Raw genomic sequence first — 71,884 nt, forward strand, 5'->3', positions numbered from 1 at the left:
CTAAATTTCCTCTGGAATCGCTGAGATTAGGATCTGTATTTATCCATTTCATAATGATTGTTTTTTGATCAGATCAGATTATATATTGTAACAACATTCACATTACATAACAGTTGTTGAAGTCCTAAAAGGTCATAAACAAATCAATATTTCTAATATTTGTTTATATTGCCCCCCTAATGAAAATATGTGAGTTAAAAATAACACTGAAAATAAACAGATTTCAAATTAAATTATACAATTATTATAAAGTGTAATCAGACTTTTTCCCAATTTGTGCTCTTTAGCCGTTTTCGGGAATGAGAAGTGGGATAAAGGGGGGTGTAATGAGAATAAACATTTTGGTAATGAGAATTTTGGGTGAAAATGTAAAAAATTCAGCCGATTTTTTAAAATTTCTTTAAAGTAAGACACTTTCCCAAAAACTAGACATCTTAGTCCTCAGAAGGATACTTGATTTTTTCACAATCATCATGGTTTTGTAACTCAATTTGCTACAGACATTTTAAAACTGGTTTCATGAGAATCACCCTGGTAGATGAGCCAAGACTTAAAATGCAGGTAATGGACTGCTACAGTATGTATGAATACTGAAGTTCATTTGGATAAGGTCTGTTAAGTGGAGAATCAACGGCTGTCAGTGACGGGGGCCAGAGTGACAGCCAGTGAGAGCCAAGAAGAGGAGCTGAAGACAGAGAATGCAGGTAATGTCATTTGGATTTCACTATATGAATACATCAGTTGTTGACCAAGTCCAGAGGAAAAGAACATGATGTTGTTGTTGATGTCATTTGTACATGGTCATGTTGAATTAAATGGCTTTTAAAATGATTTGGCTATAGATCATTTAGTTAAGTTAATGTTGATGTCATTTGTACATGGTCATGTTGAATTAAATGGCTTTTAAAATGATTTGGCTATAGATCATTTAGTTAAGTTAATGTTGATGTTATGTGTACATGGTCATGTTGAATTAAATGGCTTTTAAAATGATTTGGCTATAGATCATTTAGTTAAGTTAATGTTGATGTTATTTGTACATGGTCATGTTAAATTAAAATGATCATGATGATGATTATTTAATCTGATGTTCCTTTTGTGTTATTTTAGGCCAGACTGACTGCCAGTGAGAGAGAGAGATGAACTGAAGAGAGAGAACACAGGTAATACACTTTACAAAAACACCACGTTTCACACTGAAAATCGATATTTTATTTTGGCTTTAGCATATTGTAGTTAATGCTTTTCAGTAATCAGTGAGTTTACTCTGTTGTGTTCACAGCCAGACCAAAGGTGGTCTTCTCTGCTGGTTTGACTGAGGACCCAGGATTTGTAGGACACTTCGATACTGAGATCACCCTGGTTTCATCAGAGTCATGACCAACATTGGTGGAGTGTACAACCAACTACAGGTACTAATGACCATACATACTAAGGCTGCGTTTAGACAGGCAGTACAATTCTGATCTTTTTTCCAGTAATTGGTATTTTAACCCATCACATCAGATATTTTGCAGAGCTGATCTGATTGGTCAAAAAAACAATTAGTGAAAAATTGTTGATTGATGCGTTTATATTTTTGTGCCGTGTAGAACCATGTTGATGAGAGAAAGACATCTCCCTGCGTCTGTTCCGTACTGGTGTCTTCACAGCACCAGTGAGAGGAGTCTACTCAGATTCAGCCCTTTTGATTACCACATAACCCTGGGTGTGTGTCTATACAAGAATAGCCAGAGTTATATGGATACAGGAACATAATAATGATGAGGATAATACATACATATCTAATGCAATGTCTCTAGAGCTGGAGGAGGGAGATGTGGTCTACATGAGTCTCCCCTCAGGCAGCGCGCTCTTTGATGTTACTGATAACCCTAACACTTTCCAGGTCTTCCTGCTCTTCCCTTTGTGAGGGGAGCACCATGCATTCTGTAATGAATTCAGATGTCTGATGTGAGCTGCTCTGGGTTCCAATGTTCCTCTAACCAATAAATAAACAAGCATTAAAGACAAACAACTACAATTATTATCTTTGTATTGTTGACAAGAGAAGAAGAACCGGAGAGATTTGAGAATCACAATCCTTGTAAAGCCAGTTGTAACCACTGGTGAATTGTGTGTCCTGCTTTTTTCAGCAGTTTGGCCTTAGTCCTTGGGAGTTATCAATGCTGTCAACAATAACATGCAATGTAGATTCTAGAATATTTTCACATCACACAAAGGAATAAGAAACCAACCTATCATAGCAGACATTTCTGCATAATAAATGTATAAATCCCTACATTACCTCATAGTGTTATTCAATTGGCATCTGTGTTTACATAAACAGTGCTGAATGGGAATTTAAACTGTATATTGATAATGCAAAGTGTACATCGAGGTTTCCTATTGGACGCTGCAGCGATTGGCTCTATCGATGGAGAGGATCGAGAAGAGAGGAGACGGGCGAAACCAACAACAGACACATTCATCCCTAAACTGGGATATCATTACATTATTTTAAGATGAAATCCAATCACTTGGATTATCATGGACGTCTCCGTTTCCCACAAGATTTAAGTGAATTGGCAAAACAGATCGGTTCAGTTACAAATCCCGCTAATTCCAGATTGGTTTAACCGAGGCTCATTCGTTTGACATGACTGGATCCCGCTCCTCTCGCGCCCATTCACACTACGGGAAATAGCCTACGACACACTAAACAACCGCGTTGAAAATATTCTGTAGTGATGCGATTGAGGTCCAGTGATTAGGCTCCGTAAAGAAATGCTCAAATACAACCAACAATGAGGATTCCGTCTCAGTTCTGTCTCCTTTAGACCGTTTTTATACTCCCTTTTTGGCCATGATTTTCCTGCGCAGCCTGCTACAGCTGACGGTGCTCCTGGTCCAGGGCAGTTGGCGGGGGGTAGCGCCGAGTCCCACGGATGAAGGCGCACTGCGGGCGAGCCACGGAGACCACGGAGAGCCGGGCCACAAGGAGCCCCATAAGGACTCATACAGTACGTTCGCCTCGGAGTTCCTGGAGTCTAGACATCTATCGGATGAGGGTGAGAAAGGGATACAGGATAGGCCATTTCTGAACGAGGCATTTAGCTTACTGTGGCCTTCATGGTCATCAAGGCTGTGTTTGTTTATGTGTCGGCCTTCTCTTGATGGAAATCAGAGGGCGCATCTACATATCTGTGGTTGATACGTAATTCGTGGTTAATTGGCTATTTATGTGATGATGCGCAGGTTGACAGACCGAGCGTACAGTGTCTTACTTCCACTCGAGTCCACTCATGCATAGATCAGGACCCTGGCCAGCTACCCGCAGCTCCTCGCTCTGGCTCTCACTGGCCCGTCTGGAGATGGGCGAGCATTGGACAGTTCTTCACCACATTAAATGTTGTATATTATTAGAATTTATTTAGTATTTATTTTACTTTTAAAATAACATATTTCAAACTATCCCAATTCTGTTATGAAACGTGAAGGAGCAGTTGTGCTTCTCTGAATGCACATTAGGCTGAAACCCACCAAATTACGAATATGGTAGAACTTCTAGAAGATGATTTTTGGGGAGGCAGGCCTAATGATTTTGTATGTGGTGTGTGTTCTCCAGGCTACCCCTTCCCCACCGCCCCTCCTGTGGATCCCTTCGCCAGGATCAAAGTCGTAGACTGTGGAGTCACCAAGGGTTGCATAAGGTCAGTGTGTGTGTATGTGTTTTGCTTGCTTGCAAGCATGTGTGTGTGTCAAGGGGTTTCTCTGTGTACTGTGGTCCCCCTCTGGCAGATGTGGGTGCACATCACTCTGAAGAGGTTACATTTCTTCATTGTGTGTGTAGGTATGGGAAGCCGGGGTGTGATGCAGAGACGTGTGACTATTTCATGAGTTACCGGCGGATCGGGACAGACGTGGAGTATGAGATGAGTGCTGACACTGACGGCTGGGTGGCTGTAGGCTTCTCCTCAGACAAGAAGATGGTAAGGGACCGTATCTGTGTGTGTGCGGGCATAGGTGTGTGTGTGTGTGTGTATGAGCATGCGTGAGATCTATTCTTACACTCTAAATTTGCTTCCAACAATTGAGTGGGTAAACCTAATAACCAACATTACTGCAATGATGTTATTAGGTTATTAGGTTATTATTTGATTAGGTTATTATGTTATTTGGTTTACCCATTCAATTGTTGGGAGCATATACAGTGCATTCAGAAAGTATTCAGACCCCTTGACTTTTTCCACATTTTATTACGTTACAGCCTTATTCTAAAATTGATTAAATCATTTTTTCCTTCCTCAATCTACACACAATACCCCATAATGACAAAGCACATTTTTTGTTGTTGTTGCATATTTATAAAATAAAATAAACTGAAATATCAGATTTACATAAGTATTCAGACCCTTTACTCAGTACTTTGTTGAAGCACCTTTGGCAGTGATTACAGCCTCGAGTCTTATTGGGTATGACACTACAAGCGTGGCACACCTGTATTTGGGGAGTTTCTCCCATTCTTCTCTGCAAATCCTCTCAAGTTCTGTCAGGTTGGATGGGGAGCGTCGCTGCACAGCTATTTTCAGGTCTATCCAGAGATGTTCGATCGGGTTGAAGTCTGGGCTCTGGCTGGGCCACTCAAGGACATTCAGAGACTTGTCCCGAAGCCACTCCTGTGTTGTCTAGGAACTCTGGAGCTCTGTCAGAGTGACCATGGGGTTCTTGGTCACCTCCCTGACCAAGTCTCTTCTCCCCTAATTGCTCAGTTTGGCCAGGCGGCCAGCTTTAAGAAGAGTCATGGTGGTTCCAAACTTCTTCCATTTAAGAATGATGGAGGCCACTGTGTTCTTGGGGACCTTCAATGCTGTAGAAATGTTTTGGTACCCTTCCCCAGATCTGTGCCTTGACACAATCCTGTCTCGGAGCTCTACGGACAATTCCGTTGACCTCGTGGCTTTGTGTTTGCTCTAACATGCCCTGTCCACTGTGGGACCTTATATAGACGGGTGACTGCCTTTCCAAATCATGTCCAATCAATTGAATTTACCACAGGTGGACTCCAATCAAGTTGTAGAAACATCTCAAGGATGATCAATGGAAACAGGATGCACCTGAGCTCAATTTCGAGTCTCATAGCAAAGGGTCTGAATACTTATGTAAATAAGGTATTTCTGTTTTAAATGTTTAATAATTTTGCAAAAGAAATCTAGCAACGCCTGTTTTCACTTTGTCATTATGGGGTATTGTGATGTCATTATGGGGTATTGTGATGTCATTATGGGGTATTGTGATGTCATTATGGGGTATTGTGTGTAGATTGATGAAGGAAATGTTTTATTTAATCCATTTTAGAATAAGGCTGTAACATAACAAAATGTGGAAAAGGTCAAGGGGTCTGAATACTTTACGAATGCACTGTATAGAGTGTGGGACTTTCTTTCTTTTGATACAATCTACTCTTGGTTAGTCAACAGCACCTCTACAGACATTTTGGGGTCAGAGTCAGCTCAGGCTTTTACTACATCTGGTACACATGAAGTCTGCCATGAAAGACACATCACAAAAACAAGGCTGATTGGTCAACCTATCCTTCATGCTGATTGGTTCTCCTCACCCCCACCCCTCTCAGGGAGGAGATGACGTGATGGGCTGTGTCCATGACGATAATGGGCGTGTTCGTATCCATCACTTCTACAACGTGGGCCAGTGGGCTAAGGAGATCAAGAGGAATCCTGCCAGGGACGAAGAGGGTGTGTTTGACAACAACCGTGTGACCTGCCGCTTCAAACGGCCGCTCTACGTCCCGAGAGAGGAGACACTGGTGGATCTGCATCTCTCCTGGTTCTACCTGTTGGCCTGGGGGCCTGCTATACAAGGTCAGTCAAGAACTGGGTGTGTGTGTGGTATTGTGTGTGTGCAGAGAGTGGATGTGTGTGTTCATTAGTATGTACAGTGCATTCAGAAAGTATTCAGACCCCTTGACGTTTTCCACATTTTGTTACGTTACAGCCTTATTCTAAAATGTATTAAATTATGTGTTTTCCTCCTCAATCTACACACAATACTCCATAATCACAAAGCGAAAACAGCTTTTTAGACATTTTTGAAAATGTATTCAAAATAAGAAACTGTAAATATCACATTTACATAAGTATTCAGACCCTTTACTCACTACTTTGTTGAAGCACCTTTGGCAGTGATTACAACCTCGAGGCTTCTTGGGTATGACGCTACAAGCTTAGCACACCTGTATTTGGGGAGTTTCTCCCATTGTTCTCTGCAGATCCTCTCAAGCTCTGCCAGGTTGGATGGGGAGCGTCGTTGCACAGCTATTTTCAGGTCTCTCCAGAGATGTTCGATTGAGTTCCCAAATCTGGGCTCTTTCCGAATGCACTTTACATGTAAATGATTTCCCTACCCTTTTTCTCTTACTCTCCTCCCCACTCTTCTCTTTCCTCCAGGTTCCATCACACGTCATGACAACGATGCTCCGCCAGTCTCTGATCACATGATCAGCATCTATAAATATGAGGACATCTTCATGCCGTCTACTGCCTACCAGACGTTCTCCTCACCCTTCTGTCTGCTGCTCATAGTAGCCCTCACCTTCTATCTGCTGATGGGCACCCCCTGAGAGAGAGGAGACGAGAGGAGATGAGATTAGAGGAGACGAGATGAGAGAAGATGAGAGAGGAGACAAAAGGAGAGAAGAGACAACCAATTAACCCAGAGAGAGGAGAGAAGAGAGGAGACGAGATGACAGAGGAGGAGAGAAGAGACGAGGAGAGACGAGATGAGAGGAGACAAGTGGAGAGATGAGAGGAGACGAGGAGAGAAGTGGAGAGATGAGAGGAGACGAGGAGAGAAGTGGAGAGATGAGAGGAGACGAGGAGAGAAGTAGAGAGAAGAGGAAAGAGACAGCAATAAGACTGAGAGTTCATTGTATTTCTGTCTGCCACACCCTCAATGCAGGGTGCTCGTTACACAGAATTACACTATAAATATATATGAATAAATATATACAGTAGGATACTATTTATAATTTACATTGAGGACTCATCAGGAAGCTTGCAAATCATTCTGAAAATTGTACTGTGCTACCATAACAACATACACTAACCCATTAGTCAGAATATCTGAAATACTGTGTGTTTCTAGAGAACAGTAGCATAACCTTTAGTTTTGGCAAGGTATTTCATTTAGTGTATTTATGTTTACGACAGTAAGGTATCACACTCCTGACAACAAGTATTACTCCAACGCATGTGGCGAATCACAACTGGACCCTGAATATGTGAAGAACCTACGGACACGATACAAGGAGACATTACACACTGGGACAGACTACTGAGCCTGGAGAGAGACTTCACTTAGAGAGAACCATCCAGATTGATGTGAGCCAAAAAAAGGCAGACGGCTCATAGTTTATTATCCTGCTGAAACATACTGCTTCTGTATGCAGCCATGCTTTACACAACACTCATTCTCCACAGGGAAATACAGTATTATTAGTAGTAGTATTATAGTATTTGTATACAGAAACTAAGACTAGGTGGTTGAACAGATGTTTTTTTGCTTGTTTCAGCCCCAGTCTCACTGAGTAACACTGAACTCTCTACTGTATTCCACAATGCCATTTTACATGCTGATGATTAAGACAGGGTTCTCTTTTCTCTATGTGTGAGAGGGTCCATTTTCTTAGGACTGATTTATTCCACCACGTGCTTGGTCATGTTTCCTTTGTCTGTGGCGAGGTGTGTGTGTGTGTGTGTGATCACTGTTTGCTGATGATAGGGCAACTGACTGTATGATTGATGGTGCATGATTCCTTTGTAGATATGCAATAACACACCCATCAGCACTGAGGCTGTAGTGGACATGATGACAGCCAGGGACAGGGGCTCTGTCTGACAGCTTGCCTTGGCCCTGCAGCATATGGAATAACGCTGAAGGAATCTATGGCACAGAGTCCAGTTGTATTTGTACCGTTCACTGAACCGTTGTGTTCCATGGAAATGCTTCCTCACTGAAACAGTGTTTGGTGTCTAACATGCAAGTGTTTTTGTTATCAATAAAGCTGTGTTCAGTAAAAATACACTCCAACATCTGGTTTTCATCCTTGTGGGTCATGTGATGGCTCTGTCAGCTGCATCATGTGCCCCTCTAGGCCACGTACATTTCATCTGCAATCTAATGAATTTACAATGAATTACACAACCATACAACAACTGTGTGGGTCGCCCTGGGCTGGGAACAAATAATGGGCATTGACATATTTTTGGACAAGCAGCACATTCAAAATAATTCCAGATAATAGAGGATAGGGATAGACTACGGATAACTAGGTAACCCTTCATTTTAAAAAGGCCCTTATTACAGTGTAATTACAGTGTAACAGGTATTGTAGTTAACTGTAACAGCTCATAGTTACAGTGTAACAGGTATTGTAGTTAACTGTAACAGCTCATAGTTACAGTGTAACAACATGTAACTGCTAGTAATTGAGGTCTGTAATTACAAAGGTGTAAGAATGAATCCTTGTTGCCACGCTTGTTACAAAAGGGCAGGTTTCCACTAAATTCACCAATTGAGTGTTTTGTTAATTCTCAGCTGCATACAGTTCCAACTGTTACAAAGGTTATGATCCCTCGTGGATGTGCTGGGTGTCGTAGAGATGATGCTCAATAGCCTCTAATCACTTACTCATGAATGTGCACTGTTGAAACTACATCTCCACTCAGTGTTGCTGCTAGCACTTGCCGCTAAAATAAAGTGTTCAATCTGGGTTAATTCGGTCATCCCAGATGAGGAAAAACAAACTATTTGAAAGCATAGTACATGTATTGTACTAAGTACAATGTAATTACTAGTTGTTACACGGGATTTAGCTAGTTAAAATGAAGCGTATCTTGAGGGGTATTTAGTTGTAATTAATGTGTACTTATACAGTACACTACACATCCTGACAACCTGGCCCTCATTTTAAAGCTTCTGGAAGTTTCACTTCATTTCTGTACCTTACTGTGAAATGAAGTGAAACTTCCAGAAGCTTGAGGGCCAGGTTGTCAGGATGTGTACTGTATAAGTAAATACCCCTCAAGATACACTTCATTTTAACTAGCTAAATCCCGTGTAACAACTAGTAATTACATTGTACTTAGTACATTACATGTAGTATGCTTTGAAGTAGTGTATTTTTCCACATCTGCGATACCACCCATATTAGATCCCAGCCAGTGAGGTTGACTTTCTGATCTGTTCTTACCAGCTCAACCAAGTCAACCCAGATTGAACACTTTATTTTAGCGGCAAGTGCTAGCAACAACACTGAGTGGAGATGTAGTTTCAACAGTGCACATTCATGAGTAAGTGATTAGAGGCTATTGAGCATCATCTCTACGACACCCAGCGCATCCACGAGGGACTATTGGTTGTTAAATACAATACTTGTTAAATAATAATACTTGTTACACATGTAATTACACTCTAATATGGGCACTTAAAATGAAGTTTTACCTATACCTGTTTTGTAATGATTGTAATGATAGGCTATGCAAATATGTGATTACTTTGCATATTTCCTTCGTGACAGCACGGACACCCTGAATTCGTGGTGATCCTCCTGACAAAGGTCTGTTTATTCACGTTTCTGTGTGTAGTTAAACTGGGCATTCCAAAGAGTAGGCTACTAGCAGCAAACTAAGCAGCGAGCACAGCTCTGTCTGGCACCAGCCAGCTACAATACCCATCATACCTTGCGACGGTCACGTCACCAGTACGTCTAGTGTTGTGTTGTTCCTCATGTGTGATAGCGGTATCAAAGATCCTGGAAACGAACGCTTCTTCTTCCGTCTGTGGTGGAATTGGGTGGGATCCGCAGGAGGAACGCAGACCGAGGCGGATTCATTGAAGATGGCAGACGAGGAGGACTCGGGGCCGGAGGCAGAGCCGGCTCCTTCCTCTCCCGCGGAAACCCCTAGTTCTGCCCGGCCTCACTACGTCTCGTTCTCCGAGAGCGTCCAGCCAGCGGTGGGCATGATGAGCCAGCTACTCAGCCAGCCTTCCTCCCTCAAATTCGACAAGAACATCAAACAGGCCTTCTACAACACAGGAGCGATGATTTTCGTGGCTATCTGTTGTGGAGCGGCTGTGCTAGTCTTCTTTATCCTGGAAGCCTTTCTGAGACCACTGCTCTGGGCCGTTCTCTGCGGGACCTTCCTACACCCATTTAAACACTCCCTAGCCCGGCTGGGACGCTCCTGGCTCAACGGCCTGCAGGACACCGGGACGCCGATACTCCTGGGGACGCTGCTGGTCCCGGTGTGGTGTTTCAACCACGGGGTGGATTTCCTGGGGGGTCTGGTGTTGGAGAGGCTCACGATGCTGCTGGTGATCGGGGCAGGCGCGCCACTCATTTACTTCTTTTACCTGTTCTGGAGCGTCATTGGCATGCAGGTGATCATCGGGCACGTGTGTGGCGTCATCGGGAGCGCGCTGGACTGCTTCCACTATGTGTGGGTGAGTGACAGGGACACTACTGACGCTGAGGGAGGAAGGTCCCCACAACAATAAGAAAGGTTTTTCCAATACTGTAGCCTACAACAGGATGGGCAGGGGATAAGACATGAATCAAGTACTCAGCTAACTACATTTTGATTTCTCTCTACTCCCTCATCATCGTCTCTGTCTCTCTCTCTCTGTCTGTCTCTCCCTCTCTATCTACTCCCTCATCATCTTCTCTCTCGCTCTCTTCCCTCCCTCATCTTCTCTCTGTCTCTCTCTCTCTACTCCCTCCATCATCTTCTCTCTATCTCTGTCCCCTCTCTCTCTCTACTCCCTCCCCTCTCTCTCTCTCTCTCTGTCTCTCTCTCTCTACTCCCTCCATCATCTTCTCTCTCTCTGTCCCCTCTCTCTCTACTCCCTCCATCATCTTCTCTCTCTCTGCCCCCCCTCTCTTGCTCTTACCCCCCCCCCCCCCCCCCCATCTTCTATCTTCCTGTCTTCCTCTCTCTAGGTGATGACAGTGGTGTTGGGGTATGTGCTGGCTGTAGCTTGCAAATGGAGCCCCGGTACAGAGAGATACCTGAGAACTATGTCTGTACCTGTCTGGACCATACTACTCTTCTACCTGGGTGAGGTACTTACAGGTGGGGGGGGGGGGGGGGGGGGTAGTAGTACATTCTGATGTAGTTTCAAAAGGAGTCTACTGTTCATTAATCATCACATTGCCATACTCCCCTCCCACCATATACCTCCCCCTCTCCCCCATGCTTCTCTCTCTAGTGTCTCTGACTGGCTCGTGGAGAGTTCCTGTGTTTGTAATCATGGTCACGCTCCTCATCGTGGGCTCTCAAGAGAAACCACCTATCCCTGGAAACTCGGGTGAGCTGTCAGGACAGGTATTGTCGTTCGCTGCTAACACCATCTACATGGCCATCTCCTGCAGTAACCTCCACTTGGGCCCCGAGAGAGATACCAGCACCAGTAGTGTCTCCGCAGGTCAGATAACACACACACACACACACACACACACACACATAGGCATTGTACTGCAGTAACTAACCATCAGCCACAAAAAGCTCTCTAAGTCATAATTCTATATTAATTCAGTAGATGTTGAAGGTTTGGACTGATTTAACGACCACTTTCCATCACGTTTTCAATCCAAATATACTTCATTGTCTTGACTGTCACAGTCACAACGACTTAACACCTCATCTCTCCTCTCCTCACTCCTTCCTTTCCTCATCTCCCCCTCCTCTCTCTCTGTAGATGGGGTGGACTCTGTGGGCCCTGGCCCTTCCGGTCCCCCCTCTGTCTTCCCGTTCCCCCGTCAGGCCCGTCCTGAGCTGGGGGGTCTCTTCCAGAAGGAGAAGGGGTCCCAAAGAGCCAGTGATATCTACTTTGTCCTGCTGGCCTGGGCTTTTGTACTGGTCCAAGTCTGGCTCAATCTCTGGATGCTACAACTACTGCCTATCCCAGTGGCTGGTAATATCTGAAACACACGCACGCACGCACGCACGCACGCACGCACGCACACACACACACACACACACACACACACACACACACACACACACACACACACACACACACACACACACACACAAAAATGCATAACAGTGTGTGTGTGTGTGTTTGTGTGTGTGTGTGTGTGTTGCAGTGTGGGTGTTGAAGAAGCTGGTGGTACATTTTGGTCTGAAGCGATTCGCTGAGAAGACTCTGTCGTCATGGTGGGTAGGACTGGAGAAGTTTGGCCGTGAGCGACAGGACGCCATCATGCCTGGACCAATCAAAGGACTCGTTCAGTTCCTGCTACGCGTTGACACCAAGGTAATGGCCCACCCCCCCGGCCAACCCCATAAGACAAACAGCCACCCTGCCAACCTCCTTGAGACACACAGCCACCCTGCCAACCTCCCTGAGACACACAGCCACCCTGCCAACCTCCCTGAGACACACAGCCACCCTGCCAACCCCCCTGAGACACACAGCCACCCTGCCAACCCCCCTGAGACACACAGCCACCCTGCCAACCCCCCTGAGACACACAGCCACCCTGCCAACCCCCCTGAGACACACAGCCACCCTGCCAACCCCCCTGAGACACACAGCCACCCTGCCAACCTCCTTGAGACACACAGCCACCCTGCCAACCTCCCTGAGACACACAGCCACCCTGCCAACCCCCCTGAGACACACAGCCACCCTGCCACCTCCCTGAGACACACAGCCACCCTGCCAACCCCCCTGAGACACACAGCCACCCTGCCAACCCCCCTGAGACACACAGCCACCCTGCCAACCCCCCTGAGACACACAGCCACCCTGCCAACCTCCTTGAGACACACAGCCACCCTGCCAACCTCCCTGAGACACACAGCCACCCTGCCACCTCCCTGAGACACACAGCCACCCTGCCACCTCCCTGAGACACACAGCCACCCTCTATTTTTATAAACCACTTCCTGATCTATCTCTGGTCACCGCTGGAGGGTGCTGATGCATACAACACTGTAGACAAGATACAACACAATTGTTATCCACAGTGATTCTGTGATTTTGATCGGCTAGCAGCAGGGTAGTGTCCTGTCTACCCTGGGGTAACGGTTCTGGACAGTTAAGGTAAGTGTTGAAGCTGGGTGAAGAGGCAGGAGCTGGTCTTCTCTGTGATATATGAATGAGTTAATATTACTACTGAATGATCACTCTACAGGTTGATATTACTACTGAATGATCTCCCTACAGGTTAATATTACTACTGAATGATCTCCCTACAAGTTAATATTACTACTGAATGATCTCCCTACAGGTTAATATTACTACTGAATGATCTCCCTACAGGTTAATAAACTACTGAATGATGTCACTACAGGTTAATATTACTACTGAATGATCTCCCTACAGGTTAATATTACTACTGAATGATCTCCCTACAGGTTAATAAACTACTGAATGATGTCACTACAGGTTAATATTACTACTGAAGGATCTCCCTACAGGTTAATAAACTACTGAATGATCTCCCTACAGGTTAATATTACTACTGAATGATCTCCCCACAGGTTAATATTACTACTGAATGATCTCCCTACAGGTTAATATTACTACTGAATGATCTTCCTACAGGTTAATATTACTACTGAATGATCACCCTACAGGTTAATATTACTACTGAATGATCTCCCTACAGGTTAATATTACTACTGAATGATCTCCCTACAGGTGAATATTACTACTGAATGATCTCCCTACAGGTTATATTACTACTGAATGATCTCCCTACAGGTTAATATTACTACTGAATGATCTCCCTACAGGTTAATAAACTACTGAATGATGTCACTACAGGTTAATATTACTACTGAAGGATCTCCCTACAGGTTAATAAACTACTGAATGATCTCCCTACAGGTTAATATTACTACTGAATGATCTCCCCACAGGTTAATATTACTACTGAATGATCTCCCTACAGGTTAATATTACTACTGAATGATCTTCCTACAGGTTAATATTACTACTGAATGATCACCCTACAGGTTAATATTACTACTGAATGATCTCCCTACAGGTTAATATTACTACTGAATGATCTCCCTACAGGTGAATATTACTACTGAATGATCTCCCTACAGGTTATATTACTACTGAATGATCTCCCTACAGGTTAATATTACTACTGAATGATCTCCCTACAGGTTAATATTACTACTGAATGATCTCCCTACAGGTTAATATTACTACTGAATGATCTCCCTACAGGTTAATATTACTACTGAATGATCTCCCTACAGGTTAATATTACTACTGAATGATCTTCCTACAGGTTAATATTACTACTGAATGATCACCCTACAGGTTAATATTACTACTGAATGATCTCCCTACAGGTTAATATTACTACTGAATGATCTCCCTACAGGTGAATATTACTACTGAATGATCTCCCTACAGGTTATATTACTACTGAATGATCTCCCTACAGGTTAATATTACTACTGAATGATCTCCCTACAGGTTAATATTACTACTGAATGATCTCCCTACAGGTTAATATTACTACTGAATGATCTCCCTACAGGTTAATATTACTACTGAATGATCTCCCTACAGGTTAATATTACTACTGAATGATCTCCCTACAGGTTAATAAACTACTGAATGATCTCCCTACAGGTTAATATTACTACTGAATGATCTCCCTACAGGTTAATATTACTACTGAATGATCTCCCTACAGGTTAATATTACTACTGAATGATCTCCTTATGGGTTAATATTACTACTGAATGATCTCCCTACAGGTTATATTACTACTGAATGATCTCCTTATGAGTTAATATTACTACTGAATGATCTCCCTACAGGTTAATAAACTACTGAATGATCTCCCTACATGTGAATATTACTACTGAATGATCTCCCTACAGGTTAATAAACTACTGAATGATCTCCCTACAGGTTATATTACTACTGAATGATCTCCCTACAGGTTAATAAACTACTGAATGATCTCCCTACAGGTTAATATTACTACTGAATGATCTCCCTACAGGTTAATAAACTACTGAATGATCTCCCTACAGGTTAATATTACTACTGAATGATCTCCCTACAGGTTAATATTACTACTGAATGATCGCTCTACAGGTTAATATTACTACTGAATGATCTCCCTACAGGTTAATATTACTACTGAATGATCTCCCTACAGGTTAATATTACTACTGAATGATCTCCCTACAGGTTAATATTACTGCTGAATGATCTCCCTACAGGTTAATATTACTACTGAATGATCTCCCTCCAGGTTAATATTACTACTGAATGATCTCCCTCCAGGTTAATATTACTACTGAATGATCTCCCTACAGGTTAATATTACTACTGAATGATCTCCCTACAGGTTAATATTACTACTGAATGATCTCCCTACAGGTTAATATTACTACTGAATGATCTCCCTACAGGTTAATATTACTGCTGAATGATCTCCCTACAGGTTAATATTACTGCTGAATGATCTCCCTACAGGTTAATATTACTACTGAATGATCTCCCTACAGGTTAATATTACTACCGAATGATCGCTCTACAGGTTAATATTACTACTGAATGATCTCCCTACAGGTTAATATTACTACTGAATGATCTCCCTACAGGTTAATATTACTACTGAATGATCTCCCTACAGGTTAATATTACTACTGAATGATCTCCCTACAGGTTAATATTACTGCTGAATGATCTCCCTACAGGTTAATATTACTGCTGAATGATCTCCCTACAGGTTAATATTACTACTGAATGATCTCCCTACAGGTTAATATTACTACCGAATGATCGCTCTACAGGTTGATATTACTACTGAATGATCTCCCTACAGGTTAATAAACTACTGAATGATCTCCCTACAGGTTAATATTACTACTGAATGATCTCCCTACAGGTTAATAAACTACTGAATGATCTCCCTACAGGTTAATATTACTACTGAATGATCTCCTTATGAGTTAATATTACTACTGAATGATCTCCCTACAGGTTAATATTACTACTGAATGATCTCCCTACAGGTGAATATTACTACTGAATGATCTCCCTACAGGTTAATATTACTACTGAATGATCTCCCTACAGGTTAATATTACTACTGAATGATCACCCTACAGGTTAATATTACTACTGAATGATCTCCCTACAGGTTAATATTACTACTGAATGATCTCCCTACAGGTTAATATTACTACTGAATGATCTCCCTACAGGTTAATATTACTACTGAATGATGTCACTTAATTGTTTTACCTCATCTCACCCCCCTCGTCTTACCCCCTTGTCTCACCCCCTCCTCTCACCCCCCTCCTCTCACCCCCTCGTCTAACCCCCCTCGTCTTCACCTCTACACCTCATTGAGGAAAGAAGAAAAAATATTCCACTCTCGCTCTCTTTTTGTCTGCACTGTTTTGTTGTTTTTTTGTATTCTGCTCAAGCACACGTTGACACATCTGGTATCCAATCAGAACGGCATTCACTCCCTGCATCCAATCAGAAATACCCTGCATCACTTCCTGTTTTCTAAAGCCCCCCTTTACTGCCTGTATCCAATCACAATCTGTGTTGTTTGTGCTTGGGAACCATGTGATGATTGCTTCACAGGTCTGTCAAATAATAATTTCCCCAATGTCTCTTTGTCTCCTCCTGAAGCTCTGGCATTGGCTTAACAAGCAGGTAATGTTCTGGAGGAGAGCTCTGCTGAGAGAGGGAGAGAGAGGGAGAGAGAGAGAGAGGGAGAGAGAGAGAGAGAGAGCATGAAAGTGTGTGTCTGAAATAATGTCAAAATGAGAATGAAAGAGAGAAGAAGAGGAAGCATGTGTATGAGTGTGAAATAGTCAGAGAACAAAAGAGAGAGAATGATAAAGGAAGGAAGAAAGAGAGTATGTGAAGCAGTGTGAGCGCCCTATAGTAGCTTGGAGTGACGCTGTAACCATCCCTCCATCCTGTCTCCGCCCCTCGCTGACCTCACTTCCTCCCTGCTTCCTGCTTCTGTTGTGGTGAAGCTACGGTGGGGCGAGCTCATTTATTGGCTCCTCAACCTTCCTTAGCTTCTCCTCTGTGATTTGATTGGCTGGTTGGCTTCTGAGCGTGTGTGAGGTGCATGGAGAGAAGAGACTGCTTTAGACCAAGCTGAGGGGAGTGCCGGGGGGGTTGGGTTGGGGGGGAAGGGCTGCCCCTACTATTACCAAGACAGGGTAGACGCCCCCTGCTATTCCCTAGTTCTGGAAATGAAGCACTGTACCATGGCATTAGAAGACTTCCTAAAGAAAGATCTGGGTGGTGTCCTGGGGGTTACATGGGTTTGGGAGGGGTGGGACTGAGCTGGTAATGGATTGGGTTGAATTGGAGTCTGATCCATATTGGACAGGTGGGGGACATCCATATACAGTGCCTTGCGAAAGTTTTCGGCCCCCTTGAACTTTGCAACCTTTTGCCACATTTCAGGCTTCAAACATAAAGATATAAAACTGTATTTTTTTGTGAAGAATCAACAACAAGTGGGACACAATCATGAAGTGGAACGACATTTATTGGATATTTCAAACTTTTTTAACAAATCAAAAACTGAAAAATTGGGCGTGCAAAATTATTCAGCCCCCTTAAGTTAATACTTTGTAGCGCCACCTTTTGCTGCGATTACAGCTGTAAGTCGCTTGGGGTATGTCTCTATCAGTTTTACACATCGAGAGACTGACATTTTTTCCCATTCCTCCTTGCAAAACAGCTCAAGCTCAGTGAGGTTGGATGGAGAGCATTTGTGAACAGCAGTTTTCAGTTCTTTCCACAGATTCTCGATTGGATTCAGGTCTGGACTTTGACTTGGCCATTCTAACACCTGGATATGTTTATTTTTGAACCATTCCATTGTAGATTTTGCTTTATGTTTTGGATCATTGTCTTGTTGGAAGACAAATCTCCGTCCCAGTCTCAGGTCTTTTGCAGACTCCATCAGCTTCCAGAATGGTCCTGTATTTGGCTCCATCCATCTTCCCATCAATTTGAACCATCTTCCCTGTCCTTGCTGAAGAAAAGCAGGCCCAAACCATGATGCTGCCACCACCATGTTTGACAGTGGGGATGGTGTGTTCAGCTGTGTTGCTTTTACGCCAAACATAACGTTTTGCATTGTTGCCAAAAAGTTCAATCTTGGTTTCATCTGACCAGAGCACCTTCTTCCACATGTTTGGTGTGTCTCCCAGGTGGCTTGTGGCAAACTTTAAACAACACTTTTTATGGATATCTTTAAGAAATGGCTTTCTTCTTGCCACTCTTCCATAAAGGCCAGATTTGTGCAATATACGACTGATTGTTGTCCTATGGACAGAGTCTCCCACCTCAGCTGCAGATCTCTGCAGTTCATCCAGAGTGATCATGGGCCTCTTGGCTGCATCTCTGATCAGTCTTCTCCTTGTATGAGATGAAAGTTTAGAGGGACGGCCAGGTCTTGGTAGATTTGCAGTGGTCTGATACTCCTTCCATTTCAATATTATCGCTTGCACAGTGCTCCTTGGGATGTTTAAAGCTTGGGAAATCTTTTTGTATCCAAATCCGGCTTTAAACTTCTTCACAACAGTATCTCGGACCTGCCTGGTGTGTTCCTTGTTCTTCATGATGCTCTCTGCGCTTTTAACGGACCTCTGAGACTATCACAGTGCAGGTGCATTTATACGGAGACTTGATTACACACAGGTGGATTGTATTTATCATCATTAGTCATTTAGGTCAACATTGGATCATTCAGAGATCCTCACTGAACTTCTGGAGAGAGTTTGCTGCACTGAAAGTAAAGGGGCTGAATAATTTTGCACGCCCAATTTTTCAGTTTTTGATTTGTTAAAAAAGTTTGAAATATCCAATAAATGTTGTTCCACTTCATGATTGTGTCCCACTTGTTGTTGATTCTTCACAAAAAAATACAGTTTTATATCTTTATGATTGAAGCCTGAAATGTGGCAAAAGGTCGCAAAGTTCAAGGGGGCCGAATACTTTCGCAAGGCACTGTAAATGACTATTCTGTAGTGAAGGCGTTAGATTAGCATCTTTAAAGGTCGACTCGGCCTCAAGCAGCACGACTGATATTGAGATGAGTGAGATACAAGACTTCGCTTTCACATAGTCACACAGTATCCGTGCATGTTCACAGGTTCGCTTCACACTGATAGAGCGTGCTAGCTACGGGACCAAAACAGAGGAGATGTTGAGCCTCTCTCTCCAACGCTCTTAGTTGTTGTGGAAATTGACCAACTCGCTGGTTACTTTGTGCATCTACATCATATCGCTGAGTCTACCTTTAAAACAGCAGTTACATCAAACCAATTCTGATTCTGACTGGTCTTGAGCTGAGCTTTGCTGTAGTCTATATTTCTGTAGAGTCTATATTGTAGATTTTCTAGTTCTCTTAGCTTCTCATTCTGTTATGTGTTGACTTAGGATGTGTTTCAATACTCTGAGGTTGCCACCATATTGCTTCATGTGCTGTCAGGTCAGTGGCCATGTTGTGTAATACCACTGGGACACTGTCTTACTAACATCTCACCATCACCTCCAGCCTCCTGATGGTAACGTTCAGCATTCTTCCTCAGTGACCTCACACACTCCCAGGTCACTTAGGAAGGCGTCATAATGCTGTCATAAGGTATCATAGGGTTGTTATAAGGCAGGGGACATAGAGAAACCTAAATACTGGGAAGTGACTGTCCTTCTCTGTGGCCCTTAGAGGAACTGCCTCTTAAAAGTTACAATAAAGACGTGTAAAGAGATTGCAGACAGCACACGTCTCACACACAGCCCTGGGGTTTAACATGCGTGCACTCATGCATGGTGTGTGATAGAGTGTGTCTGTGTACACAGGCTGTTCTCAGGATCCAAGATGGCGGCGGTAGGGTTTAGTTCAGACACAGAATGTCTGCCTTGGTCTCTGGTTTCCCAGGGGAGAAGGACACAGGTTTCTCCATGTGTCCAGTCACATCTGCGACAACTCCTAATGGCAGATACTGACTTATGTCTCTCTTTCTCTCTGTCACCTTTCCCTTTCTTTTATATCGCTCTCTCTTTTCTCTCACTCTTTGTCTGTTCTCTCTCTCTCTCTCTCGCTCTCTCTCTCTGTAGATGGTCATATGGTTAGAGCGCTCCCTGGATAAACTCATCAGTATCTTCATCATCTTCCTGCTGGTGACAGGAACTCTGCTCATGGGTCTCCTGCTCACTGCTATGGTGCGGTACTGTGTGTTCCTCAGAGCTTACCATAGTTTGATTCCCTCCTCTTCCACTGTACATAGCTAATTGAGATATAGGCTATTTTCAGCATAACCTCACTCACTCTCTCTCTCTCTCTCTCTCTGTAGGTTCATCATGAGAGTGTTCATATCATAGAGGTCACCAGTAACCTTATCAACGAGACTGTGTCCAGCCATCCAGAATGGGCCAAGTGAGACACACACACACACACACACACACACACACACACACACACACACACACACACACACACACACACACACACCTTGTACACTTGGCTGTCCATCAATATTGATGATGACGTTACTCCCAATTGTCACAGAGGTGTGATTACTGTGTGGGGTTGTGGTTGTGCCAGTGGCTGTGCAGGCCAAAGCCAGACCTGCATGGTTTGCCACAGGAGGAGTGTGTTGCCCCTGCTGCTGGGGTTCGTGTTGGATTCTCCTCTGTGATTATGTCCTGGGGGTGTGTGACATCCAGGTGGAACACCAGGTATGTCGGTTGCTAGCCAGGTTCTCCAAATTAGACATTGCCAAGGTACAGTATGTGACCATTGATGTTGACCTTTGATGTGGAAGGTGAGCTCTTCTTGCTGGGTGGGTGAGGTGTTGACCATTGATGTGGAAGGTGAGCTCTTCTTGCTGGGTGGGTGAGGTGTTGACCATTGATGTGGAAGGTGAGCTCTTCTTGCTGGGGGGTGAGTTGTTGATGTGGAAGGTGAGCTCTTCTTGCTGGGAGGTGAGTTTTGATGAGGAAGGTGAGCTCTTCTTGCTGGGGGGTGAGTTGTTGATGTGGAAGGTGAGCACTTCTTGCTCGGGGGGTTAGTTGTTAACCATCGATGTGAAAAGTGAGCTCTTCTTGCTGGGGGGTCAGTTGTTGATGTGGAAGGTGAGCTCTTCTTGCTGGGGGGTGAGTTGTTGATGTGGAAGGTGAGCTCTTCTTGCTGGGGAGTGAGTTTTGATGTGGAAGGTGAGCTCTTCTTGCTGGGGGGGGTGAGTTTTGATGTGGAAGGTGAGCTCTTCTTGCTGGGGGGTGAGTTGTTGATGTGGAAGGTGAGCTCTTCTTGCTGGGGGGTGAGTTTTGATGTGGAAGGTGAGCTCTTCTTGCTGGGGGGGTGAGTTTTGATGTGGAAGGTGAGCTCTTCTTGCTGGGGGGTGAGTTTTGATGTGGAAGGTGAGCTCTTCTTGCTGGGGGGGTGAGTTGTTGATGTGGAAGGTGAGCTCTTCTTGCTGGGGGGGGTGAGTTTTGATGTGGAAGGCAGTGTTTTCCATCAAGCATCGGCAGTCAGCTAATCAGCCGGTTACAGACTCATTTTCAGCCAGCTACATTTTCCACTTCATATTAACTAGGCTACTTTCCTTCTTCTAGCGATCTATTTATAGGACAGGCGCTGGTCAGTCACAAAGTGCGTGATGACAGGGAAATTCAGCAGAGAGGAAGAGGCAAAGTGAGAGGTTTCACGCTCGCCAAAATCTGTCCAATGCGTTTCTATGTTCTTATTTTGGACCTAAGCTTGTCACCTGCCTTCCCATCTTTGGGACAACGACTCCCATTGTTTGGGCAGAGACATGAGCATCTCGTCATTATATACAGATCTTTGGTTGCAGTCAAATGATTTTACACTGAGGGAGAGAGCATGATGCCTGTGAATTTGCACCGCCCATGTAATGTGATGTGACGATGAGGTGAAATTTACGACTTTGCTGAATGATTATTTTCTGACACATTCATGTATTTTCTTTGGTGTGTTTCACATAGCCAGCCACGCGGAGTGGTGGCGCATAGTAGGCTATTTACATAGGTAGCCACGCGGAGTGGTGGTGCATAGTAGGCTATTTACTTAGGTAGCCACGCGGAGCGGTGGTGCATAGTAGGCTATTTACTTAGGTAGCCACGCGGAGTGGTGGTGCATAGTAGGCTATTTACTTAGGTAGCCACGCGGAGTGGTGGTGCATAGTAGGCTATTTACTTAGGTAGCCACGTGGAGTGGTGGTGCATAGTAGGCTATTTACTTAGGTAGCCACGTGGAGTGGTGGTGCATAGTAGGCTATTTACTTAGGTAGCCACGCGGAGTGGTGGTGCATAGTAGGCTATTTACTTAGGTAGCCACGTGGAGTGGTGGTGCATAGTAGGCTATTTACTTAGGTAGCCACGCGGAGTGGTGGCGAATAGTAGGCTATTTACTTAGGTAGCCACGCGGAGTGGTGGTGCATAGTAGGCTATTTACTTAGGTAGCCACGCGGAGTGGTGGTGCATAGTAGGCTATTTACTTAGGTAGCCACGTGGAGTGGTGGTGCATAGTAGGCTATTTACTTAGGTAGCCACGTGGAGTGGTGGTGCATAGTAGGCTATTTACTTAGGTAGCCACGTGGAGTGGTGGCGAATAGTAGGCTATTTACTTAGGTAGCCACGCGGAGTGGTGGCGAATAGTAGGCTATTTACTTAGGTAGCCACGCGGAGTGGTGGTGCATAGTAGGCTATTTACTTAGGTAGCCACGCGGAGTGGTGGTGCATAGTAGGCTATTTACTTAGGTAGCCACGTGGAGTGGTGGTGCATAGTAGGCTATTTACTTAGGTAGCCACGTGGAGTGGTGGTGCATAGTAGGCTATTTACTTAGGTAGCCACGTGGAGTGGTGGTGCATAGTAGGCTATTTACTTAGGTAGCCACGTGGAGTGGTGGTGCATAGTAGGCTATTTACTTAGGTAGCCACGTGGAGTGGTGGTGCATAGTAGGCTATTTACTTAGGCAGCCACGTGGAGTGGTGGTGCATAGTAGGCTATTTACTTAGGTAGCCACGTGGAGTGGTGGCGCATAGTAGGCTATTTACTTAGGTAGCCACGCGGAGTGGTGGTGCATAGTAGGATATTTACTTAGGTAGCCACGTGGAGTGGTGGCGCATAGTAGGCTATTTACTTAGGTAGCCACGCGGAGTGGTGGTGCATAGTAGGCTATTTACTTAGGTAGCCACGCGGAGTGGTGGTGCATAGTAGGATATTTACTTAGGTAGCCACGCGGAGTGGTGGTGCATAGTAGGCTATTTACTTAGCCAGCTACGTGGAGTGGTGGCGCATAGTAGGCTATTTACTTAGGTAGCCACGCGGAGTGGTGGTGCATAGTAGGCTATTTACTTAGGTAGCCACGCGGAGTGGTGGTGCATAGTAGGATATTTACTTAGGTAGCCACGTGGAGTGGTGGCGCATAGTAGGCTATTTACTTAGGTAGCCACGTGGAGTGGTGGCGCATAGTAGGCTATTTACTTAGGTAGCCACGTGGAGTGGTGGTGCATAGTAGGCTATTTACTTAGGTAGCCACGCGGAGTGGTGGCGAATAGTAGGCTATTTACTTAGGTAGCCACGCGGAGTGGTGGTGCATAGTAGGCTATTTACTTAGGTAGCCACGCGGAGTGGTGGTGCATAGTAGGCTATTTACTTAGGTAGCCACGTGGAGTGGTGGTGCATAGTAGGCTATTTACTTAGGTAGCCACGTGGAGTGGTGGTGCATAGTAGGCTATTTACTTAGGTAGCCACGTGGAGTGGTGGCGAATAGTAGGCTATTTACTTAGGTAGCCACGCGGAGTGGTGGCGAATAGTAGGCTATTTACTTAGGTAGCCACGCGGAGTGGTGGTGCATAGTAGGCTATTTACTTAGGTAGCCACGCGGAGTGGTGGTGCATAGTAGGCTATTTACTTAGGTAGCCACGTGGAGTGGTGGTGCATAGTAGGCTATTTACTTAGGTAGCCACGTGGAGTGGTGGTGCATAGTAGGCTATTTACTTAGGTAGCCACGTGGAGTGGTGGTGCATAGTAGGCTATTTACTTAGGTAGCCACGTGGAGTGGTGGTGCATAGTAGGCTATTTACTTAGGTAGCCACGTGGAGTGGTGGTGCATAGTAGGCTATTTACTTAGGCAGCCACGTGGAGTGGTGGTGCATAGTAGGCTATTTACTTAGGTAGCCACGTGGAGTGGTGGCGCATAGTAGGCTATTTACTTAGGTAGCCACGCGGAGTGGTGGTGCATAGTAGGATATTTACTTAGGTAGCCACGTGGAGTGGTGGCGCATAGTAGGCTATTTACTTAGGTAGCCACGCGGAGTGGTGGTGCATAGTAGGCTATTTACTTAGGTAGCCACGCGGAGTGGTGGTGCATAGTAGGATATTTACTTAGGTAGCCACGCGGAGTGGTGGCGCATAGTAGGCTATTTACTTAGGTAGCCACGTGGAGTGGTGGTGCATAGTAGGCTATTTACTTAGGTAGCCACGCGGAGTGGTGGTGCATAGTAGGCTATTTACTTAGGTAGCCACGTGGAGTGGTGGCGCATAGTAGGCTATTTACTTAGGTAGCCACGTGGAGTGGTGGTGCATAGTAGGCTATTTACTTAGGTAGCCACGCGGAGTGGTGGTGCATAGTAGGATATTTACTTAGGTAGCCACGTGGAGTGGTGGTGCATAGTAGGCTATTTACTTAGGTAGCCACGTGGAGTGGTGGTGCATAGTAGGCTATTTACTTAGGTAGCCACGTGGAGTGGTGGTGCATAGTAGGATATTTACTTAGGTAGCCACGCGGAGTGGTGGTGCATAGTAGGCTATTTACTTAGGTAGCCACGTGGAGTGGTGGTGCATAGTAGGCTATTTACTTAGGTAGCCACGTGGAGTGGTGGTGCATAGTAGGCTATTTACTTAGGTAGCCACGTGGAGTGGTGGTGCATAGTAGGATATTTACTTAGGTAGCCACGTGGAGTGGTGGTGCATAGTAGGCTATTTACTTAGGTAGCCACGTGGAGTGGTGGTGCATAGTAGGATATTTACTTAGGTAGCCACGTGGAGTGGTGGTGCATAGTAGGCTATTTACTTAGGTAGCCACGCGGAGTGGTGGTGCATAGTAGGATATTTACTTAGGTAGCCACGTGGAGTGGTGGTGCATAGTAGGCTATTTACTTAGGTAGCCACGCGGAGTGGTGGCGCATAGTAGGCTATTTACTTAGGTAGCCACGCGGAGTGGTGGTGCATAGTAGGCTATTTACTTAGGTAGCCACGCGGAGTGGTGGTGCATAGTAGGATATTTACTTAGGTAGCCACGTGGAGTGGTGGTGCATAGTAGGATATTTACTTAGGTAGCCACGTGGAGTGGTGGTGCATAGTAGGCTATTTACTTAGGTAGCCACGCGGAGTGGTGGCGCATAGTAGGCTATTTACTTAGGTAGCCACGCGGAGTGGTGGTGCATAGTAGGCTATTTACTTAGGTAGCCACGCGGAGTGGTGGTGCATAGTAGGATATTTACTTAGGTAGCCACGTGGAGTGGTGGTGCATAGTAGGCTATTTACTTAGCCAGCCACGCGGAGTGGTGGCGCATAGTAGGCTATTTACTTAGCCAGCCACGCGGAGTGGTGGCGCATAGTAGGATATTTACTTAGGTAGCCACGTGGAGTGGTGGTGCATAGTAGGCTATTTACTTAGGTAGCCACGCGGAGTGGTGGTGCATAGTAGGCTATTTACTTAGGTAGCCACGCGGAGTGGTGGCGCATAGTAGGCTATTTACTTAGGTAGCCACGCGGAGTGGTGGTGCATAGTAGGATATTTACTTAGGTAGCCACGCGGAGTGGTGGCGCATAGTAGGCTATTTACTTAGGTAGCCACGCGGAGTGGTGGTGCATAGTAGGCTATTTACTTAGGTAGCCACGTGGAGTGGTGGTGCATAGTAGGATATTTACTTAGCCAGCCACGTGGAGTGGTGGCGCATAGTAGGCTATTTACTTAGCCAGCCACGCGGAGTGGTGGTGCATAGTAGGCTATTTACTTAGCCAGCCACGTGGAGTGGTGGTGCATAGTAGGATATTTACTTAGCCAGCCACGTGGAGTGGTGGCGCATAGTAGGCTATTTACTTAGCCAGCCACGCGGAGTGGTGGTGCATAGTAGGCTATTTACTTAGCCAGCCACGTGGAGTGGTGGCGCATAGTAGGCTATTTACTTAGCCAGCCACGCGGAGTGGTGGTGCATAGTAGGCTATTTACTTAGGTAGCCACGTGGAGTGGTGGCGCATAGTAGGCTATTTACTTAGCCAGCCACGTGGAGTGGTGGCGCATAGTAGGCTATTTACTTAGCCAGCCACGTGGAGTGGTGGCGCATAGTAGGCTATTTACTTAGGTAGCCACGCGGAGTGGTGGCGCATAGTAGGCTATTTACTTAGGTAGCCACGTGGAGTGGTGGTGCATAGTAGGCTATTTACTTAGGTAGCCACGTGGAGTGGTGGTGCATAGTAGGCTATTTACTTAGCCAGCCACGCGGAGTGGTGGCGCATAGTAGGATATTTACTTAGGTAGCCACGCGGAGTGGTGGCGCATAGTAGGCTATTTACTTAGGTAGCCACGCGGAGTGGTGGCGCATAGTAGGATATTTACTTAGGTAGCCACGCGGAGTGGTGGCGCATAGTAGGCTATTTACTTAGCCAGCCACGCGGAGTGGTGGCGCATAGTAGGATATTTACTTAGGTAGCCACGCGGAGTGGTGGTGCATAGTAGGCTATTTACTTAGCCAGCCACGCGGAGTGGTGGTGCATAGTAGGCTATTTACTTAGCCAGCCACGCAGAGTGGTGGCGCATAGTAGGCTATTTACTTAGGCAGCCACGCGGAGTGGTGGTGCATAGTAGGCTATTTACTTAGCCAGCCACGCGGAGTGGTGGCGCATAGTAGGATATTTACTTAGGTAGCCACGCGGAGTGGTGGCGCATAGTAGGCTATTTACTTAGGTAGCCACGCGGAGTGGTGGCGCATAGTAGGCTATTTACTTAGGTAGCCACGCGGAGTGGTGGTGCATAGTAGGATATTTACTTAGGTAGCCACGCGGAGTGGTGGCGCATAGTAGGCTATTTACTTAGGTAGCCACGCGGAGTGGTGGTGCATAGTAGGCTATTTACTTAGCCAGCCACGTGGAGTGGTGGTGCATAGTAGGCTATTTACTTAGGTAGCCACGCGGAGTGGTGGCGCATAGTAGGCTATTTACTTAGGTAGCCACGCGGAGTGGTGGTGCATAGTAGGCTATTTACTTAGGTAGCCACGTGGAGTGGTGGCGCATAGTAGGCTATTTACTTAGCCAGCCACGTGGAGTGGTGGCGCATAGTAGGCTATTTACTTAGCCAGCCACGTGGAGTGGTGGCGCATAGTAGGCTATTTACTTAGGTAGCCACGCGGAGTGGTGGCGCATAGTAGGCTATTTACTTAGGTAGCCACGTGGAGTGGTGGTGCATAGTAGGCTATTTACTTAGGTAGCCACGTGGAGTGGTGGTGCATAGTAGGCTATTTACTTAGCCAGCCACGCGGAGTGGTGGCGCATAGTAGGATATTTACTTAGGTAGCCACGCGGAGTGGTGGCGCATAGTAGGCTATTTACTTAGGTAGCCACGCGGAGTGGTGGCGCATAGTAGGATATTTACTTAGGTAGCCACGCGGAGTGGTGGCGCATAGTAGGCTATTTACTTAGCCAGCCACGCGGAGTGGTGGCGCATAGTAGGATATTTACTTAGGTAGCCACGCGGAGTGGTGGTGCATAGTAGGCTATTTACTTAGCCAGCCACGCGGAGTGGTGGTGCATAGTAGGCTATTTACTTAGCCAGCCACGCAGAGTGGTGGCGCATAGTAGGCTATTTACTTAGGCAGCCACGCGGAGTGGTGGTGCATAGTAGGCTATTTACTTAGCCAGCCACGCGGAGTGGTGGCGCATAGTAGGATATTTACTTAGGTAGCCACGCGGAGTGGTGGCGCATAGTAGGCTATTTACTTAGGTAGCCACGCGGAGTGGTGGCGCATAGTAGGCTATTTACTTAGGTAGCCACGCGGAGTGGTGGTGCATAGTAGGATATTTACTTAGGTAGCCACGCGGAGTGGTGGTGCATAGTAGGCTATTTACTTAGGTAGCCACGCGGAGTGGTGGCGCATAGTAGGCTATTTACTTAGGTAGCCACGCGGAGTGGTGGTGCATAGTAGGCTATTTACTTAGGTAGCCACGTGGAGTGGTGGCGCATAGTAGGCTATTTACTTAGCCAGCCACGTGGAGTGGTGGCGCATAGTAGGCTATTTACTTAGCCAGCCACGTGGAGTGGTGGCGCATAGTAGGCTATTTACTTAGGTAGCCACGCGGAGTGGTGGCGCATAGTAGGCTATTTACTTAGGTAGCCACGTGGAGTGGTGGTGCATAGTAGGCTATTTACTTAGGTAGCCACGTGGAGTGGTGGTGCATAGTAGGCTATTTACTTAGCCAGCCACGCGGAGTGGTGGCGCATAGTAGGATATTTACTTAGGTAGCCACGCGGAGTGGTGGCGCATAGTAGGCTATTTACTTAGGTAGCCACGCGGAGTGGTGGCGCATAGTAGGATATTTACTTAGGTAGCCACGCGGAGTGGTGGCGCATAGTAGGCTATTTACTTAGCCAGCCACGCGGAGTGGTGGCGCATAGTAGGATATTTACTTAGGTAGCCACGCGGAGTGGTGGTGCATAGTAGGCTATTTACTTAGCCAGCCACGCGGAGTGGTGGTGCATAGTAGGCTATTTACTTAGCCAGCCACGCAGAGTGGTGGCGCATAGTAGGCTATTTACTTAGGCAGCCACGCGGAGTGGTGGTGCATAGTAGGCTATTTACTTAGCCAGCCACGCGGAGTGGTGGCGCATAGTAGGATATTTACTTAGGTAGCCACGCGGAGTGGTGGCGCATAGTAGGCTATTTACTTAGGTAGCCACGCGGAGTGGTGGCGCATAGTAGGCTATTTACTTAGGTAGCCACGCGGAGTGGTGGTGCATAGTAGGATATTTACTTAGGTAGCCACGCGGAGTGGTGGTGCATAGTAGGCTATTTACTTAGGTAGCCACGCGGAGTGGTGGTGCATAGTAGGCTATTTACTTAGCCAGCCACGTGGAGTGGTGGTGCATAGTAGGCTATTTACTTAGGTAGCCACGCGGAGTGGTGGCGCATAGTAGGCTATTTACTTAGGTAGCCACGCGGAGTGGTGGTGCATAGTAGGCTATTTACTTAGGTAGCCACGCAGAGTGGTGGTGCATAGTAGGCTATTTACTTAGGTAGCCACGCGGAGTGGTGGCGCATAGTAGGCTATTTACTTAGGTAGCCATGCGGAGTGGTGGTGCATAGTAGGCTATTTACTTAGCCAGCCACGCGGAGTGGTGGTGCATAGTAGGCTATTTACTTAGGTAGCCACGCGGAGTGGTGGCGAATAGTAGGCTATTTACTTAGGTAGCCACGCGGAGTGGTGGTGCATAGTAGGCTATTTACTTAGGTAGCCACGCGGAGTGGTGGTGCATAGTAGGCTATTTACTTAGCCAGCCACGCGGAGTGGCGGTGCATAGTAGGCTATTTACTTAGGTAGCCACGCGGAGTGGTGGCGCATAGTAGGCTATTTACTTAGGTAGCCACGCGGAGTGGTGGTGCATAGTAGGCTATTTACTTAGGTAGCCACGCGGAGTGGTGGCGCATAGTAGGCTATTTACTTAGGTAGCCACGCGGAGTGGTGGTGCATAGTAGGCTATTTACTTAGCCAGCTACGTGGAGTGGTGGTGCATAGTAGGCTATTTACTTAGGTAGCCACGCGGAGTGGTGGTGCATAGTAGGCTATTTACTTAGGTAGCCACGCGGAGTGGTGGTGCATAGTAGGCTATTTACTTAGGTAGCCACGCAGAGTGGTGGTGCATAGTAGGCTATTTACTTAGCCAGCTACGTGGAGTGGTGGTGCATAGTAGGCTATTTACTTAGGTAGCCACGCGGAGTGGTGGCGCATAGTAGGCTATTTACTTAGGTAGCCACGCGGAGTGGTGGCGCATAGTAGGCTATTTACTTAGGCAGCCGATAGTGGGCGCTAGATCTGCACGACTGTCTGATTGATTTGCATTCCCAGTAATACATACACTGGTTTCCCCCGTGGACTGGCTCGCACATAAAACTTCCTTCATTCAGGCTGAAAAGTTGTAATTTCCCTCCTTCACCATCTTTAATAGTCTTAATAAACCCCATTTTTTCCATCACTATTGGCTGAACGCGCTGTGCAACATCGCTGGCTACTTTTTCTATCTGGCAGGGTACTATGTACTTGTGGAAAACACTGGGAAAGGTGGGCTGTTCTTGCTGGGGGGTGAGTTGTTGACCAATGATGTGGAAAGTGAGCTCTTCTTGCTGGGGGGTGAGTTGTTGACCAATGATGTGGAAGGTGGGCTCTTCTTGATAGATGATGAGTTGTTGACCAATGATGTGGAAGGTGGGCTCTTCTTGATATATGGTGAGTTGTTGACCAATGATGTGTGTCTTGCTGAGACTGACGGAGTTGTAGACGGAGGAGACAGGCTCAGTGGATGCTACATGAATTCTGTGGGAGAGGACATATTGCTGTGTAAAGATGTGTTGAGTTGAGGTCTTGCTGGTGGCTTGGAGGCTGAATAGATTGTCATCCAGCCAGAACTGCTTTATTTACCCAACATTCATCTCTTCATGGTACAGACGGCTCAAAGACACTCAGCTCTGACAGAGCGGTGGAATGGGCCTGGGGGTTAACTAGGTGAGCAGTGGACTGGGCCTGGGGGTTAACTAGGTGAGCATTGGACTGGGCCTGGGGGTTAACTAGGTGAGCAGTGGACTGGGCCTGGGTGTTAACTAGGTGAGCAGTGGACTGGGCCTGGGGGTTAACTAGGTGAGCAGTGGACTGGGCCTGGGGGTTAACTAGGTGAGCAGTGGACTGGGCCTGGGGGTTAACTAGGTGAGCAGTGGACTGGGCCTGGGGGTTAACTAGGTGAACAGTGGACTGGGCCTGGGGGTTAACACGGTGAGCAGTGGACTGGGCCTGGGGGTTAACTAGGTGAGCAGTGGACTGGGCCTGGGGGTTAACACGGTGAGCAGTGGACTGGGCCTCTCATAGACATCACACCACCCTGTGGTGATAACCCCCTGGCTCCTCATAGACATCACACCACCCTGTGCTGATAACCCCCTGGCTCCTCATAGACATCACACCACCCTGTGGTGATAACCCCCTGGCTCCTCATAGACATCACACCACCCTGTGGTGATAACCCCCTGGCTCCTCATAGACATCACACCACCCTGTGGTGATAACCCCCTGTTCCTCATAGACATCACACCACCCTGTGGTGATAACCCCCTGGGCCTCATAGACATCACACCACCCTGTGGTGATAACCCCCTGGGCCTCATAGACATCACACCACCCTGTGGTGATAACCCCCTGGCTCCTCATAGACATCACACCACCCTGTGGTGATAACCCCCTGGCTCCTCATAGACATCACACCACCCTGTGGTGATAACCCCCTGGCTCCTCGTAGACATCACACCACCCTGTGGTGATAACCCCCTGGCTCCTCGTAGACATCACACCACCCTGTGGTGATAACCCCCTGGCTCCTCATAGACATCACACCACCCTGTGGTGATAACCCCCTGGCTCCTCATAGACATCACACCACCCTGTGGTGATAACCCCCTGGCTCCTCATAGACATCACACCACCCTGTGGTGATAACCCCCTGGCTCCTCATAGACATCACACCACCCTGTGGTGATAACCCCCTGCCCCTCATAGACATCACACCACCCTGTGGTGATAACCCCCTGGGCCTCATAGACATCACACCACCCTGTGGTGATAACCCCCTGGCTCCTCATAGACATCACACCACCCTGTGGTGATAACCCCCTGGCTCCTCGTAGACATCACACCACCCTGTGGTGATAACCCCCTGGCTCCTCGTAGACATCACACCACCCTGTGGTGATAACCCCCTGGCTCCTCGTAGACATCACACCACCCTGTGGTGATAACCCCCTGGCTCCTCGTAGACATCACACCACCCTGTGGTGATAACCCCCTGGCTCCTCGTAGACATCACACCACCCTGTGGTGATAACCCCCTGGCTCCTCGTAGACATCACACCACCCTGTGGTGATAACCCCCTGGCTCCTCGTAGACATCACACCACCCTGTGGTGATAACCCCCTGGCTCCTCATAGACATCACACCACCCTGTGGTGATAACCCCCTGGCTCCTCATAGACATCACACCACCCTGTGGTGATAACCCCCTGGCTCCTCATAGACATCACACCACCCTGTGGTGATAACCCCCTGGCTCCTCATAGACATCACACCACCCTGTGGTGATAACCCCCTGGCTCCTCATAGACATCACACCACCCTGTGGTGATAACCCCCTGGCTCCTCATAGACATCACACCACCCTGTGGTGATAACCCCCTGCCCCTCATAGACATCACACCACCCTGTGGTGATAACCCCCTGGCTCCTCATAGACATCACACCACCCTGTGGTGATAACCCCCTGGCTCCTCATAGACATCACACCACCCTGTGGTGATAACCCCCTGGCTCCTCGTAGACATCACACCACCCTGTGGTGATAACCCCCTGGCTCCTCGTAGACATCACACCACCCTGTGGTGATAACCCCCTGGCTCCTCATAGACATCACACCACCCTGTGGTGATAACCCCCTGGCTCCTCATAGACATCACACCACCCTGTGGTGATAACCCCCTGGCTCCTCATAGACATCACACCACCCTGTGGTGATAACCCCCTGGCTCCTCATAGACATCACACCACCCTGTGGTGATAACCCCCTGCCCCTCATAGACATCACACCACCCTGTGGTGATAACCCCCTGGGCCTCATAGACATCACACCACCCTGTGGTGATAACCCCCTGGCTCCTCATAGACATCACACCACCCTGTGGTGATAACCCCCTGGCTCCTCGTAGACATCACACCACCCTGTGGTGATAACCCCCTGGCTCCTCGTAGACATCACACCACCCTGTGGTGATAACCCCCTGGCTCCTCGTAGACATCACACCACCCTGTGGTGATAACCCCCTGGCTCCTCGTAGACATCACACCACCCTGTGGTGATAACCCCCTGGCTCCTCGTAGACATCACACCACCCTGTGGTGATAACCCCCTGGCTCCTCGTAGACATCACACCACCCTGTGGTGATAACCCCCTGGCTCCTCGTAGACATCACACCACCCTGTGGTGATAACCCCCTGGCTCCTCATAGACATCACACCACCCTGTGGTGATAACCCCCTGGCTCCTCATAGACATCACACCACCCTGTGGTGATAACCCCCTGGCTCCTCATAGACATCACACCACCCTGTGGTGATAACCCCCTGGCTCCTCATAGACATCACACCACCCTGTGGTGATAACCCCCTGGCTCCTCATAGACATCACACCACCCTGTGGTGATAACCCCCTGGCTCCTCATAGACATCACACCACCCTGTGGTGATAACCCCCTGGCCCCTCATAGACATCACACCACCCTGTGGTGATAACCCCCTGGCTCCTCATAGACATCACACCACCCTGTGGTGATAACCCCCTGGCTCCTCATAGACATCACACCACCCTGTGGTGATAACCCCCTGGCTCCTCATAGACATCACACCACCCTGTGGTGATAACCCCCTGGCTCCTCATAGACATCACACCACCCTGTGGTGATAACCCCCTGGCTCCTCATAGACATCACACCACCCTGTGGTGATAACCCCCTGGCTCCTCATAGACATCACACCACCCTGTGGTGATAACCCCCTGGCTCCTCATAGACATCACACCACCCTGTGGTGATAACCCCCTGGCTCCTCATAGACATCACACCACCCTGTGGTGATAACCCCCTGGCTCCTCATAGACATCACACCACCCTGTGGTGATAACCCCCTGGCTCCTCATAGACATCACACCACCCATCACACACACCACCCTGTGGTGATAACCCCCTGGCTCCTCATAGACATCACACCACCCTGTGGTGATAACCCCCTGGCTCCTCATAGACATCACACCACCCTGTGGTGATAACCCCCTGGCTCCTCATAGACATCACACCACCCTGTGGTGATAACCCCCTGGCTCCTCATAGACATCACACCACCCTGTGGTGATAACCCCCTGGCTCCTCATAGACATCACACCACCCTGTGGTGATAACCCCCTGCCCCTCATAGACATCACACCACCCTGTGGTGATAACCCCCTGGCTCCTCATAGACATCACACCACCCTGTGGTGATAACCCCCTGGCTCCTCATAGACATCACACCACCCTGTGGTGATAACCCCCTGGCTCCTCATAGACATCACACCACCCTGTGGTGATAACCCCCTGCCCCTCATAGACATCACACCACCCTGTGGTGATAACCCCCTGGCTCCTCATAGACATCACACCACCCTATGGTGATAACCCCCTGGCTCCTCATAGACATCACTCAACAGCTGAACAGGGTGCTTTATTGGTAAATCAGTCCCTGACTCTTTCTCTCTCCTCCAGTTGGCTCCCTGAGGCACAGGTCATCCAGAAAGCTATGAACTCAGCTGCCACTAACGTCTACCAGCACGGTCGAGAATGGATAACATTCAAGGTAAGAGAGACAACAGGAGAGAGATGGAAAGAGAGGGAGGGGGGTGGAGACACACTGGTAAAATCACTGATTGTGTGTGTGTGTGGTGTGTGTGTAGCTCCATAAGATGCTTGGTGAAAAGGGGAACCACACAGCTGTCATAGAGAAGCAGGTTCTGGAACTGTGGGACAGACTGTACCACTCCTGGTTTGTCAAGGTAACGCAGGGGGGTGGCCTGGTCCATCAGACCATAGTATAGGGGGGTTCACATGGTCACATCTTCATGTTTGGGTTGAGAATATATAGACTGAAACACTGATTACCCCTTATAAACACAGACCAGAACTACACTATACATTCATGCATGTCTCACTCTTCCAACACCGTCTGCGTGTGTGTGTGTGTGTGTGTGTGTGTGTGTGTGTGTGCGTGTCTGTGTGCTTACGTGTATGTCTGTGTGTGTGTGTGTCTGTGTGCTTATGTGTATGTCTGTGTGTGTGTCTGTGTGTTTACGTGTATGTCTGTGTGTGTCTGTGTGTGTGTGTCTGTGTGCTTACGTGTATGTTTGTGTGTGTGTCTGTGTGCTTACGTGTATGTCTGTATGGTGTTTCTGTCTCAGAATGTAACCCATACAGGAGGGCGTAACCGTAGTGGTGGTCAGAAGCTTGTCCAGAGACAGAACAGCTGGCTGGGAGAGATCTTAGACTGGCAGGACATCGCCTCCTTCGCTCAGGAGAACATAGAAACACTGCTCTCTGTGAGTACACGTGTGTGTGTGTGTGTGTGTGTAACGTGTGTGTGTGCGTGTGTGTGTGTGTGTGTGTGTGTGTGTGTAACGTGTGTGTGTGCGTGTGTGTGTGTGTGTGTAACGTGTGTATCCTCTGTTATAGATAGTGGAGTCTCTGTGAGTACACGTGTTTGTGTAACGTGTGTGTAACGTGTGTGTGTGTGTGTGTGTGTGTGTGTGTGTAAAGTGTGTGTGTGTGTGTGTGTGTGTAACGTGTGTGTGTGTGTGTGTGTATAACGTGTGTATCCTCTGCTATAGATAGTGGAGTCTCTGTGGGTGGTGATGAGTCGGAACGTTGGGCTGCTGATCTCCACAACGACCACACTCCTCACTGTCCTCTTCCACAGCGGCACAGCTCTACTCAACTTCGCCCTAAGCCTGGTAACACACACACACACATAGCTCTCTCTGTGTGCCTCCTCCTTCATAGCTTAATATTTACACTGTTGAGTGTGTGTCCGTGTGTGTGTGTGTTCTTTTGTGTGTGTGTGTGTGTAGGTGATATTCCTGACCACGTTGTTCTACCTGCTGAGTTCCAGTGGAGAGTACTACGAGCCTGTCAAATGGGTGATCAGCCTCACTCCTCTGTCCCAGCCCGGACCATCCTCTAACATCATAGGACAGTCTGTAGAGGAGGCCATCAGGTACACACACACACACAGCACACACATAAACACACACACACACACTCTGTCTTGTACAGCTAACCTTGTGTGGACACACAATTCAGTCCCATTCTAAATCCTATTTTCCCTAACCCGTACACTTACCCTAACCCGTACACTTACCCTAACCCATACACTTACACTAACCGGAACTGTAACCCTCAAAGTAAACCAAAAACCTAACCTGAACGCTAAACCTAACCCTAGCTCCTAAACCTAACCCTAGCTCTTAAACCTAACCCTAGCTCCTAAACCTAACCCTAGCTCTTAAACCTAACCCTAGCTCCTAACCCTAGCTCCTAAACCTAACCCTAGCTCTTAAACCTAACCCTAGCTCCTAAACCTAACCCTAGCTCTTAAACCTAACCCTAGCTCCTAAACCTAACCCTAGCTCCAAAACCTAACCCTAGCTCTTAAACCTAACCCTATCTCTTAAACCTAAACCTAACCCTAACTCCTAAACCTAGCCCTAGCTCTTAAACCTAACCCTAGCTCTTAAACCTAACCTTATCTCTTAAACCTAAACCTAACCCTAGCTCCTAAACCTATCCCTAGCACCTAAACCTAACCCTAGCTCTTAAACCTAACCCTAGCTCCTAAACCTAACCCTAGCTCTTGCTCCTAACCCTAGCTCTTAAACCTAACCCTAGCTCCTAAACCTAACCCTAGCTCTTGCTCCTAACCCTAGCTCCTAAACCTAACCCTAGCTCTTAAACCTAAACCTAGCTCCTAACCCTAGCTCCTAAACCTAACCCTAGCTCTTAAACCTAACCCTAGCTCCTAACCCTAGCTCCTAAACCTAACCCTAGCTCCTAAACCTAACCCTAGCTCCTAACCCTAGCTCCTAAACCTAACCCTAGCTCCTTAACCTAACCCTAGCTCCTAACCCTAGCTCCTAAACCTAACCCTAGCTCCTAAACCTAACCCTAGCTATTTAAACACGTCCACACACACACTGCACACATTTTACATGTTAAAACATATGTTTGTTTAATTGTGTGTGTTTTAGAGGGGTGTTTGATGCCTCTCTGAAGATGGCAGGGTTCTATGGTCTCTACACCTGGCTGACACACACCATCTTCGGCATCCACATCGTCTTCATCCCCTCTGGTGAGTGTGTTCAAAACTGACTGATCAAATAGAACATCTTAACTTGCTGATGTTTGACTGACTAGACTGGAGACGAGGAAAACCCTCCTTGTGTCCAAACTATTAGATGAATAACTTGTATAACAGGACTGTTCTATTCTGTTCTATTATAACAGGACTGTTCTATTCCAGTCTTCTGTCTTACTATTGTCAAACATGTTCCATGTGTCCTCTTCCCTCGCCCCCTTCAGCCCTGGCAGCTATCCTGGGTGCAGTGCCATTCCTGGGGACGTACTGGGCCGCGCTGCCTGCTGTGTGTGACCTGTGGCTGGCCCAGGGAGAGGGGGTCAAAGCCTTGCTACTGCTACTCTTCCATCTGCTGCCCACCTACTTCGTAGACACAGCCATCTACTCCGATATATCAGGGTACGAGTGTGTGTGTGTGTGTGTATGTGTGTGTGTGTGTGTGTGTGTGTGTGTGTGACACAGCCATCTACTCTGATATATCAGGGTACGAGTGTGTGTGTGTGTGTGTGTGTGTGTGTGTGTGTGTGTGTGTGTGTGTGTGTGTGAGAGAGAGAGTGTGTACGTGTTTGTGCGTATTCACTGTTTATGAGATCAGTGTGTAAGAGAGAGAAATCTAATCTGTTATGATATTAAAGTAAGTGTGTGTTGATATCTGTCCCCCCCCCACAGTGGTGGCCACCCGTATCTGACTGGTCTAGCAGTGGCAGGAGGAGCATACTATCTGGGTCTGGAGGGGGCGATCATCGGTCCTATCCTGCTCTGTATCCTGGTGGTAGCCTCCAACATCTACAGTGCCATGCTGATGAGCCCCAACTCTGCCCAGCCCACCCCTGTACAGTCTAGCTGGCCACAACACCCTGCCAGGTCCTTCATGGACACCACTCCCTCGGTGCTGAAGAGGGTGAGCGAGTGAGAGGTGGAGTGTCTCCTGGTTTCTCATTGGCTGGGTGCCTGTCCCTTGGCTTCTTATAGACTGATTACCTGGGAGTAGCACCCTTTCCTCCCTTGTGCTCCTCCCGAGCTCTACGGGATCTCCCAGGCGGAGTGGCAGGGTGTGAGGGGAGGTTACCCACGAAGCCATCAGCCTGATGAAGCTACTTTTCAGACCATGGAGTCGAGACCCTCCCCTCCCCCAACACATATGAGACCATAGAACAGATTTACATTACAAATCAAATAAATGGTCCACAATATGTATACTGGGCACACCATATTTAATACTGAATGTTTAATCATCTCGCTGAATGCAGTGCCTCTTTCAGTGTTGCAATAAGGGATGGGACATGTGGATTGTAGAACATGGGTCTGTTCTATCCATTCTATGTACACATATAAGACCCCCCAGTACCATATCTACAGACCTGCCTAAGGTGGGATGTATCTTACCCCCCCCCCTCTCCCCCAATGCTTTCTGCCCCCTCTACCTGGCACTTTTGTGAAGGTTAAAGTTCAGAATGGGTCACACGCTGTACGCTGCAACGGAGCAATGGAGCACTGAGTCAATGAACTAACCCTGGAGAGCTACTGGATGGGCAGGGTTTAGTTCCAGCCCAGCATTAACACATCTGATTCCAGTAATGAAGGATTTAATAAGGGAACTAAAGCCTGTACACACTGGTGCCCTCCAGATGCCACCAATATTAACACTTAGCGCTTTTGGTTTTTATCATCTTTACTGTTATCATTAATATAATACTGTTTTATTATCTCTATGGTTACGTGTTGTATGATGCATTGTCATGCTTGGGAGTTCTGTTGACGTGGCAATGAGCACTGTATGCAGGCACTTCCTGTGCTGAGAGGTAGAACTTCCTGTGTTGATGTTTTTACATTTAAAAACAGATTAGTTTTCAGCTCAAGTTTATGTTTTGCTCTCTAACACGCGCGCGCACACACACACACACACACACACAGGTTGATGTCAGTGCTGCTGTAAGGTGAATGTAATCTAAAGGGCTGTAGTTGTTACATGTCACGGTAATAAGGTAGTGGGTCCTGGCCTGTACTAACTACATCCTATTATAAATCTATCACATATATACCCCAGATTACACACACACATTCACTCCACATTTATGGGAGAAGGATGAACTTTCACATTATAAATGGAACTGTTTACACCAAGTGAACGATGTACAGGTATGTATTCTGAGTACTCTGTATGTGAAGCACGACATCATCTTATGTGGCCAAAGCGTTAGCTGTCTGAGGTTGGGAGGACTGGTTATTTATCCTGAGACGGTTGGAGTCCTACTGTTGGCTCACTTCCCTCACCTCACACTGACGTCACCTGACCCTGGAACATACCGTTGCTGTGTTTTCTACTGGAAATGCACTGAGACAATAAACATGACTGTTTGAACTAAGATGGTGTCCTCCTGGTGTTGCTCAACAATAACAACTTCATTTTCAGACTGATCATCACATAAAAAAACAAATTCCCCCTCAATGATCAATCATTAACCAAACTGATTTGAGCATTACAGGCTAACACTTGATATTGAAGTCATTGTCTAAACAAGTTACAGAGCACGACAGAGAGGGGATGGGGACATGTTCCCACTCTGCAGAGTACACTGGAACTTATCCCTAGAGAGAGAAATCGATCAATAAAAACATGAATCAATGCACTATTTAGTTTTGTAATAAGGCTACTCACACCACACATTAACCTGTTGGATAACACATTTCAAAGGGCAGAAAGACAAACAGATGTACAAACCACATGAATAAAATAACAATGACAAATTACTAAACATTTATATTTTTCCTGCAGCATTTCTTAAGGCTATTTACACTAAAAACACAGAGAGAGAAAATGACTCCCACTGATTTAGAGTCCTGAAGTCAGGGTGTGTCCATGTTCCAACAAGTCCTTGTCCACTTTCAGATTGTGGCCACTTTGTCAGATATGCATCTACACATGGTATTAAAATGTGTCTCTCATCCGTCCACTGTGTCGGCATAGTGACCAGATTTCCTCGTCCCTTCTTGTATGCAAATGATTTTGAAATGGTCTCTTGTATTCTACTATTTGACAGTAAGTTGAGAACCCGACTGAGTTCATTAGGTTTAGTTTTTTTTAGGGTTGATCCGAGGGCCTTCAAAAGGGGGCCTGATTTAGAGGGTGGGATGATGATGATATAAATGGTTTTAGTGTCCAGATACATCTACACTTGTAAAGATATTCAGACACAGTGGGTGCCTGTCTGCCTCCGGAGGTGGGAAGGAAGATCTGATCACAATCAGGTAATGTGTTTTTTGATTGTCTACACCTGTCTAAAAATGTAGGCACAATCAGAATGTGGACAAGATCAGGACAAAGCTATGTTATAGCTCCAGGTATAAACAGGACTAGAACATGTGTGCTGGAGCAGGAGGTGACTTGCCTGAGGACTCAGAACTGTCTTACTCTGCACAGGGTAATAGCTGAGTCAAGGCCATAGCACCACATAACGTGGCTCAGTGAAGGTGGCGTGGAATGTGTGCAGGTGGGTCAGTGTGTCAGAGGAAACACTGTAGAAGGACAGGGTACCACCTTGCCAATCCAGGTACACTCCTACTCTGCGGGAGCTGGAGGATGGTTAAAGGATGGGGGTGATCTTTATGTTATGAAAGGCATCATAGGACTTGTCATTGCAGTACAAATTCCAGGACTTTTTATCGTAGCCAATCACACAGTCATTATTCCCTCCTTTCCTAACAAGTCTTCTATATGTCAGCCCTACATAAGCCCCATAACCCTTCCACTCTGCCTCCCAGTAGCAGCGCCCAGAAAGAGGCTCTCTACACAGCATCGGAGACCACTGGTTTAACCTCTCTGGGTGCTCAGGATAGTCAGTCCATTTGTCTGTTATGTACACCATCTTTCTGTTTCCTTCTGTCAGAAAGAGCGCTGGATGTCTGGTGTTGAAGTCTGGTGTGAGCTCACAGGCATCTGATGAAACAAAATATGTCAACATTCTTATTATTGTACTTATACTTTTTTCATGGGTTCATTTAGATTTCATTGTGATGCCTTGCTCCTATTACCAGAATGTGTTCAAATGGGAAACTTTTGTGCCTAGATTAAATCTGCATCAAGGAAGAGCAGCGAGATTGAAATTTAAAGGCAATTTTCTGCATTTGCGGAGACTACATTCACTGTAAACGTTCCATATGTCGGTTCAATTGTTTCAACAACATTTTTCCATGTCCAGTTTGCTAAAGCAAGGAACAACAAAAAATGATTTACTCAGGTTTACATAAGGTGTTGATCTTCCCAAGACTTCCATTTCTTCAGTGCTGATATTAACCAGCACTCAGAGTCATGTTGTACACTTGGAGAACAGTGATTATTACATTCAGTGAAGTTCTTCTTTAGAGAGACTTCCTGAGCTCACATAGCTTTGGAGCTCTACTAGTGAATGGTCATTCAACTCAGACAGTGGAAAAGATTGATGCTCCGCCCTGGAGAGGGATTCTCTCTGATCTTCTCCTTGATTTACTCAAAAGGCCTCGCAGCAGAAAGTGGTTGGAATCCAGTGAGAGGCCCAGAAAGAAGCGGAGGAGTCCAGGTGTCCATTCTAACTCTACAAGGCCTTGTCCACTGCACTGTTGTGAAGGATTGCAGGTATATCTTTGCTTCTGGTGCTAGTTCCCTTTTTATCCATCAGATTCACATTGTTGTTGATGAACATGTGAACACTCCTGTCCTCCCTGTTCACCCATGACTGCATGGCCATGCACGCCTCCAACTCAACGACACTACAGTGGTAGGCTTGATTACCAACAACAACCTGACGGCCTACAGGGAGGAGGTGAGGGCCCTCGGAGTGTGGTGTCAGGAAAATAACCTCACACTCAACGTCAACAAAACAAAGGAGATGATCATGGACTTCAGGAAACAGCAGAGGGAGCACCCCTCTATCCACATCGATGGAACAGTAGTGGAGAAGGTGGAAAGTTTTAAGTTCCTCGGCGTACACATCACAGACAAACTGAAATGGTCCAACCTCAGGAGGCTGAAGAAATTTGGCTTGTCACCATAAACACTCACAAACTTTTACAGATGCATAATCTGTAGCATCTATCGGGCTGTATCACCGCCTGGTACGGCAACTGCTCCGCCTACAATCGCAAGGCTCTCCAGAGGGTAGTGAGGTCTGCACAACGCATCACCGGGGGCAAACTACCTGCCCTCCAGAACACCTACACCACCCGATGTCACAGGAAGGCCAAAAAGATCATCAAGGACAACAACCACCCGAGCCACTGCCTGTTCACCCCGCTATCATCCAGAAGGCGAGGTCAGTACAGGCGCATCAAAGCTGGGACCGAGAGACTGAAAAACAGCTTCTATCTCAAGGCCATCAGACTGTTAAACAGCCATCACTAACATTGAGTGCCAAACAGCCATCACTAACATCCACCACACGATGATGATTGTGGACTACAGGAAAAGGAGAACTGAGCACGCCCCCATTCTCATCGACGGGACTGTAGTGTAGCAGGTTGAGAGCTTCAAGTTCCTTGGTGTCCACATCAACAACAAACTAGAATGGTCCAAACACACCAAGACAGTCGTGAAGAGGGCACGACAAAACCTATTCCCCCTAAGGAAACTAAAGAGATTTGGTATGGGTCCTGAGATCCTCAAAAGGTTCTACAGCTGCACTATCGAGAGCATCCTGACTGGTTGCATCACTGCCTGGTATGGCAACTGCACGGCCTCTGACCGCAAGGCACTACAGAGGGTAGTGCGTACGGCCCAGTACATCACTGGGGCTAAGCTGCCTGCCATTCAGGACCTCTACACCAGGCAGTGTCAGAGGAAGGCCCTAACAATTGTCAAAGACCCCAACCACCCCAGTTTTAGACTGTTCTCTCTACTACCCCATGGCAAGTGGTACTGGAGTGCCAAGTCTAGGACTAAAAGGCTCCTCAACAGTTTTTACCCCTAAGCCATAAGACTCCTGAACAGGTAATCAAATGGCTACCCAGACTATTTGCATTGTGTGCCCCCTACAACCCCTCTTTTTTTACGCTGCTGCTACTCTCTGTTTATCTTATATGCATAGTCACTTTAACTATACATTCATGTACATACTACCTCAATTGACCCGACCAACCAGTGCTCCTGCACATTGGCTAACCAGGCTATCTGCATTGTGTCCCACCACCCGCCAACCCCTCTTTTACGCTACTGCTACTCTCTGTTCATCATATATGCATAGCCACTTTAACCATATATACATACCACCTCAATCAGCCTGACTAACCGGTGTCTGTATGTAGCCTCGCTACATTTTTAGCCTCGCTACTGTGTATAGCCTGTATTTTTTTACTGTTGTTTTATATCTTTACCTATCTATTGTTCACCTAATACCTTTTTTGCACTATTGGTTAGAGCCTGTAAGTAAGCATTTCACCTGTTGTATTCAGCATTTCACTGTATCGTCTACTTCACCTGTTGTATTCAGCATTTCACTGTAAGGTCTACAAACACCTGTTGTATTCAGCATTTCACTGTAAGGTCTACTACACCTGTTGTATTCAGCATTTCACTGTATCGTCTACTTCACCTGTTGTATTCAGCATTTCACTGTAAGGTCTACTACACCTGTTGTATTCAGCATTTCACTGTAAGGTCTACTACACCTGTTGTATTCAGCATTTCACTGTAAGGTCTACATACACCTGTTGTATTCAGCATTTCACTGTAAGGTCTACTACACCTGTTGTATTCAGCATTTCACTGTAAGGTCTACTACACCTGTTGTATTCAGCATTTCACTGTAAGGTCTACTACACCTGTTGTATTCAGCATTTCACTGTAAGGTCTACTACACCTGTTGTATTCAGCATTTCACTGTAAGGTCTACTACACCTGTTGTATTCAGCATTTCACTGTTAGGTCTACATACACCTGTTGTATTCAGCATTTCACTGTAAGGTTTACACCTGTTGTATTCAGCATTTCACTGTAAGGTCTACTACACCTGTTGTATTCAGCATTTCACTGTAAGGTCTACTACACCTGTTGTATTCAGCATTTCACTGTAAGGTCTACTACACCTGTTGTATTCGGTGCACGTGACAAATAAACTTTAATTTGATGCCAACATACTGACTCAAATCTCTAGCCACTTTAACTATTAAACATTGGATGTAATAAATGTATCACTATCCACTTTAAACAATGCCACTTCATATAATGTTTACATACCCTACATTACTCATCTCATATGTTTTTACTGTACTCTATACCATCTACTGCATCTTGCCTATGCTGTTCGGCCATTGCTCATCCATATATTTATATGTACATATTCTTATTCATTCCTTTCCATAAAGGAAATATTAGTTTGTAGGCCAAACCATTCGGACACCACAGACGATTTTGTGAGAAGACCGATGGTCTGACAAACACTACTCCAGCTCTGTCACCTTTCACCGCAGATCGGAAGTGGGACATAGGCAGATGCAGTGGATTGAGATGCAAAAAACAATTATATTTCTAGTTTAAACTGACGGATTGTGTTTTTTATATTATGCAAATTAGATTTACGAGGACATATACCTAAAACATTTTATAAGATACTTACAAATAATATCAAGGGGTATGTGATATCAAAGTTTCACAAACTAAACTTTGCATTGATCTGTATATTCTGAGCACAGGGTAGACGATGCAAATTGAGCCCTAAAGGCTCTTTTCTCCAGTATGTCAGCAAGCTCTGTTTCTCATCTGCTTCTGACTCAGTCCTTCAAACCTCAACTCATTTTTCACAAAAGTGATGACATTGTCTTCAACCAACTATTGAGACAACAAATATAAAAATTAAATAGATATTTCAAGTTAGAGTCTTAACAATCTACAGGTACTGCCAAAATAAAGGAAACACTTGAGGAAATGAGGGATACAAAGTATATTGAAAGCAGGTGCTTCCACACAGGTGTGGTTCCTGAGTTAATTAACATCCCATCATGCTTAGGGCCATGTATGAAAATGACCAGTTGCCAATTATTTTGATTACCATGGCCGGATGAAGAGATCTCTGTGACTTTGAAAGAGGAGTCTCAAAGGAGCATAGTGGGTTTAAAGGGTCTGTCTGTCTGTCTGTCTGTCAGACAGTCTGTCTGTGTCTCAGTCACCAGATCTCCACCACCATCAACAAAAGACCAAATGATGGAAGAATGGTGTCGTATCCTTCCTCTTACCTTTGATCAGTAGGAATGTCCTCCTCTCTGAATTGTAGAGGTTGACCTATTGACTGGTCACTCTTCATTGCCACAGCTGGGTATAGGTGACCTTGGTCTCTCCTGCAGGATAGAACTTCAACACAACATCTACTCTGTCCAATGACGACATAATATCATTGCTGGATTACCTTTAATGCCCAATATGTTCTCGCTATGCACACATGCGAAGAATTTACTTTGCCCTCCATCCCCCAAAACACACAAACACACTCACTCACATTCCTTTGACCTTTTAACTTCATCGTTAGTGTCATGTTCCCCAGAGACTTTTAGAGGCAGTACCCCCTCTTCTCTCTCCCCAGAGACTTTTAGAGGCAGTACCCCCTCTTCTCTCTCCCCAGAGACTTTTAGAGGCAGTAGCCCCCTCTTCTCTCTCCCCAGAGACTTTTAGAGGCAGTACCCCCTCTTCTCTCTCACCAGAGACTTTTAGAGGCAGTACGCCACTCCTCTCCCTCCACAGAGACTTTTAGAGGCAGTAGCCCCCTCTTCTCTCTCCCCAGAGACTTTTAGAGGCAGTACGCCACTCCTCTCCCTCCACAGAGACTCATTATAGAGGCTGTTGTGTCTTCTATAACTATGAAAGAAATAGAGAAGTGCTTTAATGAAAATACTCTTGACATCAGAAAGATCTGTGGTAATATCTGGATTCAGCATCTCTGGACTGGAACTGGAACCGTGCTTCGCTATCAACGCTAAAACCATCAGCATTTCATGGTTAAGTGTCAGAGATGGCACCATATCCACAATCTGGCCTATGCCATTGTTTTACTGTATAGGTACACAGGGTGGCTGTTTCATTGGCCTAATAGTTATCTCAGGCTCAGCAAAACATCGCTATATAGTAAATCTGATCTGCTACTATATAGATCTAAGCAGCAAGAACACTTGGGTATAAACCAGGGCTCCTCCAACCCTGTTCCTGGAAAGCTACAGTCCTGTAGGTTATAACTCCAACCCTGTTCCTGGAGAGATACAGTCCTGTAGGTTTTAACTTCAACCCTGTTCCTGTAGAGATACAGTCCTGTAGGTTATAACTCCAACCCTGTTCCTGTAGAGATACAGTCCTGTAGGTTTTAATTCCAACCATGTTCCTGGAGAGATACAGTCCTGTAGGTTTTAACTCCAGCCCTGTTCCTGGAGAGATACAGTCCTGTAGGTTTTAACTCCAACCATGTTCCTGTAGAGCTACAGTCCTGTAGGTTTTAACTCCAGCCCTGTTCCTGTAGAGATACAGTCCTGTAGGTTTTAACTCCAACCCTGTTCCTGGAGAGATACAGTCCTGTAGGTTATAACACCAACCCTGTTCCTGTAGAGCTACAGTCCTGTAGGTTTTAACTCCAACCCTGTTCCTGGAGAGCTACTCTCCTGTAGGTTTTAACTCCAGCCCTGTTCCTAGAGCTACCCTCCTGTAGGTTTTCACTCCAACCCTGTTCCTGTAGAGATACAGTCCTGTAGGTTTTAACTCCAACCATGTTCCTGGAGAGATACAGTCCTGTAGGTTTTAACTCCAACCATGTTTCTGGAGAGACACAGTCCTGTAGGTTTTAACTCCAACCATGTTCCTGGAGAGCTACAGTCCTGTAGGTTTACACTCCAACCCTGTTCCTGTAGAGATACAGTCCTGTAGGTTATAACTCCAGCCCTGTTCCTGTAGAGATACAGTCCTGTAGGTTTTAACTCCAACCCGGTTCCTGGAGAGCTACAGTCCTGTAGGTTATAACTCCAACCCTGTTCCTGTAGAGATACAGTCCTGTAGGTTTTAACTCCAACCCTGTTCCTGGAGAGATACAGTCCTGTAGGTTAACTCCAGCCCTGTTCCTGGAGAGCTATAGTCCTGTAGGTTTTAACTCCAACAATGTTCCTGGAGAGCTACAGTCCTATAGGTTATAACTCCAACCCTGTTCCTGTAGAGCTACAGTCCTGTAGGTTTTAACTCCAACCATGTTCCTGGAGAGCTACCCTCCTGTAGGTTTTAACTCCAACCCTGTTCCTGGAGAGCTACCCTCCTGTAGGTTTTAACTCCAACCCTGTTCCTGGAGAGATACAGTCCTGTAGGTTTTAACTCCAGTCCTGTTCCTGGAGAGCTACAGTCCTGTAGGTTTTAACTCCAACCCTGTTCACGGAGAGCTACCCTCCTGTAGGTTTTAACTCCAACCCTGTTCCTGGAGAGCTACTCTCCTGTAGGTTTTAACTCCAGCCCTGTTCCTGGAGCTACCCTCCTGTAGGTTTTAACTCCAACCCTGTTCCTGGAGAGCTACTCTCCTGTAGGTTTTAACTCCAGCCCTGTTCCTGGAGAGATACAGTCCTGTAGGTTTTAACTCCAACCCTGTTCCTGGAGAGATACAGTCCTGTAGGTTTTAACTTCAACCATGTTCCTGGAGAGATACAGTCCTGTAGGTTTTAACTCCAACCCTGTTCCTGTAGAGATACAGTCCTGTAGGTTTTAACTCCAACCATGTTCCTGGAGAGCTACCGTCCTGTAGGTTTTCGATCCAACCATAATCTAGCACACCTGATTCTAATAATTTTCTGGTTGATAAGCTGAATCAGGTTGGCGTGAAAACCTACAGGGCTGTAGCTCTCCAGGAACAGGGTTGGAGTTAAAACGTACAGGGCTGTAGCTCTCCAGGAACAGGGTTGGAGTTATAACCTACAGGGCTGTAGCTCTCCAGGAACAGGGTTGGAGTTATAACCTACAGGGCTGTAGCTCTCCAGGAACAGGGCTGGAGTTATAACCTACAGGGCTGTAGCTCTCCAGGAACAGGGTTGGAGTTAAAACCTACAGGGCTGTAGCTATCCAGGAACAGGGTTGGAGTTAAAACGTACAGGGCTGTATCTCTCCAGGAACAGGGTTGGAGTTATAACCTACAGGGCTGTATCTCTCCAGGAACAGGGCTGGAGAGCCCTGATCTATAAGTACTGCAGCCCCCTCTGGGATAAACAAATCTTACATAGACGCTCTTATCCAGAGCAACTTACAGTAGTGAGTACATACATCTTCATATTTTGTTTGTACTGGTCCCGTGGGAATTGAACCCACAACCCTGGCGTTGTAACTGACATGCTCTACCAACTGAGCCACACACGACCAACTTAACTTTTATTTTTCTTTTCTTCGAAGGTGAACCTGAGGTTATATTACAGACGCCATTTAGCTGAACCCAGGTCTCTGGGCTAGGTACATCTGCTTTTAGTTTTAATGCACTGTATTGCTAGAACAAAATACATCTTGATGTTCTGGTGACGTTCAGGCAAGTTCAAGTATTGACTGGGGTCTTAATTGTGGAGAAATGTATGTTGTATTATACATTTGAAAAAGAGACCTAGGTCTCAATATTCACCTTTCATATAATCACTATCAAGTTCATACAGATGTCAGAATTAGGAGGCAGCTCTTACCGTAGGGTTCTTCTCTCCTCTCTCCAGTGTATGTGTGATGGCATCAGTCCATCATACAATCTATCATATCATCTTAAAAACTGGGTAAGGGTGGGTGGGTGGGTAAAGTTTAACAGAGACTATATTACTTTATAACATCATCTCTTGTTGTTACAAGATTTCAAAGGTTGAAAGGTCACTAACAGACAAAATGGGTGTAAAAAAACACTGCCATTAATGTTGTTCTCAGCATGATCAGTCAAGAAACACAGAATCAACCATAGAAATAGAACACATCTCTTTAGGTCAGACCAGCACTGGTGGACTCATCACTGGTGGACTGATCACTGGTGGACTGATCACTGGTGGACTGATCACTGGCGGAGTTCAAGATAATCTGTTGTCTCATGAATATGTGAGTAAAGAGAGAGACAGGAGTCCATGTTGTCGTTGTGGTGTTCTGTAAACGTTCTGACTTTTATTTCTACAACGTTTGAAACAGCTCAGTGTGGAAGCCTGGATATAACTCATACAGCTGTCAATCAAACAAACCCCACCCCGACTAGAGTCGATCCTTTACATACAAACAGTCCTCGCCCGTCTCACAGTCAAAACCCACCAATCAGAAATCACACATCTTTATCGTACAGTCATTCAATCAAACATGAATCCGTCAAGTAAAGCCCCCCCCCACCCACCTCCACAGCAAAGATGAGCCAATGAAATGTCAGAACCGTGTGTAAACCCCTCCCCCAACAGAGGAGGTTGAAATAGTTAATGATAGACTGGCAAACTGAGTGGCAAACTCTCAGACTGGCAAACTGATAAAAGCGTGTGATACAAAAAAAAACTAAAAAGAAGAGGTTAACCAAAATGATAAGTGGAACGTTAAGTAAAGGAGTGATATGAGTAGAGAGGTCTGTGTTGAAATGTTAAGTAAATGAGTGATATGAGTAGAGAGGTCTGTGTTGAAATGTTAAGTAAATGAGTGATATGAGTAGAGAGGTCTGTGTTGAAATGTTAAGTAAAGGAGTGATATGAGTAGAGAGGTCTGTGTTGAAATGTTAAGTAAAGGAGTGATATGAGCAGAAAGGTCTGTGTTGAAATGTTAAGTAAAGGAGTGATATGAGCAGAAAGGTCTGTGTTGAAATGTTAAGTAAAGGAGTGATATGAGTAGAGGTCTGTGCTGAAATGTTAAGTAAAGGAGTGATATGAGTAGAGAGGTCTGTGTTGAAATGTTAAGTAAAGGAGTGATATGAGCAGAAAGGTCTGTGTTGAAATGTTAAGTAAAGGAGTGATATGAGTAGAGGTCTGTGTTGAAATGTTAAGTAAAGGAGTGATATGAGCAGAAAGGTGTTGAAATGTTAAGTAAAGGAGTGATATGAGTAGAGAGGTCTGTGTTGAAATGTTAAGTAAAGGAGTGATATGAGTAGAGAGGTCTGTGTTGAAATGTTAAGTAAAGGAGTGATATGAGCAGAAAGGTGTTGAAATGTTAAGTAAAGGAGTGATATGAGCAGAAAGGTCTGTGTTGAAATGTTAAGTAAAGAAGTGATATGAGCAGAGGTCTGTGTTGAAATGTTAAGTAAAGGAGTGATATGAGCAGAAAGGTCTGTGTTGAAATGTTAAGTAAAGGAGTGATATGAGCAGAAAGGTCTGTGTTGAAATGTTAAGTAAAGGAGTGATATGAGCAGAAAGGTCTGTGTTGAAATGTTAAGTAAAGGAGTGATATGAGCAGAAAGGTGTTGAAATGTTAAGTAAAGGAGTGATATGAGTAGAGAGGTCTGTGTTGAAATGTTAAGTAAAGGAGTGATATGAGCAGAAAGGTCTGTGTTGAAATGTTAAGTAAAGGAGTGATATGAGCAGAAAGGTCTGTGTTGAAATGTTAAGTAAAGGAGTGATATGAGTAGAGGTCTGTGTTGAAATGTTAAGTAAAGAAGTGATATGAGCAGAGGTCTGTGTTGAAATGTTAAGTAAAGGAGTGATATGAGCAGAAAGGTCTGTGTTGAAATGTTAAGTAAAGGAGTGATATGAGTAGAGAGGTCTGTGTTGAAATGTTAAGTAAAGGAGTGATATGAGTAGAGAGGTCTGTGTTGAAATGTTAAGTAAAGGAGTGATATGAGCAGAAAGGTCTGTGTTGAAATGTTAAGTAAAGGAGTGATATGAGCAGAAAGGTGTTGAAATGTTAAGTAAAGGAGTGATATGAGCAGAAAGGTCTGTGTTGAGATGTTAAGTAAAGGAGTGATATGAGCAGAAAGGTCTGTGTTGAAATGTTAAGTAAAGGAGTGATATGAGTAGAGGTCTGTGTTGAAATGTTAAGTAAAGGAGTGATATGAGTAGAGAGGTCTGTGTTGAAATGTTAAGTAAAGGAGTGATATGAGCAGAAAGGTCTGTGTTGAAATGTTAAGTAAAGGAGTGATATGAGCAGAAAGGTCTGTGTTGAAATGTTAAGTAAAGGAGTGATATGAGCAGAGAGGTCTGTGTTGAAATGTTAAGTAAAGGAGTGATATGAGCAGAAAGGTCTGTGTTGAGATGTTAAGTAAAGGAGTGATATGAGCAGAAAGGTCTGTGTTGAAATGTTAAGTAAAGGAGTGATATGAGCAGAGAGGTCTGTGTTGAAATGTTAAGTAAAGGAGTGATATGAGCAGAAAGGTCTGTGTTGAGATGTTAAGTAAAGGAGTGATATGAGCAGAAAGGTCTGTGTTGAAATGTTAAGTAAAGGAGTGATATGAGTAGAAAGGTCTGTGTTGAAATGTTAAGTAAAGGAGTGATATGAGTAGAGGTCTGTGTTGAGATGTTAAGTAAAGGAGTGATATGAGCAGAAAGGTCTGTGTTGAAATGTTAAGTAAAGGAGTGATATGAGTAGAGGTCTGTGTTGAAATGTTAAGTAAAGGAGTGATATGAGCAGAGGTCTGTGTTGAAATGTTAAGTAAAGGAGTGATATGAGTAGAGAGGTCTGTGTTGAAATGTTAAGTAAAGGAGTGATATGAGCAGAAAGGTCTGTGTTGAAATGTTAAGTAAAGGAGTGATATGAGTAGAGGTCTGTGTTGAAATGTTAAGTAAAGGAGTGATATGAGCAGAAAGGTCTGTGTTGAAATGTTAAGTAAAGGAGTGATATGAGTAGAGAGGTTTGTGTTGAAATGTTAAGTAAAGGAGTGATATGAGCAGAAAGGTCTGTGTTGAAATGTTAAGTAAAGGAGTGATATGAGTAGAGGTCTGTGTTGAAATGTTAAGTAAAGAAGTGATATGAGCAGAGGTCTGTGTTGAAATGTTAAGTAAAGGAGTGATATGAGCAGAAAGGTGTTGAGATGTTAAGTAAAGGAGTGATATGAGTAGAGAGGTCTATGTTGAAATGTTAAGTAAAGGAGTGATATGAGCAGAAAGGTGTTGAGATGTTAAGTAAAGGAGTGATATGAGTAGAGAGGTCTGTGTTGAAATGTTAAGTAAAGGAGTGATATGAGCAGAAAGGTGTTGAGATGTTAAGTAAAGGAGTGATATGAGTAGAGGTCTGTGTTGACCAGAAAGATATAAGTGGTTATGGAGTGTGATACTGTAGGACACCTTTACATCCCTCTCCCACATTCATGATCAAACACTTACTGCATTCCTGAACCGCCTCCATATTATTCTAACCATACAAAGCATAGAAGTCAATGTATGAAACAGAGATACTGCCCTTAACTGACCTCTGGTCAGTCTATGCAGCTCCACTGTGCTGTTCAGTGATATAGAAACCGCATTAAACTGATGTGCTGATAAGAGTGGAGTTGACGGGCTGGGGTTAGCATGGAGTTAGCGCCACACACACACACACACACACACACACACACACACACACACACACACACACACACACACACACACACACACACACACACACACACACACACACACACACACACACACACACACACACACACACACACACACACACACACACACAATGGAGGATGGAGCCATTGGAGTGTTTTATCAGGACGTCTTCAGGAAGAAGATATGATAGAGAAGATTAAAGTGACAGTCTAGTTCAGCTTGTGTGTTATTTCTGTTTGTGTATGTGTGTACGTGTGTAACCTGTGTTTGAATGTGTGTTATTTCTGTTTGTGTATGTGTGTACGTGTGTAACCTGTGTTTGAATGTGTGTTATTTCTGTTTGTACGTGTGTAACCTGTGTATGTATGTGTGTTTATTTCTGTTTGTGTGTACGTGTGTAACCTGTGTTTGTATGTGGGATTATTTATGTGTGTGTCTGTGTGTTACTGTGATCATTAGATCCATCACATTAGATATGCAGAGACCCAGGGCCGTGTGTGTACACGTGTGTATTAGCGGAGGAGGATCAGGTTGCCTCCTGACACTGATCTAAGATCAGTTCTTGTTTCCTACCCATAATGGTTAACATTAGGATTAGGGGAGGGTAAGCTGATTCTTGATCTGTGACTAAGGGCAACGTCAACCAGCAGCCGTATTAGCTCTATGTTAAACACTTTACCTTAAAGACATAAACAGACAGATAAACTACAGTCGCTGCTCTGTGGAACTCTCACAGTAATAAACAAAGACATGTAAAAAAAGTCTACATAGAAATCTCAGTATATCACAAACATATTATTTCTGTCTCTATATCTGTCTGTAGGAGTGCAGGTCTGTCAATTAGGGATTCAGTTCAGTTTGTGGTTCAGCGCATTGTTCCTCGGTGCTTCTCTGGAGAGTTCTGAGTCCCCCCTCCCTCTCTGTCTCCTCTCTCTGTGTCCCCCCTCCCTCTCTGTCTCCATCTCCTCTCTCTGAGTCCCTCTTTAGGCTGCAACTCAGGGGAGGAACACTAGAGGGAGACATACACTGCTAGGTGCGACTGTATGGGGCTGTTCTCATACATGCACAGTCATACAATACTGCAACAGGAGGGCATATCCCAACACATGTACACGCATGCTCGCTCAAACACACACACACCCTTCCTTCATATGAGTTCAACAGAGTTCATTTCAAAACTCAATGAAAAAAATATTTTCACACACCTTTACTTGAGAACGCATTTGCACACACACACACACGCACACGCACACGCACACGCACACGCACAGGTAAACACAAGTGATGAGTTTGCAGCGTTGGGGAGACTGCCTTGTCCATGGAAGTTCTCTCTGTGAGTCTCTCTCTCTCTTTAACAACATGTCTCTCCAGGAGCAGGTCTCTCTCTTTAAAACATCACCAGTCTCTCTTCATAAAAGTATGAGTCTCTCCTCCATTGAGTCCAAACATGTTCCCTCTCCCAGACACCATAGAAGGGCCCTGCTTCATCCCATTCAGCGTGCACTGTCCCTTCTGCCCTCCTCCTCTTCCCTCCTCTCACTCTCTCCGTCAGTGTGTGTGTGTGTGTGTGTGTGTGTGTGTGTGTGTGTGTGTAGGCGGCGGTCAGAAAATCTCAGGCAGCGTGACGTTGCGCAGCAGCCACTGTTGAGAGCGAGTGTGTGTACAGTCTCTGACGCTGGGCACCTGGCTGTCCTCCTCACTGGCCTTGTCCAGACACTGGTTACTATTGACGTGGATCAGGGTCAACTTCTACAGAGACAACAGACAGAGAAACAGACCTGGGTCAACTTCTATAGAGACAACAGACAGAGAAACAGACCTGGGTCAACTTCTACAGAGACAACAGACAGAGAAACAGACCAGGGTCAACTTTTACAGAGACAACAGACAGAGAAACAGACCTGAGTCAACTTCTACAGAGACAACAGACCAGGGTCAACTTCTACAGAGACAACAGACAGAGAAACAGACCTGAGTCAACTTCTACAGAGACAACAGAGAAACAGACCTGGGTCAACTTCTACAGAGACAACAGACAGAGAAACAGACCTGGGTCAACTTCTACAGAGACAACAGACAGAGAAACAGACCTGAGTCAACTTCTACAGACACAACAGAGAAACAGACCTGGGTCAACCTCTACAGAGACAACAGACAGAGAAACAGACCTGAGTCAACTCCTACAGAGACAACAGAGAAACAGACCTGGGTCAACTTCTACAGAGACAACAGACAGAGAAAAAGACCTGGGTCAACTTCTACAGAGACAACAGACAGAGAACCAGACCTGAGTCAACCTCTACAGAGACAACAGACAGAGAAACAGACCTGAGTCAACTTCTACAGAGACAACAGAGAAACAGACCTGGGTCAACTTCTACAGAGACAACAGACAGAGAAACAGACCTGGGTCAACTTCTACAGAGACAACAGACAGAGAAACAAACCTGGGTCAACTTCTACAGAGACAACAGACAGAGAAACAGACCTGGGTCAACTTCTACAGAGACAACAGACAGAGAAACAGACCTGAGTCAACTTCTACAGAGACAACAGAGAAACAGACCTGGGTCAACTTCTACAGAGACAACAGACAGAGAAACAGACCTGAGTCAACTCCTACAGAGACAACAGAGAAACAGACCTGGGTCAACTTCTACAGAGACAACAGACAGAGAAAAAAACCTGGGTCAACTTCTACAGAGACAACAGAGAAACAGACCTGGGTCAACCTCTACAGAGACAACAGACAGAGAAACAGACCTGAGTCAACTTCTACAGAGACAACAGACAGAGAAACAGACCTGAGTCAACTTCTACAGAGACAATAGAGAAACAGACCTGGGTCAACTTCTACAGAGACAACAGACAGAGAAACAGACCTGAGTCAACTCCTACAGAGACAACAGAGAAACAGACCTGGGTCAACTTCTACAGAGACAACAGACAGAGAAACAGACCTGGGTCAACTTCTACAGAGACAACAGACAGAGAAACAGATGTGGGTCAACTTCTACAGAGACAACAGACAGAGAAACAGACCTGGGTCAACTTCTACAGAGACAACAGACAGAGAAACAGACCTGGGTCAACTTCTACAGAGACTACAGACAGAGAAACAGACCTGGGTCAACTTCTACAGAGACAACAGACAGAGAAATAGACCTGGGTCAACTTCTACAGAGACAACAGACAGAGAAACAGACCTGGGTCAACTTCTACAGAGACAACAGACAGAGAAACAGACCTGGGTCAACTTCTACAGAGACAACAGACAGAGAAACAGACCTGGGTCAACTTCTACAGAGACGACAGACAGAGAAACAGACCTGAGTCAACTTCTACAGACACAACAGAGAAACAGACCTGGGTCAACTTCTACAGAGACAACAGACAGAGAAACAGACCTGGGTCAACTTCTACAGAGACAACAGACAGAGAAACAGACCTGAGTCAACGTCTACAGAGACAACAGACAGAGAAACAGACCTGAGTCAACTTCTACAGAGACAACAGACAGAGAAACAGACCTGGGTCAACTTCTACAGAGACGACAGACAGAGAAACAGACCTGGGTCAACTTCTACAGAGACAACAGACAGAGAAATAGACCTGGGTCAACTTCTACAGACACAACAGAGAAACAGACCTGGGTCAACTTCTACAGAGACAACAGACAGAGAAACAGACCTGGGTCAACTTCTACAGAGACAACAGACAGAGAAACAGACCTGGGTCAACTTCTACAGAGACAACAGACAGAGAAGCAGACCTGGGTCAACTTCTATATAGACAACAGACAGAGAAACAGACCTGGGTCAACTTCTACAGAGACAACAGACAGAGAAACAGACCTGGGTCAACTTCTACAGAGACGACAGACAGATAATTTTTTTTTTTTTTAAATAGCGACGCTCTTACCCAGATCAACTTACAGTTTAAAAGTGCATTCATCTTAAAGTAACTGTCCTGTGAAAATCTGACTTTTAAAAGTGAATATTCTGATAACTCATACCCATATGTTGTGGACTCATCCTATATTCATGTGGCCAAAGCATAAAATTAAAGGAAAAACACTTCAATCTGGTATGTCAAAAAGACAGTTTTAAAAAATGCTTGCTATTTCCTCATTGATGATGATGTCATCCTCCTGAGGATGCACTGGCCAATCAGCGATCTACTCGCGTGAATAATTTGAATGACTTGTATACGCCCACACCATTCAGTTGTTGGGGTAGGGCCACACCATTCCAATACAGAAAATCAGCTTTATATCATACTTCATAAATAAAAAATTGGAAGGAAAACTATATATTTCACTCATATTGTAATGAATTATATGACATATTTAATAGAAATGTGGAAACACTTGACAGTTACTTTAAGGTAGCTAGGTAAAACAACAACTAGCACACTCAGCAGGGTCAGTGGTAGTAAGAAAAGACAAGGAGGGGTTGTTTACTGTTGACAGACAGACATACCATGGGGTCATACTCCCAGAGCTGGTTTCCTTTGAGGTGATGACACTTGAGCATCATGACAGGACCGTTGAGTTTGGACACGTCTAGACACAGGTCATCTGTCCTTATCTCTTTATTGGCCGTGTAGCTGAACACCTACAGGGGACGACACACGGTCAGACGGGAAGACAAGAGACCTCTCTCTCTCTCTTATGTCATTCACATTGTATCTCTCTCCTCTGAGGTCAGAGAAGTTGCTCAGGTTAATGTCACTATGATAAACACCAAAGGTAATCTCATTACTGTTGTCCTGTCCTCAGTTGATCAGTTACGGTTTCCTCCCATGCCATGGCAGTTCTAGTTACCCGGTGTCCTCCCATGCTATGGCAGTTCTAGATACCTGGTTTCCTCCCATGCCATGGCAGTTCTAGTTACCTGGTTTCCTCCCATGCTATGGCAGTTCTAGTTACCTGGTTTCCTCCCATGCTATGGCAGTTCTAGTTACCCGGTGTCCTCCCATGCTATGGCAGTTCTAGTTACCTTGTTTCCTCCCATGCCATGGCACTTCTAGTTACCTGGTTTCCTCCCATGCCATGGCAGTTCCAGATACCTGGTTTCCTCCCATGCCATGGCAGTTCTAGTTACCTGGTTTCCTCCCATGCCATGGCAGTTCTAGTTACCTGGTTGCCTCCCATGCCATGGCAGTTCTAGTTACCTGGTTTCCTCCCATGCCATGGCAGTAGATACCTGGTTTCCTCCCATGCCATGGCAGTTCTAGTTACTTGGTTTCCTCCCATGCCATGGCAGTTCTAGATACCTGGTTTCCTCCCATGCCATGGCAGTTCTAGTTACCTAGTTTCCTCCCATGCCATGGCAGTTCTAGATACCTGGTTTCCTCCCATGCCATGGCAGTTCTAGATACCTGGTTTCCTTCCATGCCATGGCCAATCTAATTACCTGGTATCCTCCCATGCCATGGCTGTTCTAGTTACCTGGTTTCCTCCCATGCCATGGCAGTTCTAGATACCTGGTTTCCTCCCATGTTATGGCAGTTCTAGTTACCTGGTTTCCTCCCATGCCATGGCAGTTCTAGTTACCTGGTTTCCTCCCATGCCATGGCAGTTCTAGATACTTGGTTTGCGACTGTTATCTGGTTGCCTCCCATGTTATGGCAGTTCTAGTTACCTGGAATCCTCCTATGCCATGGCAGTTCTAGTTACCTGGTTGCCTCCCATGCCATGGCAGTTCTAGTTACCTGGTTTCCTCCCATGCCATGGCAGTTCTAGTTACCTAGTTTCCTCCCATGCCATGGCAGTTCTAGTTACCTGGTTTCCTCCCATGCCATGACAGTAGATACCTGGTTTCCTCCCATGCCATGGCAGTTCTAGATACCTGGTTTCCTCCCATGCCATGGCAGTTCTAGATACCTGGTTTCCTCCCATGCCATGGCAGTTCTAGTTACCTGGTTTCCTCCCATGCCATGACAGTTCTAGTTACCTGGTTTCCTCCCATGCCATGGCTGTTCTAATTACCTGGTTTCCTCCCATGCCATGGCTGTTCTAATTACCTGGTTTCCTCCCATGCCATGGCTGTTCTAATTACCTGGTTTCCTCCCATGCCATGGCAGTTCTAATTACCTGGTTTCCTCCCATGCCATGGCAGTTGAAGATGCCAACTTTCTCGTTCTCCTTCCGGGCCATGTTGTCCAGACACTGGTTAGTCTCCACGTTACGGATCTGACAGAACAACACACAGCCAACAATTATCACTGATTGAATGTGTGTGTGTTTAGTGTGTGTGTGTTGTATGTTCAGCGTGGGTGCACCTCTCCCAGTGAGTAGTAGTGTCGTGGTATCTGGGAGTCAGGATAGACGTTCTCCAGGTACCAGCTGAAAGGTTTACACTGCAGCTTCTGTCTCAGAGACGAGCGAGACGTGATGTCACCATAGTCCACCTTCGTCACACCTGAAACACAGTGTTTTCCATTAGCGTCAGCTGTCGGCTAATCAGCCGGTTACAGATTCATTTTTAGCCAGCTACATTTTCCACTTCATAATAACTAGGCTACTTTTCATTTAAAAGTTTCAGTTCGCTAGTCCATTGAGCCCTCCCCCGCTAGGATGAACGATATGCATCTTCTAGCGATCTATTTATAGGACAGGCGCCGGTCAGTCACAAAGTGAGTGATGACAGGGAAATTCAGCAGAGAGGAAGAGGCAAAGTGAGAGGTTTCACGCTCGCCAAAATCTGTCCAATGCTTTTCTATGGTCTTATTTTGGACCTAAGCTTGTCACCTGCCTTCCCATCTTTGGGACAACGACTCCCATTGGTAGGGAGGAGCCATGAGCATCTCGTCATTATATAGCCTACAGATTTCTGGTTGCAGTCGAATTTCTTTACACCTGTGGGAGAGAGCATGATTCTCGTGAATTTGCATATCCCATGTACTGTAACTGGTAACGACGTGTGGAAATCCATGACTTAGCCTAATTATTGTTTACTGACACAAAATCATTGATTTTCTTTTACGTTTCCCATAACCAGAGTCACGCCCTGACCATAGAGAGACATTATTTCTCTATGGTGTAGTAGGTCAGGGTGTGACTGGGGGTTGTTCTAGTTAGTTATTTCTATGTGGGGTTCTGGGTTATTATTTCTATGTTGGTGATTGGTATGATTCCCAATTAGAGGCAGCTGGTAATCGTTGTCTCTCATTGGGGATCATATTTAGGTAGCCTTTTTCCACCTGTGTTTTATGGGATATTGTTGTGTGTTTGTGCACCACGTAGTCACGTTTCATTGTTAGTTTATTGTTGTGTGTTTGTGCACCACGTAGTCACATTTCATTGTTAGTTTATTGTTGTGTGTTTGTGCACCACGTAGTCACATTTCATTGTTGGTTTATTGTTGTGTGTTTGTGCACCACGTAGTCACATTTCATTGTTAGTTTATTGTTGTGTGTTTGTGCACCACGTAGTCACATTTCATTGTTAGTTTATTGTTGTGTGTTTGTGCACCACGTAGTCACGTTTCGTTGTTAGTTTATTGGTTTGTTGTTGCTAAGTTTCACTATGAAATAATTCTGTGGAACTCAACATTCGCTGCGCCTTGATCCGTCTCTACAAACGAACGTGACAGCCAGCCACAGGGAGCGGCCTAGGCTATTTACTGTGTGCTGATTGACAACTGTACAGCAAGTGTTGACTAGTTTATAAAAAGTGTCAAACTGACTGAATAAATTCAATCTCCTACATCCCTTGCCATTCAACATGGTTATATGTCCATGTTGTCGCATCGTGGCAAGTCAACCTAAGGATTTCCTAGGTTTCCTTTCCTAGGATGTCGGGGCTTGCCAGACAGGGACGATAAAGTGAGTGACTCATCTCGTCAGTCTGTAGCCTACCGAATGGCATCGGAGAGACGTTCATTTGGCTCCCTAATTTGCATAGTTTGGCTTCCTAATGTTTGGCAATTATCTGCAGATAAATTATGAAAACATTCGATGAAGATGATGAATCATCACTGAAGGAACAATAGACAGTGGAGAGCCTCATTCTGGTCAAAATATGATAATTAGGCCCTCAAGAAACCCAGGCATTAAAACGGAATTCAACAATATTCACAAATGTATTGACCTTAAACTTCCCCCAAATTATCATAAGACAGGAACAGAATGCATCACTGATTCGTATTTCCTGCAACTATCTAAGTCAAGAGGCAACGAGAACGCCCCTGTCTGTTTCTGCAATGCACGAGTCTACCACTTTGTGTAACCGTTAGCGATGAAGCTAATGTCTTCTGGTAGATGGAAAGGCTCCCAAAAAACTCCTCAATGAAATGTTAACTACAAAGTAGCCTAGCTTCCCTGGCAGAATGATATCAGGGTTATTTCATCAACCCAGTGGGTGTTTGTTTCATCTACCATCATATGTGGCTATAAAAACCCTGCTCAACAACAGCCTCTTGCTAGCTGCACACTTGACTTAAAGGGTAAATACACCCCGAAAAGACAAGTATCAGATTTATCCCAGACCTCAGAAGTCTCCTGATGTGGTTTAAGCATTGTTCTGTATTTAGAACATCCAATGTGATTTTGAGAGTGAAAACGGGGAAAATGGAAACCTGGAAAAACAAAACCTTAAATATATTGTTCTAGATAAGGTGGGCTATTTACTTCATTTTTCTGTTTTAATAAAATACATCATTTGAAGAACAAATAATTGTGGCAATCCATATGTTGTAGTAAAAGTGTAAATACCACTTTAAATCAAGAGAACACTGGTTAAATGCTAAAAAAAGGTTTAATATTCTCCTACATAGAAAATAGTCCTGGTCATATAGGCATAGACCTAGACAACTAACAATACCAAAACAAGGAACAATACACTGAATTCATCCTTTTGTTGTCATTTCAATTGCAAAGTCATGTCTTTCTACATAAAACCGCAACACATTTTTTACAATCTGGGACATAAACTCGATAAAGTATTCAATATTTCCGCTGTGTATTTCAGATGGAATCAAGTTGTTACAATGTACCAGAGACCACCGAAATAGAGCTGCTTCGGCCTGGCTGGCTACTTTTCTATTTGACTGGCTAGTCTATGTAGTGGTGGAAAACACCCAACACACATCACCATGGTCACAATCACCAACTACCTAAAGGACTGGAAGAATCTTACAAACATGTTTCTCATAGTGTGTTTGATATTCTCTGGATTAGGGATTGTTATTACAGTAAGGGGAAGCAGTGAACACTAAACTTCCTGTTAGTGGAAGAGAGGTGAACCTTTGACCTTGTTCTCGCCTGTCCTCTACCTGATCTGTGCAGGGGTGTGTCTGTCAGTGGTGAGATGGCAAGGTTAATAGAGACTGTGTAGCGTGAAATTATTCTGCCCCCCCGTCGCCTCGCTCTGTCAGGTCACCATGGCAACATCACTTGTTAATGGGGGGCCTGGTTGGCCCTGTCCGGGGGTATAGTTGGATGGGACCACAGTGTCTCCCGACCCCTCCTATCTCAGCCTCCAGTAATTATGCTGCAATAGTTTATCGGGGGGCTAGGGTCAGTCTGTTATATCTGGAGAATTGTTCCTGTCTTATCCGGCATCTTGTGTGAACTTAAGTATGCTCCCTCTAATTCTCTCTCTCCCCCTTTCTCTCTCTCTCTCTTTCTCTTCTCTCAGAGGACCTGAGCCCTAGGACCATGCCTCAGGATTACCTGGTCTGATGACTCCTTGCTGTCCCCAGTTCACCTAGTCGTGCTGTTGCTCCAGTTTCAACTGTTCTGCCTGCGGAAATGGAACCCTGACCTGTTCACCGGACGTGCTACCTGTCCCAGACCTGCTGTTTTCGACTCTCTCTCTCTACCACACCTGCTGTCTTTAACTCTGAATGATCGGCTATGAAAAGCCAACTGACATTTACTCCCGAGGTGCTGACCTGTTGCACCCTCTACAACCACTGTGATTATTATTATTTGACCATGCTGGTCATCTATGAACATTTGAACAGCTTGGCCATGTTCTGTTATAATCTCCACCCGGCACAGCCAGAAGAGGACTGGCCTCCCCACATAGCCTGGTTCCCCTCTAGGTTTCTTCCTAGGTTCTGGCCTTTCTAGGGAGTTTTTCCTAGCCACCGTGCTTCTACATCTGCACTGCTTGCTGTTTGGGGTTTTAGGCTGGGTTTCTGTACAGCACTTTGTGACATCAGCTGATATAAAAAGGGCTTGATAAATACATTTGATTGATTGATTGGAGAATACATATCTGGCTTCTGTTTTGAAACAGCCCCCAGACACACAGCAACTCACCCCTCCCTCAGACTCACCAGGGGAGATGATGTAGAAGGCTTCTGTTTTGAAACAGCCCCCAGACACACAGCAACTCGCCCCTCCCTCAGACTCACCAGGGGAGATGATGTAGAAGGCTTCTGTTTTGAAACAGCCCCCAGACACACAGCAACTCGCCCCTCCCTCAGACTCACCAGGGGAGATGATGTAGAAGGCTTCTGTTTTGAAACAGCCCCCAGACACACAGCAACTCGCCCCTCCCTCAGACTCACCAGGGGAGATGATGTAGAAGGCTTTTGTTTTGAAACAGCCCCCAGACACACAGCAACTCGCCCCTCCCTCAGACTCACCAGGGGAGATGATGTAGAAGAAGTTTTTGAACTGGTCCATCCAGACCTCGGCCAGGCGTCTGTTGTTCTTATTGATGATCTGACCCGTTCCCCCTGGAAACGTGTAGGGCGTGGCCTTCCGGAACACGTGACCCACGTGAGAACACGTCACGATCTCCAACGTCCCCCCGCACTGCCAGATCTACAACACACCCGAAACACTCATGTTACAACTACATAACTACACAACCCTGTGTGTGTGTGTGTGTGTGTAGGTGCACATTTCTCTGGCTAGCTAAAGGAGAATTCCATCCAGCTACTATAGCAAGATACTTAGCAACACTAACAATACTTGTACCACCACACTTTCTCCCTCACCTCCAACTTTCCAAATGCCAGTTGTTTTTCGGTTACAGCTCATGAAGTGTGCTTCATCACCCGGCTTCTCACCTATCTTTTTGTCATCGTCCAGGGGACGCGCTGCTGTAACTGGCAAACTGCCTCTGCACCCTACTGCTGTCTTTCAGAGCGCCCTGATTCTGTAACTAGCACATTGGTTGTCTCTTCTCTCTGCATTCTGTTGTTATGTGAATGATTGGCTGAGCCTTGGACACAGACAGAGTTGCTCCAAACGTGCATCACTCGTTCGCTTACAAACCTGCATCGCTCGTTCGCTTACAGCCAGTAGTGATCCAAAGCTCCCCCTCCCAAACTTTTCTCATCTGATCTACACGATTCACGTAGGTCGCCTATTTTGGATTCAAAACGGTGAATTTCACCAAAAGTGAACTAGTTTGCATAGCTGGTGTGTGTGTGCTTGCATGCCCTGTGTATGTGTGCGTGTGTGTGTGCCCTGTGTATGTGTGTACTCACCCTAAAGGAGATCTCCAGGTTCTCTCCGCCCCAAATGTCCATACCTGCGTCATACGTCCCTATCTCTTGGAAATAATCTCTGTCTATAGAGAACAACCCACCGGCCATGGTAGGAGTCCTGGAGAGAGAGGGGAGAGGGAGAGAGAGAGAGAGAGAGAGAGAGAGGGGAGGGAGAGAGAGAGAGAGAGAGAGAGAGAGAGAGAGAGAGGGAGAGAGAGAGAGAGAGAGAGAGGGGAGGGAGAGTTTTGAGTTTTTATAAAACCTTTATTTTTTACTCAAGTGTTAACATAAATAATGACACACTGCCTTTTCAGAAATGAAACAACAAATGTAATTCCTAAACAAAAATAAATACATAACATATATTCAACTTATTTCATCAGCAAAAAATAATTTCCCCTCCTCTACAAAACAAAGCGCTCCTTCGTAGGCCCACTTCTCCTCAAATAATAGGAGATCTTTTACAGCTGAAAAGAACTCAAAATCTACTTTTATTCTTGCTTTCACTAAACCTTTAAAAACACATCTTACATCCTGCCCATATCCCGTTTCTATCTTATGTTTCCTACTCAGAAAAATTGACATCTTAGCTTGTCCCAAAATAAAATTTAACATTTGACATTTTCTTTTCTGTTGTTTACTATATTGAAACCCCAAAATAAAAACAGTGTTATTGAAAAACTCCCCTACAGCTTTAAACAAAGATTCCAACATTTCCAATAGCGGTTTTATCCTCTCACACTCCATAAAACAGTGAAAAATGGTTTCTCTTATATTACAAAAAGGACATCCATCTCTAACATCTGAGTTAATAACAGATACAAAAGCATTAACTGCAATGATGCCATGTAAAACCCTCCATTGCATATCACCAGTACCCTTTTGTAACGGTGGCTTGTACAGTGCTCTCCATGCTGGCTTTACCTTGTCATCAATGCCCAATTTTACCCTCCATGGAGTATCTTTTCTATTTTTCAATTTATCTTTATTCAACACCTTGACACACCCTCTATACAATTCCTTCCCATTCACCTCATCCAAACCCACCTCCTCCTACCCTCTCAAATCCAGCAATAACGCCTTTCTTTCTGACTCTGGGATATTTGGTGTAATCCCTAGTTTTGGAAATGAGATGTCTTCATCTTGCACCTTCTTCTTGTGGCTACTAAGCATACCCCATTCTTCCGCTGACAGAGCCTTCCTACAGCTCCCCAGCATTTGTCCGACAATCCTTTCCGACCTCATCCCCAAATGTTCTGCCACCCGTCTTCCATCCATTAAGGCGGGCCCAGCCATGGCCATTAACTGTCTTAAGGTGATGATTTTCCCCTTCACCAGAATCTTGGAGAAATGTGGAACAGCTGCAGTTGTACAATCCAGTCTTGCCCCATACACCAGAGGTTCCTCCAACAGCCAATGCACTGACTCCGCTGAAGTTCGTCTGGACACCTTCATTATGCTCCACACTCTGAGAAGGCCTCTGTAAAACGGAGGTACTCCCTCCCTAGAAATCTGGCTACTATCAACCAGAAATAAAGCCTTCTTTAAACCTAATCCTCCAACCCGCTGTAATATAAGACCTGCCACCCCTCTCCACACCACATTTTCCGGTCCATAAAGCAACCTTTGAATAAACTGAAACCGGAAAGCAGCAGCCCTACTAGCAAGATGTACAAGACCTTGTCCCCCCTCCTCTTTTGACAAATACAAAACACTTTGTGGAACCCAGTGATATTTATCCCAAAAGAAATCCACAATAATTGCCTGTATCTTAGCCAGAAGGCCAGATGGTGGTTCTAAAACTGACAACCGATGCCACAGTGCAGAGGCAATCACATTGTTAACTATAATAGTGCGCCCCCTATATGACATACGAGATAGTAACCAACGCCATTTCCTCATCCTCCCTTCCACCATTTCAACCACCCCACTCCAATTTTTTTCCATAGTCCCCTCATCTCCTAGGTACACTCCAAGATACTTAAAACCTCCCTTACACCATTCTAGCCCCCCTGGCAAAGCCATGATCCCTCCAGACCATTCTCCAATCTGTAAAGCACAACTCTTTTCCCAATTTACCTTTGCAGAGGATATTCCCCTAAAACGATCAACCATTAGACTCAAGCTATCCACCTCCGCTTGATTTTTCACTAGCACAACTACATCATCAGCATAGGCTGAAAGACGAATAGGAGGAATATCCTCTGAAAGGCACACCCCTGCAATGCGACTTCTAATGCTATTTAGTAGTGGCTCTATAGCAATAGCATATAACATCCCTGACATAGAACATCCCTGCCTAATACCTCTACACACTTTAAAAGGAGCACTCAAACCACCGTTAACTTTCAATACACTTTCAATGTCACCATATATCACCTTTATCATGGCAATAAAACCAGAGCTGAACCCAAACGCCTCAAACGTGTGCCATAAATATTGGTGTTCAACTCGGTCAAATGCCTTTTCCTGATCAATTGAAATTAGACCAGCATCCAACCCAATAGCCCTAGAGACGTCCAAAAAATCACGAATCAGAGAAATGTTATCCCCTATCTGCCTGCCAGGAACACAGTAGGACTGATCCGTATGTATGATTTGCCCCATCACCTCCCTCAGCCTGTTGGACAAAGCCTTTGACAATATCTTATAATCAGTACACAATAAAGCCACCGGCCTCCAGTTCTTCACCTCCCTCAGGTCACCCTTTTTAGGCAGTAGGGTGAGGACAGCCCTTCTGCAGCTTATTGGTAGTAACCCTCCGGTTAAACTATCATTAGCTACTTCTAACCAATCCTCTCCCAACATATCCCAAAAAGACTTAAAAAAGTCAACGGGAAGCCCATCAATGCCTGGTGCCCTTCCATTTTCCATGCCTTTTAATGCAGTGTATAAATCCTGCAAAGACAATGGTTGCTCAAGCTCAACCTGAGCTTCTACAGGCACCTTTGGGAGCCCATCAAAGAACTGCTGTGTCACTGTTTTGTCCTCTTTGTACTCACACTTGTAGAGCTCAGCATAGAACTCTACTGCCCTCTTTCTAATTTCACTAGGGCTAGTGAGCTCTTGTCCAACAGCTGATTTGAGACAATGAATAATTTTTCTTTGTCCATTCTTTTTCTCTAAACCAAAGAAAAATTTGGATGAGGCATCCATTTCAGATATGCCCTGAAATTTACTTCTCACCAGTGCCCCCTGTGCTCTGATACCCAGCAGATCTGCCAATGCAGCTTTTCTCCTCTTGAGGGCCTGAGTATGGCCTCGATCTCCTGTGGTCTCAACCAACGTCATGAGTTCCACTATTTCAATCTCTAGGGCTTTCATTGATCTGGTGATATCCTTGGTGACATTCCTCGTGCATTGATTACAAAATTGTTGAATCTGGATTTTCCCTATATCCCACCATTGTTGAAGGGATACAAAACTGTCCTTTTGAGACCTCCACCTCTCCAAAAAAAAACTGAAACAGTTCCTGAAGTGAGCATCACTCAATAAAGTTATATTAAAATGCCAGTATGCGCTTTTAGGTTTTACATCGTTAATGAACACCACCTCTGTTATTAAACAATGATCAGAAAATCCCACTGGAGTTATCACACTTGATTTACAGACCTGAGATTGATGCTCAAAAACATAAAACCTATCTAACCTGGCCATAGAGATGATGTTCTCTCTCACATGCGCCCAGGTGTACTGCCTTGTTCCTCCATGTTGACTCCGCCAAATATCACACAGTTCATTTGTTACAATAAGGCGTTTTAAAAACGTCCTTGAGGCTATATGAGGTTCTTGGTGATTTCTATCTAAATCGCTAACTGTGCAGTTAAAATCCCCAGCAATAAACAAATAATCTTCTTTGTTACATTTCTCAATGGTATTTGATAATGTCTCTAAAAAACATACCCTCTCAACTGTCACCACTGGGGCATATACATTTATCAGACACATATTTATGTTTTCATACCTTGCTCTAACTTTTAATAACCTCCCCTCAACTACCTCTTCAACCTCATATGACAAAGGCAAAAACCCTTTTGAGAACAAGATAACCACACCCCCACTTTTTGAGTTTTTATGACTACACACCACTGCCCCCCCCCACTCCTGTTGCCACATAACTTCATTTTCCAAATTACTATGCGTTTCTTGTAGAAAAATTATGTCACTTCCCTTTCCCCTCATTAACTCATACACCATGGCTCTTTTTTTAACATCTCTTGCCCCATTTACGTTTAAAGAAGAGATCTTAAAACTGCTCATGGATAAGAAAAAAATACAGAGGAAGATACAGCCACCACATCTCTTTACAGAGTTAAAACTGCAACTGAACTCTTTCATTTTCTTTAGAATTTGCATCACTTATTACTCTCGTGACCACTTTCTTGAGTCTAGCAATTTCAGGGCTTTTCAAACCTCCCCCTGTAATTTTTGACATCAGAAACTTTGCTGATTCAATAAACAATTCACGTTCAGGGAAAAAATCAGTTACATTGTAATCCTGCATATATTTCTTCCCTTTTGTCAACTTCAGAAATTGACGTATCTTCTCGATCCCATACCTCCCTTCCACCCCATCTATCTCACTATATTGTTGTGACGCGTCAGATGACTCTCGCTATCCTCCCCAGAAGAAAACCCCATCTCTACAACCTGTTCATCTTCACCTGATTTATCCATCTCTACCTTTCTCTTAGAATTAGACCCTTAACCACCCCTTAAATTCTTCCTTTTACTCCTCGGTATTTTGAAAACATCCGCTTCCTTTTCCGTTATTTCAATCTCCTCTTGACCTCCAATTTCATTTTCCAGCACCACCTCAGCGACGGCAGTCGCAATCTCACCTACTGTTTCCCCTCCCTCTTTGTTCTGATCTACCACAATTGCCCCCGTATCCACAATGCCTTCCTCTCCTACTTTTCCAACCACATCTGCCCACCTTCTCTCTTCCCCTACACCTGTAGTATTTTCATCCCTTCGCTGTGGTACGTTAGTTGCACCCGCACCAAAGCTACTACCAGGCTCAGCGCGCTCATTCTCTGGACAATTACGCACCAAATGCCCCTCTCTTCCACATCCAAAACATTTCATTGATTCAGTAGATGCATAGAAGACATAATCAAATCCATCAATCTTAAAACTAAACGCTAAATTCAGTTCATCTCCTTCCTTTTTTAAAATCATATGCACTTGTCTCCTATGAGACACGACATGTTTCAACAACGGAGATTTGCATCCAAAAAGAACCTTCTTTATTGTAGATACGATTTGACCATGGCGAGATAACTCTCGCTCTAACACTTCATCTCTAACAAATGGTGGCACGTTAGAAAGCATAACTTTCTTCGCAGGATTCATAAGCGGAAATACCGGCGTCTGTGTCTCCCGCAACACAACACCCCTCTCAACTATCTTATTCACCTTTTCAATTGAATCTAAGAATATCACTACAGCGCTATTCATCCTTGAGGCTGATTTGATGCTATCATACCCAATGATAGCACCCACAGCCAAGCTACATTCTTCCACTGAACACCCAGCCGCAGCAGGAATTTTTACTCCATGCCTCCGACTAAGTTTTTCAAACTCTACATTTCCGCGAGTGGCCATTGCAACCAGCCCCACCCGCTGGTTGTGCCCTCGCGAAAAACCAACCTCAAAGATCCCACCACCCCTATACGTGCTTAGTGATAGTTAAACAATATACCCTTAAAACAACTAAACTAATCAATATATATATATGTACATACCAAAACCCAATAGAGTGAAAAGAAATTCCATTCGCTCTCACAAACACTCTGCTTGACGACTCACTCCCAGCATGCACTCCGACGAGAGAGAAAGAGAGAGAGAGGGGAGGGAGAGAGAGAGAGGGGGAGAGAGTGGAGGGAGAGAGAGAGTGGAGAGAGAGAGAGAGAGAGAGAGAGAGAGAGAGAGAGGGGAGGGAGAGAGAGAGAGGGGAGAGTAGTGGAGGGAGAGAGTGGAGGGAGAGAGAGAGAGGGAGCGAGAGGGGAGGGGAGTGGAGAGAGAGAGGAGAGGGAGGTGGGTGGGAGCAAGGGGGGAGATAGGGTGGGGAGAGGGGGAGAGAGAAGAAAAGTCACTCAAATACATTCTGGTTTCATGTTTGCGACAGAGATCACAAGTTTGTCCGTAGAGATGGTATCTTCAGAGGCACAAAACATCAAGTCGACCTCCAGAGATAGTTGTTTTTTCCTGTTTTTCCATCTCAATACAATTCAATTCAATGTAAGGGCTTTATTGGCATGGGAAACATTAGTTGACATTGCCTAAGCAAGAAATATCTCTCTCCCTGTCAGTCTCTCAGAAGGAGGGATATACAGTGGCAGGAATAAGTATGTGAACCCTTTGGAATTACCTGGATTTCTGCATAAATTGATCATCAAATTTGATCTGACCTTCATCTGAGATCAAATCACTACAATAGACACAAACAGTGTGCTTAAACTAATAACACATAAATGATTGTATTTTTCTTGTCTATATTGAATACATAATAAAATATTCACAGTGTAGGTTGGGAAAAGTATGTGAACCCCTAGGCTAATGACTTCTCCAAAAGCTAACCTGGAGTCCAATCAATGATATGAGATTAGAGATGTTGGTTAGAGTTGCCCTCCCCTATACAAAACACTCACAACATTTGAGTTTGCTATTCACAAGAAACATTGCCTGATGTGAATCATGCCTCGAACAAAAGAGATACACAGAAAAACACCTCAGCAGAGCAGACAGGGAAACAGAAAAACACCTCGGCTGATATTAGCTGGCTAAAGATATTAGCTGGCTAAACTCAATAACATGTTGTTTTACTGAAACTACTTTACCCAGGTCACCTCACAAATAGACCTGTCTCTTTCCCTGTGTTGTGATGGAAACGGGACCTCTGAATGTGCCTCTGATAGTCCCAGTTGGACTGGTGGGGAACATGAACAGGAAGAGGTGATGAGGGACAAGCGAAAACAAACCCTGGGTTTTAATTCCTGAATGTTCCCAGAGTTTCCCCATCCTCAACTACACAGGAACACAGCAACACGGCTACACCACACTGAGCTCATGTATTTGACTGAAAACAGAACTTATAACTAAGTCCCAGCTATGCCACTATTACTAGTCTATTACATTTAGATTCAGTAGAGTGTTAGAAGCAGGGATGATATCCTCACTGACTGGAGCCGAGGAGAGTCTACGTCCCAGTCTCTATGCCAGCGCTGTAGATGGGTAGTGTGTCCTACCTACCGGACGGGCAGAGTGCGGTCTCCCTTGCGGCGGTCCATCTCTCTCTGGGGTACAGGGTACCAGCGGAAGTTCAGCTTCCAGTTGAAGCCTCCGTAGGTCATGTCAGAACCAGCCATGTACTCAAACGTGTCATCACTGATCACGTCGATGATGGGACACACCACCGTTTTCCTGCAACACATATTCCCACACCGCCATATCAGAAGACCTTTAGACCCACAATGACAAAGTGTTGAGTAGATGCTTGGACTTGTGAGTCCTAATCATTTCAATCACTTCTAATATCCAGAATATCTGCAGACCTCTACTGTGTTGACAACAGCAGTTACTAGTGTCTGGTGTTGCACCTGCCACTACTATCATGCTGTGTGTATACACACACACACACACACACACACACACACACACACACACACACACACACACACACACACACACACACA

The 71,884-nt window shown here is 45.4% G+C and overlaps 3 protein-coding genes and 1 long non-coding RNA gene across 7 annotated transcripts in view; 3 read left to right on the plus strand and 1 right to left on the minus strand.

Annotated features, from left to right (window-relative positions):
- The first annotated feature begins 2,465 nt into the window (after positions 1-2,465).
- Positions 2,466-6,757, plus strand: LOC139396612 (DOMON domain-containing protein FRRS1L-like). 2 transcript variants are annotated; one of them, XM_071143569.1, is made up of 5 exons: positions 2,466-3,050; positions 3,608-3,692; positions 3,833-3,971; positions 5,615-5,861; positions 6,447-6,757. In XM_071143569.1, the coding sequence occupies exons 1-5, from the start codon at positions 2,846-2,848 to the stop codon at positions 6,617-6,619; spliced, it is 849 nt and encodes a 282-aa protein (XP_070999670.1). In that variant the 5' UTR covers positions 2,466-2,845; the 3' UTR covers positions 6,620-6,757. The 2 variants fall into 2 exon arrangements, with proteins under 2 accessions (XP_070999670.1, XP_070999671.1); XM_071143570.1 differs by having other exon boundaries at positions 2,466-3,002.
- A 2,999-nt stretch (positions 6,758-9,756) lies between these two features.
- On the plus strand, positions 9,757-39,668 carry LOC139396611 (transmembrane protein 245-like). Of its 2 annotated transcripts, XM_071143567.1 has the most exons (16): positions 9,757-10,503; positions 11,000-11,117; positions 11,269-11,484; positions 11,758-11,973; positions 12,149-12,318; positions 16,696-16,719; positions 20,155-20,259; positions 20,391-20,473; positions 34,665-34,755; positions 34,853-34,951; positions 35,354-35,491; positions 35,780-35,902; positions 36,020-36,165; positions 37,196-37,296; positions 37,527-37,701; positions 37,972-39,668. In XM_071143567.1, the coding sequence occupies exons 1-16, from the start codon at positions 9,787-9,789 to the stop codon at positions 38,213-38,215; spliced, it is 2,766 nt and encodes a 921-aa protein (XP_070999668.1). In that variant the 5' UTR covers positions 9,757-9,786; the 3' UTR covers positions 38,216-39,668. The 2 variants fall into 2 exon arrangements, with proteins under 2 accessions (XP_070999668.1, XP_070999669.1); XM_071143568.1 differs by lacking the exon at positions 16,696-16,719.
- A 10,396-nt stretch (positions 39,669-50,064) lies between these two features.
- LOC139396610 (uncharacterized) lies at positions 50,065-52,260 on the plus strand. Of its 2 annotated transcripts, XR_011630794.1 has the most exons (4): positions 50,065-50,531; positions 50,834-51,007; positions 51,052-51,135; positions 52,222-52,260. It is a non-coding gene; the product is annotated as an uncharacterized lncRNA (long non-coding RNA). The 2 variants fall into 2 exon arrangements; XR_011630793.1 differs by having other exon boundaries at positions 50,834-51,135.
- A 242-nt stretch (positions 52,261-52,502) lies between these two features.
- The window catches only part of LOC139396609 (polypeptide N-acetylgalactosaminyltransferase 1), a 24,345-nt gene continuing 4,963 nt past the window's right edge, over positions 52,503-71,884 (minus strand). The window contains exons 4-10 of the mRNA XM_071143566.1: positions 71,442-71,612; positions 64,188-64,305; positions 63,336-63,516; positions 59,020-59,159; positions 58,832-58,930; positions 57,216-57,350; positions 52,503-54,483 (exon numbers count right to left, since the gene is read on the minus strand). Coding sequence (XP_070999667.1) covers positions 54,337-54,483; positions 57,216-57,350; positions 58,832-58,930; positions 59,020-59,159; positions 63,336-63,516; positions 64,188-64,305; positions 71,442-71,612 — 991 coding nt within the window. The 3' untranslated portion in view covers positions 52,503-54,336. The remainder of the gene's footprint in view (positions 54,484-57,215; positions 57,351-58,831; positions 58,931-59,019; positions 59,160-63,335; positions 63,517-64,187; positions 64,306-71,441; positions 71,613-71,884) is intronic.

Source organism: Oncorhynchus clarkii, unplaced genomic scaffold, assembly GCF_045791955.1.
Source record: "Oncorhynchus clarkii lewisi isolate Uvic-CL-2024 unplaced genomic scaffold, UVic_Ocla_1.0 unplaced_contig_13599_pilon_pilon, whole genome shotgun sequence".
NCBI classification, from domain to species: Eukaryota; Metazoa; Chordata; class Actinopteri; order Salmoniformes; family Salmonidae; genus Oncorhynchus; species Oncorhynchus clarkii.

Bases quoted from the DNA above. Each gene is read 5' to 3' on its own strand.
- LOC139396612 (XM_071143569.1), top strand. From the start codon at position 2,846: ATGATTTTCCTGCGCAGCCTGCTACAGCTGACGGTGCTCCTGGTCCAG. The intron at 3,051-3,607 runs GTGAGAAAGGGA...TGTGTTCTCCAG, and splicing joins TAGACATCTATCGGATGAGG to GCTACCCCTTCCCCACCGCC. The intron at 3,972-5,614 runs GTAAGGGACCGT...CACCCCTCTCAG, and splicing joins TCTCCTCAGACAAGAAGATG to GGAGGAGATGACGTGATGGG.
- LOC139396611 (XM_071143567.1), top strand. From the start codon at position 9,787: ATGTGTGATAGCGGTATCAAAGATCCTGGAAACGAACGCTTCTTCTTC. The intron at 10,504-10,999 runs GTGAGTGACAGG...TCCTCTCTCTAG, and splicing joins ACTGCTTCCACTATGTGTGG to GTGATGACAGTGGTGTTGGG. The intron at 11,118-11,268 runs GTGAGGTACTTA...TTCTCTCTCTAG, and splicing joins CATACTACTCTTCTACCTGG to TGTCTCTGACTGGCTCGTGG.